The 72,089-nt window shown below is 48.5% G+C and overlaps 1 protein-coding gene across 3 annotated transcripts; it reads right to left on the bottom strand.

The window, feature by feature from the left end:
• Nucleotides 1–57,977: 57,977 nt before the first annotated feature.
• On the bottom strand, nucleotides 57,978–70,636 carry LOC105570128. Of its 3 annotated transcripts, XR_001009568.1 has the most exons (5): nucleotides 69,907–70,636; nucleotides 64,494–64,790; nucleotides 61,270–61,347; nucleotides 59,360–60,734; nucleotides 57,978–59,129 (listed from the first exon to the last, which is right to left on the bottom strand). XR_001009568.1 is itself a non-coding variant. In XM_012027093.1 (4 exons), exons 2-4 carry the CDS (start codon nucleotides 64,641–64,643, stop codon nucleotides 59,664–59,666), a joined length of 1,299 nt encoding a protein of 432 aa, XP_011882483.1. In that variant the 5' UTR covers nucleotides 64,644–64,790; nucleotides 69,903–70,636; the 3' UTR covers nucleotides 57,978–59,663. The 3 variants fall into 3 exon arrangements, 2 of the variants coding, with proteins under 2 accessions (XP_011882483.1, XP_011882482.1); XM_012027093.1 differs by having other exon boundaries at nucleotides 57,978–60,734; nucleotides 69,903–70,636; XM_012027092.1 differs by having other exon boundaries at nucleotides 57,978–60,734.
• Nucleotides 70,637–72,089: the final 1,453 nt, after the last annotated feature.

Raw genomic sequence — 72,089 nt, 5'->3', positions numbered from 1 at the left:
GGTTTGCAAACGCAAATGATTTATTTTTTTACATTTTATTATTTTTAAACTTAACAGTGAGTGAGATTCGCATGAGAAATAAATGTTATAAGGTAAAATAGAACGAATAACTGAAAAAAATCAAAGTTATTGACTGTTCCGTTTCAACAATATAAACAGTTAAAACTAAAAATGGGTAGTGTAAGAGATGTGGCAACAGCACTTCAAACTATAACTCTTTCGAATTTATTTTATATTCTAAGGAAAATTTAAAAAATCGACCAAACTGGCAAAATTGGTATTTATTTTAATCACGATGTTTCGTCCCCTTTATCGGGTCCTTCTCGACAGCTTTTCCACTCGTTGATGTCTCCGAGTCGACGGAACGCTTCGCCTTACACTCTACGTACGCACGATCGTTTTGCTCGAAAAGAAATTGTGGACGTTTACGTCGTTATATTGCGAAACAAGTTTTACGCGAAAACCCACGTAATGAACGCAGTTAAAATGTTATCGTGTATTATTTATAAAACTTTTGTAAGAATAGCTCGCTTTGACATTTTTGCGGAGACGCTGTCGATTTCGAAATGATAGAAGAAACGTGATTAAAACATCACGCGGCAGTTTCGAGACTCTAAAATATGTTTGCACCAACATATCTCTTTTCTAAATGGCTTTAGAACTGCCGGTTCATTCATATTGAAATCAAGCTTTATGTTTACTGACTTCTGCCGGAACGTCGACTATTTATCACCGTCCGGCGGCATCGCGTGGACACAGTCCTCGCGATCGCGCGTTTATCTTCCAGCGAAGCCGCGCTCGCGATAAATCCGCGATTTTATCTCCAGTTCCGCGTCCAATTTAGAAATCTAGCGATTGCGTCATTACGATATGTGTTTTTCTACGCAGCGTCGCGACTAATCGTTCCGGCTGGCGATCGAGACGAATCGGGATTATTGAGCGGAGGCGCAATTATTGCCTGCAAAACGGTCGAGCTCGACAGCGTTGCGCCTCTGTGATGCCACCCGGCGCCTGTGACACTTGCCTTCATTGATATATAATCGGGGATATTGCTCGCCGCGGTGGAAAGAAGCCGGGAGAGATCCTCCGATAACTGAAGCGTGTTCCCGTGATAAAATCTGATTTATCTCGGACATGATCCGGGTGCATACGACGTGGGATTTTTCGAGGACCCATGCCGAGAGCACCGAGCGTTAATTGATATTTTATTTAAATCGCCGGATCGCGCAACGCGACGAGAATTGGTGCTACACGTCGCGTCGCGCTCGATCCGAACGACGCGCGCGTTTCATTCGCGGGATGCGATAATGAAATCAGATAAGAGTCGTCGCCTCGTTCACGATATTAACCGCTAATGTTGTTCCCCCTGTAAAAATGTCTGCGCGCACAACGGCGCGCTCTCTTCTTTCGGCTGGCGCGATAACGTCCGGTCGAACTTGAGCGAATTATCTCTCGACGCGTGATTCGGAAACGAGGATTCCTGGCGCGGCTGGAATTCTTCTCCGCAAGGGGAATCGCGATCGTTCCCCGGCTCTTGGGAGGGGTCGAGACTGGAGCGTAACCTCGCGCAAGTCGACCGCGGTCACGGGCACATTTCGAGGACTATCTAAAGCGTGCAATACCGAAGGGGCCCGAGATGCCGCGCATCGTTGCGACGCTCGAGTGAGTTTCGCGATTGCCAGACGAGCGCGGTTCGATAAGAAAAAAATTAAGTAAAATAAAAACTCGCACTGGAATCTAAATCCGGGCGAGCTTCTATCTCGACTTTGGCATTCCTGAGATTAAAGGTGTAGCAGGATGCCCGACGTCGCGATGACTTGTGTAATTTGATGCGCCTTACATCCAGGGAACAATTATCGTATCTCGCTAGCGGGATATTGGAATTTGGGCGAAAACGAGCGGACAGAGAAGCCCGCACGCTGGTGTTAAAAGACGAGCTTCTAGGTAGAGTGCACTCTCCCCGTCGCGATCGGGTCGGTCATAGGGCGTGAGAAGGCACCGGCGGTGACGTCACTCGTGTATCCAACGTGCCGCAAAATAATTGCAGCCTCGTGGCAAGTGCCGTGTCATTAGGCGCCGCGATCATAGAATTTCGTGTCGTTCGCGTACGAAATGGTCATTAAATCATTATGTTTATCCGTCAACCCCGCGTGCCAGCAGCCTCTTGACCTCCCCGTGACCCGCCCGCGCTCTCTCGCGTCTCCGCGCGGTGACCCCTCGTCGTCGTCGTCGTCGTCGGGGATGAGGGACGAGGCACCGTCGTCGCGCCGCGATCACCACGTCGCTCGTTCGCGCGGTCCAGCCCCTCCCCGCCTCCCGGCGCCCTCTCCGTTGATTTTTCACCTCTTTTCCGCCGATCGACGACGCCGGGGACTACGAGGACGGTCCGCCTGCGTGCCGCGTGTGTGCCGTTTAACGGCGGCGAAAGCACGATCGCGATGACGCGCGCCTCGGCATGCCGCGTGTCTTTTATGACAGTCAGGTGCCGTATAAATTTGTTTAATGCACCGCGACCCTGAAACAGCTGAGCCCGGTAATGGAATCTCCATATATGCGTTTCTTTATTACATCGAAAATTACGGGCTGCGACGTGCGATTCTCCGAATGCGGCCGGCACTAACGTGGAACGTACGCGATAATTTACCGCGGCTCGGGGGACCATTGTGCGCCGCGGCGTTATCGTTCTTTCTCCGGCCGTCGCTGTCATCGTCATCGTTTTCCGCGCGCGGAACGTGTCACTCTCCTCCTCGCCGCGATACAAATGTGTAACTGTAGCCGCGCATCACCTCGACGTGGGTGTCTCGCGCCGAACGATCGATAGCGAGACTTTACGACGGCTCTCGTCCGATTTTGGCGAGCACGTGACTCGCCAACGTTGACGGCGAGGGTATCATTGTGGTGGAGAGAAGGGTGCGACGCACCAGCAGCGTGAAACTGTAAATTCGCTCCGGCTTGCCGTGACTCGGGCGATAAATCTCGGAAGGTCAAGATCGACTTCCGATATTTCGCTGCGGAGGAAATCGCGTGGACGGAGATGAGAGCCGAGTCGCGATTTATATGCTGTGAAATATCGCACCGGCGATACCTCTCCTCCCTCCGATTCCGAGATCACGGCTCGATCGCGTCCCGGCTGTCTGTCTCGCGAGCTTCCTTTCGGCGCGTCGCTAGAGCGCATCTAAGAAATCGATCTCGCGACTCGCACGCGAGACGAATCTGTCCCGAAAGAGAGAGAGAGAGAGAGAGAGAGAGAGATGAAAGGAAAGGAACGGGAAGTGAGGAAAAGAAATCGATGACGAGCTGTGGGGGAGAGCTCTTCCACGCCCGACTCTTCTCGCTTCCTCGCGATCCTTTGTATAGAGCCCTCGCGAGATAAGGCCAGGTAAAACTCCGTAGGCGCGTATCGCTGCATTTCTTCGGCGATTGTTATCTGCCGGCGATATATTAAGCGCCATTACCAGTATTTAAAAGCCGGCACTCCGCCGTGGCGTAGCACCTTTGCGTTTTATCGAGATCGCCAGACGCTCCTCGCTTTTGATCCGAGAACTCGTTGTACAAAAACCGAGCGCGCAGAAGATGTCGGCACACATACTTCTATATATTATACTAGACCGCTAACTCCTAGTAAATTTGTATGGCAGATGTGAAGCCGCTTATTTTATACTTTCTGCACTTTTTAGCGGCAGCCATCTTTACTATGGGCAAGAAATTAGGTGAGTGTTGTATTAGTGCAACGTTGGTGTTACAGGGTTAAAATTTCTACATTTCGAAATGTGACACCTTATATATGAACTTTTGCCCACATTAAAGATTGCCATGCGGCTTCGCTTCCAACGCCTCACAGTGAGCGGTCTAGTATAATATATAGAAGTCAGCGTGTCAACACGACTCCGTGAAAGCGATTAGTATCTTTTGTTATTTAAATGTTTATTTTGCCGTAATTAAATTTCTTCTTTTAGAAAGCAGACTCTTCGTCGATCTTCGCTTGGATTTATGTCGATGACGATGATACAATTCTCGAGACATTTGTCAAACATTTTTGGTAAACTCGATGTAATATCCCGCGATGGAAACTGATTATTAGCTCCGCACGTGCCACTACAATAGTTAGACGTACTATCCGTTTAATGGGCGTGAGAGCGGCGATCTCCTTTACGTATTTCGTCGCGTTCGTTCGGTTGGTTGTGACTGGATAGCAGATGCCTCCTAATCTTCCAAAATAGGATTACAGGGATGCTTCGTGCGACACGACGTAATCCGATTTCGACCGCGCTCCGGGCCAAGAGCGAAGATGGAACAGTTTAAAACACAGTTAGAAAAGAAGCAGCCTCATATCGATCACGTACTTTCGGCTAAAGCCGAGTTTCGAAATGTCTCGGACAGCAGGCTACAATGCCAGCAGACCAGTATCTTTCCGAAAAATATTGGCCTGACCTTTTTTTTCGTATTGAATTTCAAATGAGTTGCCATCCGAAGAAAATTAGGCTTACACGGGATACCACTTCATCCGCGGGTCCAAGGCTAATATCGTAGGCCACCGCTTCGGATCTTTTATAATCGAAGAGCTCTACATCGAGGGCATCGGTTGAGATAACGAGAACCGGTCGAGCGTTCTGTGGCTCTCAAAATTATTTCGGGCCCGTAACGTGACTAACGTAACCGCGACTAACTACAATACATTAAATAGTAAAACGTACGACCGGCTTTAATATCAGAAGCCCGGGTCAGATATACGAGCGACCGGAGCTGCACCTTGTTTCTGAAATTTCAGATAGCGCGCTCTACAGCTGGTTTTAATTACGAGAAAAACCTGGAATCCAATGAGCCCTCTCTAATGGATGGACGCGAGGGTCCGCTTGGCTGAGCGGTGTTATTATAATGCGACGAAAATTTTAAATCCCGCTCACGCGGAGGGTCGATCATTCTAACGATTTATGAAATGAAGTTTCTTATATCGTAGCTCGCAATGTCATGTACCTCATAATTACGTATACTTTTTATTTTAACGTGTACACGCATCGGCATAAATGCTGTCCCTATCCTTGTGAGGTGCACGCACACAACTACAGGGACTCTAGTTGTGTGCGTGCACCTCACAAGGATAGGGACAGCATTTATGCCGGTGCGTGTACATCCAATTTTTGCGGTGCACGCTTAAAAGTGTACTTGTGATTGAAATTCCCGGCCGTTTGAGTCTCTCTTCGTAGAGACTAAGGAATCGCTACGATCCGGATTAGAGCCGACGGGACGTGCGCTCGAAAAAGTGAGCGAAGATTGAAATCGATCATAGAGGAAAAATCGACGATCCCTCGGTGTGCTCTGCGCGCTGGTGATCCGATCGGCCGTGTACACGCGCACACGTGCATACGCGAAAGCTCACTGCAGTAAACACACGGTGGAAGCGGTGTCCGATATATATTTGATAAGGCGGGTACACGGCCGGTCGAGCGCTGACAAATCGTCGGGAGATCGCCGAGCAGATATCGCGGACCTCGACGACGCGCCGATACACTGATGCATGACAGGGAATCGGCTAAATCCTCCACCGACGATTCGAGAGCACGTTCTCTTGCCATGCCATCGTGCGGATCTGCGGACCACAATTCCGTTCGGCGTGCAGACATTATTTTAGTTAAATAATGAGATAATGTATTTATGCGCCAAGTAAAAATAAAATCAACGCTAAGCGATGACTTGGGGAAACGTTCACCAGACATCTGAAGTCAGGCTTTATTCGATATTTAAATAGTCTCAAAGATCATTTAAATGACATTTGATTATTATCAAAAAATTAATAAGCGGGGAAATTGAATCTGTTATTAATTTTCTGTTAGTTTTGAAATTACGCACAATCTCGGGACAAAGTTTGATTGGCTAAACCCGCTAAAGGATCGTGGCGAGAAACGCCGAGCGATCCACGAGGATTGCAACGTCGAGGGCAGTATTATTCATGAAGGACAGGTAGAAGAGAGTATAGCACGACCTGTACTCGCAAAATCGTAATGGAATGGTCGGACCCTGCCCTCCTCTGCGCCGCGCGCGAGCAAAGTTGCCCGATCGCTTGCGCTCGCGATCGTATCTCGGGGTGAGATCTTAGGATCGTGCGCGATAGAGCAAGATAATGGAGATAATCTCCGCGGTGCGGCTTCGCTCAAAAGATCGCACACCCACGCGCGACCCCGATGCTCAGATCAATTCGCTTGTGGTGCGTCGATCCCGGTCGAAATTACGAGAGAAATCGATTTTAGAAACGAGCTAATTGCCAGTCGTTGAAGATGTAACATTTCAATCGGGAACAGCATCGAATATCGGTGCGACGAAACTTGGCAAATAGACCGAATTATATTGCAAAGAGATATTCCGTAAAACTGCCTTGTAGCGTTTGCCATTTGAGCAGCGCGTCAAGTCAAACTTGACATTTTTTCTAAGAGACCGTATAAAACGTATCTACGTGCCGTGAAACGGGAAGTGACGCAACGTGAATACGACGGAAGTCTCAAAGATGGGAACGCTCCGCGCAGGTCTTAATCGCCAGTTCTACGTGTGCGAAGCCGCATGACGTTCAATTCTCTTTCTCCATTAACCAGAGGCCGGTACGTGCTCGCGCACGTAGCGCTCGCAAAAAGCAATTCTTAATAAACAATAACAGATTTCACGACGGCGAAACAGTTATGTCCCATTACAGGTTCTTGCGTTCGAGGAGCCCGCTCGCGCAGGGCTCGCTCGCGCGCTCTCACATTCTTCCGACCGGCCCCTCCGGAGCGTTATCGCGCACTTCTCGCAGCTCGTAAGTCCGACTCCATTGGCTCGATTGCCCATTACGGCTCTAAACACCTGTCGGTGAAATGGGTCGTGGCGCAATTAAAAGCGAGGCCCCGCGACGGCCACGCAGAGGAGCGAGAGCCGACGATAATTAACGACTCTTCGCGTTACCCCGATAATCGCTACTTGCGAATCACAGGCGAGCCTGCCTCATCTAGCCTCCCTAACGTATCCCGCTTCTCCCCCGTCTTTCTCGTTTTCCTTTACCTCGGCGAGTGACGAGGGGCGTTGAAATTACGCCGGCACGGAATGCGAATAAACGTCGCTTCGTCGCTTTTCCTTTCAATGTATTTGTACGAATACATCGGTTCGTAAGGATGAGGCGATAACATCCAGACAAATACTATCCAGAACTTCTGCGACGAAAAGTCTTTTAACCCACGGAAACTTGACACTCTTTCATCTTCCATTTCATTTTTGGGATCTTCATATAATTTCAAAATTACTTGAGAAAAAGAAGGTTTTGCGTGTCGATTTACAAAACCATATATTCTAATGAGTCCTAGAATTTTAGCGTTTTCAAAAAACTAACAATACGTACTCGATTGAAAAGATCGTTAGCACCGTATGCCGTTAAGAGTGGCTTCCGACTTTGATAATTAGGGTAATATCATTCCCCTTTATCTTCTCGCATCTACCCGAAGCGTTAAACAGACACGGCGCGTTCTGAGAAGCAATGCGTGCCCTTTTCCCAACGATCTGATAGCGCGAGCGTCAATGTATCCTTTTATTAACATCAGGCAGCATCGCACCCCTGCCTCCTCCTTATCTTCTGCCCCGTCACGCGACGGACAAGGGGTTGGGAACGACGTGCCTAATGAACGCGATTCAGAATACGCGTCTTCCACGGAAGTGACGGAAATTGAATTTCATCGGCGCGCTAGTGATTACCCGCGCGGAGGAGATGAATTGCACGGTACGCGAGGTTGCGCGAGTCGCGGCGTATCTGTGTTTATGTACGTTTTATCCTTTGGAGCCGTCAGTCAAGCGTGGCCGATGAGACGGACGGAGGTAACGACCAGGTGCTCGTACGAGGAACTCAAACATCAAATTCACACACGCGGCCACGCCTCCGGCAGCGCGTATGTCACTTTCCTCATGTTCTCCGCGGCCATTCGCTATCGCTATTGTATCGCCGCGCATTCGGCGAGAGCTGTCGTATACACGTACAGGTAGCGCTCATTACGAGGAAAAAGATCTTAAGGGGATCCTAAAGCCGCTGGCGAACTCGATCAGTGTCGATAAGATAGGAGACGGAATTAAAAACGTCAGTTACCGACATTTTTCATTCCAAGTTCTACTCGGTCCGAGAAATTTATACACGGAAAGACCGACTAAGGCAACAATAACTAAAATTAAGATATTGCCGTATAAATAGTAGGATCTACATTGTTTTGTGTTGCAACATTCACTAAGTTTGCTGCACAAAACGCATATAGTTATCTCCACTGCTTATTTTACCAATGCGACGTATGACAACCACAGATATAGCTGTCTCAAATATTACTATTTATTGGGGCTGTGCCAACCCTAATTAGACATGTGTTAACTATATCGGTCTCTCCGTCTAGCCAATCGATTTGCAACTTTTACGAAAAAGCAGCAATTTTATTAGCTACACATTGCTCATTTCTGGACTTGCGTTTATTAGAAGTAATCTTTTTTTCTAGGCTATTAATCTTAGTTCTAACTACACGATATTGCTTTAATATGTTGTCTCTAGAGTATGCTGGTCTTATTTTGTATATATGTATTATAGAATTCTTGTATCAAGCAAATATTGTCGTCAGGTGTGCACCAAAAATTAGTAAAATTAAATTTTTTTTTCGTTTTTGATATAAAGTCGACCAGCAGTCTAGATTTTGCTGCGTACTTTAATTCCGTAAAAGAGTTTTGCATTTCTATAAAGCCAATTAAAAGATTACTTCTAACAAAGAATGTCGATAAAACAGACGGCTTTAGGATCCCCTTAATAGAAATTTAAAATTATTGTAGAGCGTTTCACTTCATGTTCGGAGAACGATTACAACGCCAAGTCAGATACTGGAAATCGTAGGACTTATTCATATGAAATGCGCGTAGATACTTTGTTTTCTACGCTCATAAAACACCTCCGCGACGTCCCGCTTCCTCGTTTACGCGGCGAGGACCTCCCGCTAGTCGAGCTCTCGGGAGACGGACATTGATCTCGATTTTGCCCTTGGGCCCCCGGGTATCGCGTTACCCCTAAAGTGTCTCTATCCCGCACGCATAAAGCCGACTGCCGGACTCGGATTGGCTTGTTTACGAGACGCCGAGCGCCGTGACGTTCCGCGCGGCCACCGCGGTGGTCGACATAAGGAAGCATAAAAGTCGCGGCGATACGATCGAGCGGCATTCCGGCTCGTACTTTATTGTCCGGCCCACTGCGGGCAGCCTCGCGGGCCTTCACGTACTCGCGCTATCCTCGCGCCCGTCTAAATATTTTAATTACCCCGACGTTTCGGCGCCCGGTGCACGGAATTACCGCGCGCTCGGACTCGTCGCATTGTTAGCCGGACAATCGGATCGTTGAGATTCCTCGCGCGCGCGCGCGCGCGCGTTCCCGAACGGGGAGATAAAAAAAACCGCGCCCCGACTTATCGCACGCGGATCTCCATACGGCACGGATTCGCTCCAAGTTGATCCGATAAATTCGCAAGAGGGTCAAAGCGCTAGTATGTGAATCGCCAAGATACGTATTTGTGCGATGTGCATTTCGACGGCGTCGAAATACTCTGGAGTGTTCCCGGCAATCCCGACGTCGAACCCGCGCGGAAATTGAGTACGGCGAGAGAGAAGACGCGGGACTCTCGGTGAAATTATACTCCCGAGCGAATCGGTAACTGAGTTACCGAAGGAATTGACGCGCGCGATGCGGACGCAATTTACCCCGCGTCGAGATGATCACAGATTTATGAAACTTTTAGCGTGTCATCGGCGTCGATGTGTTTAAGGTAGACGGACAGGCCGACCGGCCGAGGAATAGAAGATTGAGCCGCGCTCACGTACGCGAATGAATACCTAATTAAGATCTTAATTACTCCGGCCAGTAACGGCGTTTCACCTTCGACCGACTCCCACGATGCGGTTTATAAGATTGTTAATATCATCATTTATATCTCGGTAACGCGAGATCGTTAGTGTCCCGGGGCACCGTTAATCAGCTCCCGGTTGTATAAAGCGGTCAACCCCTTGCGCGCCGAGTAGTAATTCATGGCAACCCTTTTCTCGTCTCCGCTGCCAGGAGCGGCGCGCATAATGAGGTCTCTTTAGACCGAGGCAACGTGAATGGACGTACGGATAATTGCGGTCCATTACAATTCGACCACCGCGACGGCTGCGCGATCGAAAACATCTTTCTCGCTCTCTCGTCATCATCACGCGCAGACAGCTGCTCGTAAGCCCGCAGCGTACCCGTGTTCCTTTTATCTCTCGAAGATGAGAGATTCGTCTGTATTTCACCCGGCTGTCCCGCGCAAACGCATTACGGTATCATAAATCGCCCCGTCCTTGAAACTCGATCGATCGATCGAGCCTCGGGTGACGGCTATCGCCAGGCGACATTTAGCCGACGTTTATTGACGCGCCGAAATTTATACACGAGCCGGCGATTTTACGGCCGCCTGGCAACACACGTTTCCGCACGTCTGATAAATTACCGCGCGAGTTTACGTCCCGGAGTTGGCGCGTCTCGGAAGTGGAAAAGCGCACGGGCTTGGCGTATACGTGTATCACATTACGGCGAGCATCTGGTCTTGAGTCGATTTCTCACGCTGTATCGGGAGTTAATCAACCTCGATGAACCGATGTCGAAGCCATCGATAGACAGACAGACGCGTTTCGCCTCTAAGCCCGTGGCAGGGTCACGTAGTTAAATCCCGCGAAGATCCTTGTACCTGATATATAATACGGTTCCTCTCGGGGAAAAAAAGACTCTTGTTATCTCTACTCCGTCTTGAGCGATGCCCACGTCACTTGGCGCTATCGTATCTCGGCGTCACGAATATTGTTGCAACGGGACTCGAGGAGAGGAAGCTGTCAAATCAAATTTGCGAGACGGCCCAAAGTATAAATCAATTTCACGTTTCTAATTTTTAACACTTGTCGCACAACGTATTTTACGTCATTTCCACTGATAGCGATTTGGCCTTTGCGCAAGCGGATTGTATCGAATCAGCGATTTCAAGTCGCGTGACCGACTATCCGGGTCTCCCCTTCGGGAATCGTACGAGCCGAGCATCCATGTGCTTGGCCGCGAGAACAATAATTGATATTCCGTGGAGAACGCTGGACGGCCGAGCCGGCCGCATCGCGGCGGAGCCGGGCTCTCGTCATGCCGGGCCGTGATTAATAAGTCATTCATTAATATAAATGAATTCCCCCGACGCGAATGATTCCATGATGAATCGGCTGCATTTACCGGTGCGCGAACGCCCGGCGGGTGCGAACGCAGCGTCAATCGCGGACAGCTTTGTACCACTTAAGCTTTAAGCGCGCGCGCGTTTGCACGTTTGCGCCGCGCCGAGCGAGGGGTGCGCGGTGGCTGCTCGTTAAGTTAGCGCCTTTAACGGCCGGAATATAAAGGGGCAAGAGCGTGTACCGCGTGTACGCTCAGCACCGAGACGCTGATAAATCAATTACGAGCGCCCGACGCGATAGAGACAGACGTGCGATTTGTCGATCGAGCGGAACCCTCGGCGCGCATCGCCCGAGGTAACCGACGATCGCCGCGGATCGTTTGGTATGGACGCGGATGGAAGGGTTGAGAATCCGCTACGAACAAAAGGCGAGAGTCGGACGGGCACGCCGGACGGGCGGGACAGAGGACGGGCGAGCCGCGAGCGTGACTCGCAGGAACGCAGTTTCGATTTCTATGGACAATTAGCGATCGCGGCGCGGCTGCGCGGATAATGCGGGCGTACATATGCGCCCGCTCGTTTTCTCCTCGTCTCGGAGAGGCCAGGCCTCTTTGATGGAGAGGGTGCGCCGGGAAGAGGGGAAGAAGGAGGCGGAAGGAGAGTGTTGCGGACAGGCGAGGGAGCGACGGTGCGGTGGACGACGAGCCGGACCTGCGCGAGTCGCCGGAGAGGGTAATAGAGAAGAGCGGAGGCGAGCGAGGGGGAGGGAACGGACAGGCGCACGGCTGAAAACTCGTAGGCAACTCTTGCGCGGTATTATGCGCAATCCTGTGAATGCACCTGTCAGTGGTCATCATTCAACAGCTTCATTGACCCTAAGATCAATTGGGATGCAGTGATTCTCACGCTCTGCGACACGCCGCGCGGACGGGTGCGCTCCGCTCCGCTCGCTCGTACCCGAGAGCAGCGGGACGCCTCGCCTCGAAACTGACGGGCACTGTTCGACGGGGGCGGGGGTTAATGAGACACGCTGATTGGCTTCGGAGATTCATCGGGTGGCTGACGTTGATCAATTTTTATCCCGTCCTATTTGCATACAACTGGCGCGCACCGACAGTGGCGTAAACCTGCCTCTCGTCCTTTTTTCCCCTTCGCGGTTCCTCCTTTCCAAGGACGATAGGGGCGGGGAGGGGGGGGGTATAAGGCGATCGCTTTGAAAAATTCGCATCTCGGCGTGTCATCTCGGCGCGCCTTTGTTACTCGCTCGATCGTTGCTCGCGCGAGAATACGCTTCCTCCAGAGTCTCTCCTGGTGTTTTCGTTAACGGACCACGTCCTTCGCGGCTCGAGAGCGCCCGTCCGTAGACGCAAATACATAATTACGGGAATATTAATAATCCGTGGCGGTCGCACAAAGGCACGTAATTTGCGCAATTAGAGTCATCGTTCTCGCGTGTTGCACGGGGCGATCGCGCTGATGAGTGCGAACGTAACGATTTTCCGTGGACGTCGCGCACTTTCGCGCGATTTTTCCGAGCCTATGTTTCTCTCTCACTCGCAGGAATTTGACGAACTCTTACGGCCAGTCTCTGATTACAGGGTCTCTAGTATCTGCCATCCGTGCGTGATCCTCGTTGGTTCGCGAGGTGACTCGTGGCATTCGAAACAAAAATCCCGCGCCGAGGCCGCACGACCGCGACTGATGATGGATCACTCGTCCGTGTGAGTCGTCATTACATTAATCTCCAGTGAAGTCGATAGCACTGCCCGATCGCTAGTAATTAAATTAAACGGGTACAGACACGCCGGCACAATTAGAACGTGCCCCTCTTAATTTCGCGCGTATCTTTTCATTGTGGCGCGAAAGTAATACAACACAAATGCTAAATGACTGTTGATTGTGATTAAAAGCGACAATCTAAAAATAAGTTTCCACGCGCGTTTTACATTCTTGCATCGATTATCGGTTCCATTAATATTAGTTTGTTTGCGAGGGAGAAGCGAATATTTCTGTAGAGAAGAGAAGTTTCTCTTTGTTATTTACCTCCTGGCATAATAATATTTTATTATAGATCGAGACGGCGCCAATTTCCATAAGCGATGATTCGCGCGAAGTGAAGTTCGACGGGAGCGAGAGAGCGCGGAAGAGACCGTTCGCAACATGCGTTGCCGGTCGGTCGTAAAGCCCGAGACGTATTATAAACACAATGTATTATAAACCTGTACCACTCCAGCGCGGAATTGTGTATAATTATCAAGCGAGCGCGAATGAAGGAAGATGAAAAGTCGCGACAGTGATGACGTAAAAACAAGATGTCATTGGACATACGGATAGGGCAATACAGTTTATAGTACTTCACTTTAAATGAATGTAATTTAAATTGATTAAATTGATTTTCTAAAAGAAAGAGAGGAAAGGGAGAATCATATTTATGACACTCTGGAACGATCGAGTTCATTAATTCCGTAATATGTTTCTCAAGTATATACGATTGTTCGATCGCGGCCTGTTCTTTTCAACCTTTAGAGGGCCGGACTGGCCACTATAGCGGCCAGGGGCAAACTTGAAAACTTTGCGGAACACGTAGATTACATGTATGCGTAAATTTTCTGTTTAAAAAAATTACAAATTTCAATGGAAAACTACCGACCCTCTACAGGCTAATCGCAGAACGAAATGAAACAGCATACGCCATTTCGAATAAATGACGGTCTCTGGCGCCGAAATTGAGGATTAAACGACTTCGCGACTCCGTTGATATTAAATCTGACGACTCCTCGGGAGGACACTCGCTCTCGCAGCTAGCCCGAGGAGAGAATCTCTCGAGCAACGCTAAATCACCACATTAAGTATCCGGTTGGAAATCTCGCGTACGAGAACGGGGTGGGGAAGGCTGAGGATTGGACGACGTCCTCCTCCGGCTCAGCAGTCTCCCGAATCGTTCGCTCTTATTTTCCGACTGCCCCCGTGGCGAGAATGTTTCCCGTAATCCGACCGGAGCGCCCGTAGATCCCGGGATCTTGAGCTATCGCGCAAGAAACGCGATACGCCGATAAAACGAGATACCCGCGCTACCCTCCCGCGCGCGGAGGACCCCCTTCCTGACGAGCGATGACGGGGCGAAGGGGAGACGGGGAGCGGAGGGACCGGGAGCGCGGGCGCGCGAGGGAGTCGAGGGGAAAATAAAATAAAATAATCGATCAGGCGGCTCGTAAAATTCCCAGGAGACGCAAATGAGTCGTTAAAAGGCCGGCACGCACCCCCGCTGCGCCACAGTTCCCCCGGATCCTCCTCACCGTCTCCCCCTTCGCGCCTCTCGCCCGCGTTCCCTACTACCGCTTACTAAACTCCTTTAACCAAATTAGAATATATCGTTCTGGGCCTCGCGCATCACGTCCGTGCCGGTCTCCGACGCGTAAATCACGACGGGATATAAAACTGCGGCGTTCACCGGGACCCGTCTGGCTGAGTAAGCACTATATTCCTTACGCTATGTAGGTACGATCGAGGTCCGAGTGGCTCGGTGGACAGCTCGGCGCCGACACGCCACGTCGCGAGATTCGTCACGCTCATTACGCGAGAGTCGGAATAATCTCAAGTGTCGGGTCGAGTATGTTTCCCCAAAAAGAGATCGGTGACCCTGGTCGGGACTTGATCGTGAGCTTTTGCATTTACAGTTACGATCCCGGCCTTACGCCCGCTATGCCTCACTGACTCTCACGGTCTCTAGTACTTGAACGCTATCCACTTCGAAATGATGAGAAATGATCAATTTCCATTTATTTCCCGCGCCAGTGATAATCATTTCCTTAAGCGTTACACGCGGAGGCTCTCTGGGGTGTTTGCTACATGCCGCAATTTTATAGTCTGCGGCGCGACTCCGCCGCCGAATGTATATTTGCGCTCTCCCGGCGGGAAAGTCTCAAAAGGCACCGCCGACCGGTCGTTTAGTAGCGTGTGCTCGCGAAATGAAGTCGATCGGGACGGTAAACCGACTGACGGGCGGACGGGCGGACGGATGGACCGGACGGTTCGAGGCGAATCGCGCGTAACCTTCGACCTGGCATCGGGCTCGCCTCGGCAGTGTCACGGGGAGTCACGTGGCCGGCATAAAACGTGACGTGCCGTGAAATACCCTCCTAATGGGCGAGCGGGTTGCGTTCACGCACGCGGCCACCGTCGTCGTCGTCGTCGTCGCCGCCTTCCGCAACGTTTCTCTCAACATTGTCAAGCTCGTATCAAACTTGAGACTCATTAATATGTTTCTTCGCATTGATAAATCCGTTTCTTACGTTCATTAATATACGTCCTAGGGCCGCTTTAACCAACTCCGATTAACTTTAATTGACTATTAACTCAATCAGCAGTGTCGCCAACATGAAGACTTGTCTGTGTCGTCCTTAACCTGTCTCTTAGTAACCTGTTGTACTGACGTAACAATTTAACAGTTTTATTTCGTGTTAAAGTTGTTGTATGTTTTCAAGAAGGGTATTTTAATTTAATACGTGAAATCACAATTATACCATGCGTCAACAAGATTAAGTTAAGAACGACACACACAAGTCTTCGTGTTGGCGACACTGCTGATTGAGTTAATCGTCGATTAAAGTTAATCGGAGTTAAAGTGGCCCTTAAACCGATTCATATATACGAGAGGGAAAATCCCCTATTATGACACAGGCTCCTGATACGAGACAGCAGGGCTCCCGCCAAATTAATAGGCATCATCTGTTGGTTCCATTATGAATTTTACTGCCCATGGAGTGAAATTGGTTTAGCAGAAAATTCACTGTCAGTTCGTGTAATCGTTGCGAAAAAGGATTTGATTGAATTTGGATGTTGGAAACCTGCTAGCTCATATTAGAAGCCTATCTCATAATAACCTAATTTAGAAGCCGCTGCTTCTCCCACTCGGAATCTAGTTTAGTCCGTCTCGATATCTTTAACACTTTTGTCCTTGTCCGCGCACCTGGCTATTTTTATTACGAGCGAAAGCTACTAAACCACCTGTTTTAGATCGCCGGCTAGCAATCTCGCTGTACTTTACCGTCGGCGAATCATTAAGAGAAAACCTATTCTACATCGAGGCGCACACTGTTGCGAACGGCAGATTAACTTGAATGGACGTCGATAGTCACTTCCCCCTGGCTTATTAAATGACACGGTAACTATGGGACTCTATAAAGAGCTCCATAAACTGCGTTCGGCGAACGAGCACAATTATATTTCGATTAAGGCGAAACGGGAATGCACCAAGCTGGGCAGCCTCGTCCCGGCCGTCCGTTCGTGGAAAAGCGCCGAGCGCACTGAAAACCGCTCGCTATACCGCGCTTCACGTTCGTTATCGTTATTACCGCTGCGCGAGTTATAATGTTATTTTCAATAGCCCGGCCTCCCACCGGCGCCATAGGTCCCCGAAGAAGCGGGCATAAATTCTGCCGAGGACGATCGCTTCTCTACGAGCGTCTCGCATTCTTCGTCGCGCCGCGCTCTCTCGCATACTTGCGAACGCGGCCGGGGAGGCGCTTTTTCCCACCGGCGAAAAACGCACGCCGCCGCGGTCTCATCCATTACCGTGCAAATGCAATTATTATCGTTTCAAGCGAACGCGCGGGGCCGCGCAAGAAGGACGGTATATTTATTCAACGCTGCGACCTGCTAAAAACGGACTTTCAATTAACGGCGGGCGAAAAGTATCGCACCGAGAGCGACGCGTTTACACCGTTGTAAGCGACGCCGATATACATCCTTTTTTAGCCTGGAAAGTATCTTGAGAATATATATATGTCACTCGTAATTTCCCATATTACCCCACGTATAAGTATTTTGTTTACGCGCGGGGTGTCTCAGACTTGACATACCACCCATTTACGGCAGATTGCTGAGATCATTTCGAGACGAAAATCCTAATACCAAAACGCCCAGGCTATAATAGTTTTCGAATGAAAAGTGATCAAAGTTGACTAATTAAGTTGTCCGAAATTCGCGCGCTTAGGCGTGTCACATCGCACAGTAGCGAAAGTGTTTTCGAGCGCATCAATTCAGACAAAACGCGTGCAAAATTACATCAGTTTTGAGAATAGATTTGACGCACCTAAAAATACCTTCATCACTATGCAACGTGACATGATTGAGCGCGCGAATTTCGGGCAATTTGACAAGGACAACTGTCAACTTGAACACTCGGCATTTTGATATTAAGATTTTCGTCTTAAAATGATCTCAGTAATCTGCTGTTAACGGGTGGCACGTCAAGTCTGGGACTCTGTATAAACACATACTTTCTCCCTTGTGCTGCACGTAAATTTACCGAAGATAGACGTATCAGAAATTGGCGGAAAGAAATCGTTTTCCAACCAACAATCACGTTTACAGTTTCGCGAAAACTAATTTGTTCTTCGCGATAACGCGAAGAACGTGTCCCGCTCTTCTAATTTCCGCGAAGGAATCGGCCGGAGACCGATTCGATGCGTTCGTGGATCGTTACGAGCGAATGCGCGCGGTCAAAGAAATATAAGGGTAATAAGGGTTCGGTATGGTAGGAGGCATTTGAATAAACGGACATAAAATATTCATAGTCGTGCGGGACCGCGGCGCGCACGAGACAAGAGTGACCCGGCCGACGTACGTACGCGAGAGGATCGACGTGGCCGCGGTAAACGTTCGCTAGGTGAAACCCATGGCAAGAAGGGGTATATACTCTCGAGCTCGCGCGCGCGCGTACCCTTCCCGTACCTAATGGTCGTACCGGGCATGCACACCGATCCTGCGGGCGCCCGGCAATTACATTATTAATAGAGATATTACTCCCTACGCTCGGGCATTACGACATCGTAACGCGTCTCGTAAGAGAACGCGCGTAGTTCGAGATTGGCTCCTCTCCGCGGAGAAAGAGAGAGAGAGAGAGAGAGAGGAGGGGAGATAGAAAGAGATAGCGGGCGGCGAGGGGGGTCCACGGCGGGAGGAGGCATTAAGGTGAAGAATAAGAAGAGGAAACTACGCGCGGACCGCGCGCGGCGGCGCGACGGTGGGAAGAAGAGCAAGGGGGAGGCGTTGCGACGGCGCGGCAGAGGATAAAATCGCGCGAGAGGAGGCAAAAGCGTAAGGGCGGGAAGGGAGAGAGAGAGAGAGATATGCTCGGATCGGCACCGCAGATTGATCGCTCCAATCTGTTTCTGCCGCGGACCACACATGACGCCCGGTGGAAATTTTCAGTATCCACTCGTAGAAGGCGCGCGTGGTCAAATAGGCGTCGTGACTGCTAACGCGCTAATATCGAGAAACGTCGAACGCTTGCCTGAAGCGCGCGCGGCAGGTGGATGAGAACGGTGGACGAAACGCGAAGCGCTGCCGCGAACGGTGAGGCCGGGGCATATTCAACGTACGGGAGTATAATTGCGTTACGGGTGTTCGTTAAACAAAGCGCGGGGCATAGACGCGCCGAGACTTCCGCGTGCGCGCGGATGGATTCGCGCGCGCGCGCGCGGCGGGATGATCGATGAGCGCCGATCGTTTACCGGCCCGTAAACGGTCCTCTCGCCCCCTCGAAGCGCGCACCGCGGCGTCATTATGCGCGATTCGCGCGGTGGATTCGCGACGGGCGTTTAGGAGCCTATCGGGTGATCAATAGTCTCTGCGACTATCCGCGGGCTGTTCGAGACAGCCTGGGCTTTCACCCGCGTGAATTGATAAATTTATCGCGCGATTTTTCCGCCCGGCGGAAATTTCGACGGCAGGCCATTATTCGCGGGATCCGCGATGTATTAACGGCACGGCGAGCCTCGGGTCGCCGATCCTCGCCGATCGCGGAACAGATCCTCACCGACGTCGGCGGCCAGGGTGGTCGTTACGGCGGGGGCGGCGGCGGCGGTGGCGACGACGGGACGGGACGGGGTGGGGATCGCGCTTACCGAGACGGTGAGGATTATGGAAAGGAAAGGAATGGAAAGGTAAGGTAAGAATAAACTAGGCGCGGTGGGAGTGGGTCCGGATGGCCTCCATTCTCGTCACTGGCTGCGAAGAGGACGGCACCGACCAATCGGCAAACGTTGCCTCCGGCCTCACCTTCCCTCGTCCTCAGTGTTGCCGTGTGCTTGCGGATATCTCGGCGCGTGTGTACACATCGTACACGGGGGGAAAAGGCCGTCTGAAAAATCGCGCCTCACCTGCCTCGCGCAGGTCGGGGGTCACCCTCACCCGGGTATACTCCTCCGCCGCGACGCATATACAGCGACGCGCGACGCGACTTGGCGCACGAGCGCGATACGCAATATACGTGATAGTCCGCGACGTGATCCTCCGACGATCGCGAGACGAGGACACCCGCGTGCGATACCACCTTCCCTCCACCAGCGACATGCGTGCTATGAAAATGGATGCCCACCTCCTACTCGTTCCCCGTGCGACTTTAATCCCATCCCGAAAACTTTCCGCAATTTCTCGACCCTCGCACCTCTTGTTTCCGTGTGTCAGTGAAGCCCGTGTCAGAGGTTGAGATTGGATGGAAATTTTTCCAATCAGAGCAAAGTTTACTCTCAAGTTTAGTAAATTTTACTCCGTTTAATCTCAATCTGTACACGGAAAAAAATGCTGTTGAATTAAAGAAAATTAAGCCGCTTGAATTAAACGTTGACGTCATAGGCTGCCATAAACATAAATAATTCACTCGATAGTATTTGCCATGGATTGGTATTTTAAGCATTTAACTAAAATCCAAATTATTAAGACATCTCATGTTTTTCATTCAATAATACTGATGTTGTTTCAACAATTTTATTTCAATTACACTAATCTTGTTGAAAAATAATTTTTTCCGTGCAGTTTGATACGAGCTTAACGCTCGAGTCAGAATTATTTGAAATCACGATCCGAGAATGGCGAAATAATAAACATTTCGTTTTCTCAGATCGCGATTAAGTCTGGCGAAAATGGGAGAGCAATTAACGAGGAAGTTTTCTTTTATTTTCTGAATATTTATTTTAAATTTCGATGAATATTTTTCCATATTTTAAACTATTCGAATTTGAGTCCTACTGTTCGTCAATACATCTTGTAAAGTTCGCTAATAAGAGTATAATAGATTATCGTATTCAAATCATTTACGTATAATTTTTTCCATATAAATTATCTACCCGTTAAACGTCAACCGCACAATTGGCATAAGTCCCGATGGTATAACTGGTGCTTTCGCGCGACAGCTTCATGAATAACCACCCACATAGCGCTATACGATCTTGCGCATATTGTGAATCTCGGCTTCGAGTCCTTCCCATTTGCGATTCGACGTCCGATAAATTCCAGGCTAATACCCAATTTAATACGTTACCTGCATCCGCAATCCCGGCCGTGATGTATCTCGCATCATCACCGAACTGCCGTTCCACTCGCGCGGAATGCACGCGAGTTACTTGGCGATATAGAACACAGGCAGCGGGAATCAACTGATCGAGATGTAAGAGCAGGAAGATGAAGGGGTAATAATAAGCCGACTTCGCCAACTTTGATTTTATGCGCGTCAGGTATAATCCGAGATTAAAGACACTGGCGATTATTTCGCAAACCGGCTCGAACCCGCGAGCGCATAAAACAAAATGCCGAACGTTAATGAGACCACGTTTGAACTCCCTTCACTTCGATGGCCATCATTCTCGACGATGCTTCATTGCGAGGACGCGGTTGAGAGCGTCATGCGTGCACTGTCAATGCGAAAACTCTTAGCTTTCACGAGCCGGCCGCTGGAAAGAAAGAGCTTAAACCAAAAACAATCTCAAGTGGGTATTGAATTGGAATATTCAGTGTTTTTTTTATTCTAACTGAATAAATAGAATTAAAATGTTTTCTTCAAACTCGCATATCGTTAAAATACGTAAAACTATTAAAAAGTATCTAAAATATAAAAATTAATGTGAACAAAATTTCTTGCAATACTCGACTGTTTGCCGTCTAATCGAGTAACAGATAGTAAAACAGATACGAATAAAACAGAAGATCGAAAAACTAGGCGAATGTGCGTTTTATATATACATAATCCTAGATAAACCCAACTTTGTCATTTAATTGCTCCAGTAGTTATCCCGAAGAAATGTGGAGTTACGAAGGGCATCACGAATCTATCAAATCGCGTTGTCGTCTCGCGCTAATAAGCTCGCGCAACGCTGATGGTTGATTTTGAAACGATGCAAAAACCGAGGAAAATCGCGGCGTTCGCAGTCTTCTCATTGCGTTCATTTTTATCTCATTACTCCCCCTCTCGCGGCACCGGGATTTTTCCTTTCCACGTCGTGCGTCCTTCCACCGCCTCCCTCTCGTCTCTCGCCAACGTTTCACGAGCCTTCACGAGCTCGCACCTGCTCGCCGTCTTTTCGCAGCCGCGTATTCCACGCGGGTCACGCCAATTTTACGATCGCGTCTTCCACCCGAGAAGGGCTCCTCTCGATTGCGTTTTGACGGGCGAGGAATTACAGTCGCTGACGCGAGCAGGCGTCGGCGAATTTCTGGGGCGAGGGCGAGGGAAACGGACGAAGGTTGAAGAGAAGATGGGAAGGGACGGGAAAGAGGCGAGAGACGTGGTACGTGCCGCGGTCGCGCGATTATTTATAGTCGCGCGTGCATCGCGCGAAGTTTAGCGATGCACAGACATGCGCCGCGTACGTAGTGATTACTTCCTCCCACCTGCGCCGATCTCGCGCACGAATCTTCGCGATAGACAAAAGCGCGGCGCCGACCCGTTCTCGCCGTCGATCGGTATCAATTGCAGTTGGGCCGGGACGATCTTTTTTTCGGCCGCGGGCGCCGATCGCTCTTATCCCCCTCGTTGCCGCGATTCGTCGCGGCTCATCACGCGCGAATCTACGGCTTAGGCGCGACACACGAGAATAGAAGGTGGAAGCGCGATGGAGGAGGATTCGCCGAGGCGCCGAAGACGATCGCGAATCGCGCGCGCGGCCGTCACGTTGGGATTACAACAGAGGTAGTTACACTGTCGCAGTTTAAATGTCAGCGCTACGCGACGTCTATTACCCCATCCACAATGCGAGCATCGCTAATTTATCTGTCGTTACTGCGCGTGGCGAACCTCATAGATGTTAGTTAATCCTCCCGGTGTGTACGCCATTACTCCGTCACGTACGCTGGAAAATGTAGTGGCGCGCGCTGGCCGGTTCGGTACATTCCACTTTCTAAACGTCGTTTAAAAACTGGGACACCGCGTGGACGAGGACCACAGAATTTATTTGGCTTCTTTTTTCTTTAATCGGTCGTATATGGCGATAAATCATCAGGCGTAGGCCTCGTTACCGAACAAAAGAAGTGGGTAATATTTAACCGATTATTCTCTCTGCCGCCGGGGAAGAGGAATTGTTTGCGTTTCGTGACACTTGAATTTCGTGAAAGCAATAATCCGGATATCGGGACTAAATTCGAGTGTTGCAATATTTCGGAGAAAGTGCACGCGTTATTGCCGAAAAATAGGACGGCGCCAATCGCTTTTTTTGCTCTCGACTCTCATTAGCGTCGATTATTAATGAAAGCTTCAAGTAGCAGAAGCAAATATCCCTCGCGCTTAATTAATATAATTGATAAATTATATTAATAAATTATTATCATCACTATCATCAATTATCCTATAAATTATTTACTACACTTCAACTTCCTAACGTAACTTATAGCGAATTCGGTTGCTATATTAAAATACAAGTTCGCCAGATCCATAAAAATCGGTGAAACAGGAAAGTATGGATGCAACATTGAGCTTTACGATTGATACGAAGGAGAGCAGATTCACGGTGCAACAATTTTTTAACCCTTTGAGCAACACGAACATATTCACGTCGTGTCGTAAAAATAATACTTGAAACGGCAAACGAAAATCACAATCTGGTATTTATAATGCGATTCTAAAGAGCGTAATTTTATTATGCGAAAAAAGTCCAGGGCTATGACTATTATAATTCACTATTCAAAGAGTTAAACGCGGAAGGGGATTTGTGTGCGAAGGTATTCAGCCATGTCCGCTGAGAGGTCTTCTCCCAAGAGATCCCGAAGAATGAGGGGCTCTGTAGGTCGTTACCGTCCCACCCGCGGAGATCTCTCGGTGACAGGAGCTTCACGTTTGCCCTTTTTTATTGTTTGTCCGGTATTTCATATCATTTCGAAAGGAAGCAAACGGCAGACCGTGAAGCGAGGACCCCCGCGGAGACGCACCCGGGTGTCTTTTCTTTTCTTCTTTCTCTTCCACGCGGATTAATGGAGGGTATAAGGCTTTAATTGCCGACATCGTCGAGGAAAGCCAACCGTGTTGCCTAGGAAGAATTATCTTAATGCTCGGGAAACGTTCCGGGAATTCATCCACCCCATGAATTTTCTCTATGACTCGTAAATGACCTTCTGCCTGCATGCCGCAAGTCACTACGGTCTTCTTGTTCCTCTTTCGAGCTCGTCGGATGTAAAATCGCGTCTCATCGAGATCCATCTTTCGAAATTCTTAACGATCTTTAGCGAGAAAGCATGTGTGTAAGCAGACCTTGCCGAGATTTTGCAAACGATCTTATTCTGCTGTCTCGTTGCATAATACTCTCCTCTTAGGCAGCGACTTCAAGTTAATGGATTTTTCAAACCTCATCCAGGTTGCCTACCGGTAAATTCGTTGCTCTCACGACACCGAATATTCTGGACATGCGCGTCGCGCAAGTTGTTCCGAAATTGCTCACTGAAACCAATACTGATGACTAATTGTTGTTCGTCATGGCGCCGGACCACGTGGGAGAAACTTTCCTCGGGGTTGAATGAGACTGACGTGACAGTTTGGCGTGTCCGAAGCGATCGGAGACGGTATCTAAATTGGTCATCGATATCGTACGGTGCGAGACGGTGCGAGAACAGGGCGAAGCCACCTCGTCGCCGACGTCCGTCCTTTTTTGCGGCGCTTTTATTAAATTAGCGATGGCCATCGACTAGTGCTGGTCACGGTGTAGGTCCAGCTGAATGGAGATGAGGAAGCGATGATGAATTGCCTCTCGGAAACTTTGCATCTTTCGCCAATTTCGCCCGCGCGCCGCGGCTTAATTGTTTCGAACGTCACGTCATAATCAGACACGCCAGATCATCTCTCGTTATCGAAAAAAATCTCCAAAGATCGTTTTCTAGCGGAGTTTAAGCTGCGCGATTCACGCTTCAGAATGTATTCATCTTTCATTATATGATGTTACAGAGATACATTATTGTTCATTAAATCTTAGCTTACGTATTTGTCGAAAAATATGATGCGTATAAATATAAAAATTCGAATAATCGGTTCGTGATTGATCTCGGTGACTAGACACATGTGAATTTATTATATTATTATGTCGTTAAATAAATTAACTTCTTTTAGCGTGTCAAGGTGATGATATAATGCCTCGCGAATGGATTTTCCATTGTGTAAATCTTTGTATAACTTTTTACAAACTATCTTATTAATGATTTTCTAAAATTAAAATTTTATATATGCAAATCCATATACACGATCTTTTAAATCAAATATGATTTCTCTGACGCTATACGACGCTCCCAGTAGTTGACATTGCAAATGCCGCTTTGACATAGATTGATAGAATCCACCTTCGTAAATGGAAATTTCAGTAAAGGGAGATTTTTGACGTTACGGCCTCTTAGCATCGAGGCGATTCACATATTCAATCGATTATGTTTACGACTCGTGATAATTTATTGCATCGGCATTTTCATTTTCAGACGAAGGCGCGAGAGATATAACGATCGTTGTAGCCGCCACAAAGTTCAATCAGGCTTTAAGGGTCTGCCGGTGGTATTAAGGCGGCATGTGTGAAAGCACGTCGTGGTCCCCTAGGTCGTGGCCGCGCGTATGCCTTTTCACAGCGAAAACGCGCGTTAACCGTCTTACGAAATTCCTAGCGCGTCCGACCGTCAATCAGCCGCTGTTTTACGACTCCGTTCGACAACTCGTAACGCCGCAATTCCTTCTCGTCCCGTCGTTTTTCGCCTCTTCAACGACGACGAGGACGCTCTCTCGCTCGGCTTTCTTGTTGCCTCTTCCCGATGGAAAACAATAATTCATAAATTACGATTCGCCGCGCTCGGCCGCCGCCGCGCCGCCGGTCCGCGCTTTCAATTGAATTCGCTAACGTAACGAATTACGACAATTATCTCGAGTAATACGTGTCGCCCGTTTCGCAACGAGTCGTAATGATTAACACATCCCTGGAAAATTTATATATTTCTAAATATCAATGTACGCGCCCAGATGTCGTACAATGGGAAAAATAATTTCTTCTTATCTCTCTAAAAATCAGTCGGTGAATTATCACTGGAAATGGCGACTTATAGTCTCATTGATTTACAGTTGCAAGTATACCACTGCGATTTTCAGTGGTGTAATTACAACTGCAGTGACTATTCACCGTTTTCAGAGATAGTCCACTGATTGACTTTCAGTGAGTATAGTCGTAGAGCGATATCTTGAAAAAAAAAGTCACCGCGTTTGATTCGTATACGCCACGGTCGAATATCAAGTATCGTCAATGATAGAATTACTCAGTGCTACACTTACAACTGTTGTCAGTAATAATGCACTGATTGACTTTTAGAGAGTACTTGAGAAGATTTTTATTCGTAGAGTATGAAAATGTGCGCCATCCGTTTAAGATCTCTGTCATTAATGTATTCTTTTCTAATTCTACTGCTTACTACATCGTAATTTACTAGCAACGAGGTCCGTCCACACTCTCCACGCTCGCGCGACACAATCGCCCCTCGTGTCCACTTGTTCGAGATTTGATCACGTCGTAGGTGAATCGACACGGGTCTCCTTCACTAATTATATGCGTATCGATCCTTTGTCTAATTTCCCGATAGCATGCTCGCGCGCAATCGCTCTTCCCGATGCCGTCGTTTCAAGCCTGGCATATGAGCCAGCGTATATAATTTGGTGTCGGCTAATCGTACGCCGGCAACGCGCTTTAATCACTACTAATAAAACCTCAAGCACGACAAACGCCGTAAATCCCGCCTTCCGATCCGAGGAACGAGCGCGCGTACCTACGAACGAGAGCCAAACTCGCCCGGCGCAACGCCGATTTAATGTGGAAATTAATAAATCGCCGTCGCGCGGGCGAGGACGAAGATCAACCGGATCGTGGCGTCGGCTCGTTCGCGTCGCGACACGAGAATGGCGGGGTAAGGCGAGGAATTTCTTTTGAATTTGCGAGGCTTTTCGACGACGGCGACGTTATCCTTGACGGTCTATGTGCCCTCCTCCCGGGGGATAGAAGGTGGAGGGTCGATTCTACTTCAAATACGAGCCACGCCCATCCTCCTCTACCCCGGTTCTTTCTCTTATAAGGTACCCGACCTTTGACCCGCCAGTGGTAACCCGTGCTCCACGCACTCACACACAACGACCTCTGCTTGGCGCGGTGCAGCGCCCGCACGTTCGTACGCGAACACGCGCGCACGCACGCACGCACGCACGCACGCATGCACGCACGCACGCATGCACGCACGCACGCACGCATGCACGCATGCACGCACAGGGGAAAGACCCGCCGAGTCCGCGAGACCGCGAGTAGAGGCGTAATTGAAGAATAGCGGATTTGAGCGTATATTATGCGCGCGCCGAGGAAACCCGGATTTTTCTTTGTCGTCGTAAATACGTTACGCGAGAATCCCATAAGCCGTTAATGCGAGTGAACGTCCTGCGTTGAGGGCCGCGAGCTTACAAGCGATGCGATGCGATGCAATGCGATGCGTTGCGATGCGATGCGGAATCGCGCGGGCGCGCATATTGCGGCCGGCTGGTAGAACGATAAGCTCATTACGATTTATCTCGGCCGAATTAATCGCGCCGCATTTTCTCCTCTCGGTTTCTCCCTCCCTCTCCGTCTCTTTCTCCTTTAGCCCTGCGGTGGAATTAATCTCACCAGTGGTAACGTTGCGTTTGAGGGATTCGTAAAAAAAAGTATCGAGAAACGAAGTGAAAAATTGGAAAATTTCACGCAACCTACGATTTATTACGAGACAAGAGAAAACGAAGTAACGCTAGTATTACTAGAAGAGTTTGTCTTAACGAGGGCTTCGCCTTTTTCTTTTACTATTGTCCGTATTACAGTTAGTTATTCAGGTACGCCTGGATCTCAGGTGTTAAAGGTCTTCAGCAGGTAGAGGTGACAAACTTCTCGTACACAGAGAGAGGAGAGGCCACGTCTCGCGGCGACGAAAAATGCGTCTTTACAAATAGGTTGTTTCAAACGGTATGTGGAGTTTTGTAAACATTGGCTAAACGCGACGACGCTTGCTGGTTTAATTAATGCAACGCGTAAAAGCTGCGAATGGCTCGGGGAAAAGTATTTATGCGCCATAAAGAAGAAATTGATTAAAGCTTACGTTGAGAGGCACGGCTCGAGTCAACACGGAGAAAGTCAGTCGCTTTTCACGATCACACGTTCGCGCGATTATGGATAAATTCTGTAAAATACCAAAAATGGTCCAAGTGAAAGATTCATATTTACGAATTACCTAAGTGACGATTGCCTAAGTGACTCTCTCAAGTTCTAGCGCGAGTTTGACCAGCGCGACGGCTCTTAAATTTTGATTTTTTATATTTTACTTGTACCGAAGAAAATTGAAATTTTAGTCGAAAATCGATTCCTAAACTTGGACAGTCCACCATTTTGTCGAAAATTTGAATTTTCAAAAACGGATCGGTCAAGGACTAGAAAATACATTGAACTTTAATATCTTACAATCCTTGTGTTTCAAATGATCCTACATGGAGATATTTATGGTACCGCAATCTCTTATGTTTTGCGCATAACCTATTTTAAAGAGCTGCAGGGGATGATTTATTTTATTAAAAATCTCACGAATAACAATTTTGTTATAACTACGGTAGATGTACTCTATTATACAAAAAAACCCTTACCTTCGAACATTTTTTTTATTGTTTAAAAAATCGCGAAATATGCCTATTTTTGTGGGCCGAGAAAGGTATGTATAGGCCCCCTTAAACGGCCTCGTTCGCGAAAAGATCCGCGAGAAGTAACGCACCGCATTCTCTAGCGTCTTGACTCAGAAAACGTGATCGTGGGAGGACACTTTCGCGGAAAAGGCCGCGACGGGGACGAATCGCGTAAGATGCGTGGCTACATTTATTACGGGTAAATCGTCGGGCCGCTCGGAAGTATGGCCGTTAATCTCGACGTGTCCGACGCAGCCGTCGATGAGACCCTTACTCGGTGCACCTCCTCGTCGCGCTCCGTTGTCTTGTCCCTCTGTCCCTCTTTCACTCCTTCGCTCTCTCTTTTTCCCCCCTCCTCCCTCATCCTCTTCACTCCGCCGTTCACCCAGTGCGGTTCGCGCCGGTCAAGCGCGGCGAAAATTAGCTTATTAAAATAACAATTATGGAGTCCCGTCCGGCTATTGTGTGTCGTGTCAGGGGTTAAGCGCCAGTCGCTGTAACTTAACGGAGAGACGCAGGTACCCTCTCTTTTTCTCGTAGGCAGTCCGCCGCCGCCGTCGCGGAGGAGTCGCGGAGTACTCTCGAGGGAAATCTTGAAAGCGAGACGCTTCTACGCGGCCGAACCACCGACACGCTTCTCTTCACGCGCACGAGTACGCTCGATCTCGCGCCGCCGACGTAATGTCGACGAGGTGATTTTTCGCGAGCTCTCGCGCGGCTACTCAATAGTTCCTATCGCCGACGACAGCCGGTTACGGGCTGTTGCCGGCGTCGCGACGATGATGCTTCGCAATTCCCTGGTGACACGTAGGCCGCCGAAGGAGTTTCTAAAGTCCAGAACGTTCTTCTGCCAAGCGCCGGGGGATCAAAGAATCGTCTCGCGCGCGAAATAATTCTATTGTTCCTCGTAATTATTCGACCACTACGCGTGTCGTGAAAATTTCACGCGCGGATATCTCTGTATTTCGATTAAATGTAGAAATGTAAATTCATGTTTCATCTGTAAAGGCCTTGGTCCAAGTTCTAGCATCGTGGACATAGGCTTCGATTCAGTTTCCGTATAAGAAAACTTGGCAAGTTGATAAAGATAGTTGTTACAGCTTGTTAAGATCCTTTAACTTTATTCTATTTGTCTCCCCAAGGAAGACTAAAGTTAATTTATAATTAATAATACATAGTTAATGATTTATAATTATGTAAATTCTATTTCAATATCGTTACTGTAAACTCCGAGCCCCACTTTGAGGGATGACCGTTGAAGCTGAGCGCTACTGCTATAATTATCGTATCGCATTTTGATCATCGCGTGCGTAATCAGGCATGAATAGGCGACAGGAGATGCGTGCGGAACGTTCTGCGTGGTTCTTACCGATTTTTATCGAATTAGTTCGAGGCAATTGTCGAGTGTGGGACTCAATAGTGCGTAACAGCGTGGATACCCGTCACGGGCTGTCCACTTGCCACGCCGGAGTTATGGAGAACTCTCGAGGAAAATCTCAAAGACGGCGCACTTGAGAATTCAGTGCGTGGAAGATCTCGGGGGGGGGGGGAGAGGAAGAAAGGGGATGGACGGCGAGCGAATCGCGAGAAAGTGTGCGCCACAGAAACAACTCGCCTTCCACGCGCCTAATTCTTAGATGGATCGCACACGTTGCCAGGCACCTTCGATTTGTGACTTTCGATAACCTGACATTCAAACGTCGGAAATCGTTAACGCCATAGAATAAGCGCCGTTTGATAAGCGTATCATTGATAACAGACAATTTAGTTATTGAGGCGGAAGAATTTTAAACGTATGCGTGACGCGATACAAGGTGCTCCTTAAACACTGTCCTGTATTGCAGGAATTGATCTTTGAGGTAATTTTATAAGGAAAAGCGTTTATACGCACGTGTACTCTCGTTTTAGAGATACAGAGTGTTAAAAAGTTTACAAAATCATTTTTTTCTTTGTAGATTTTAAATGAAGAACGATTTAAAAACTTATCTTTTATATTCAACTTTTTTGAAGTACATTGAGCGAGTATATCTTAATATTAAATTAAAGGTCCTATGCTAATTGTATGCTGAATTCCTTCAAAGGCAATTGAATAAAATTTAGAGATACGTGTTTTATTTAAAATCGCACATAAGATATTTTTATTTTACTTCCTAGCTTTACTAGCCTGAGTTTAAAAAAAGATATCTTTTCGATTACGAGCTATTCAGAAAAAAGCAACAATTTAAACAATTTTTAACATTATCTTTCTTAAACGAGACTTTTGAGACTATCTGGGAATATAAACCTTCAAAACGTCTTCAAGAAATCAACCCCTAAATATTATACTTAAGAAATATCCTACACATTGTTTTTGTTATAATTATTTATAAATACCGCTGATTTTATATCGTAATTCCTACGTCTCTCCGCTTTCCTGCTAAATCTCTCTTCTCTCAAATGAAGGTTATCGTTACATACGAGACGCGGCACGCAGCAATTTCTAAAAATTGAGAAATTAATTAGAGATTAATGAGGATATCGACGACCTGAACCGAACGCCAGAATCGCGTTCAGCTCGGCAAATATTTGAAATATCCGAAGAGTATCGTCTGCGCGGCCGTTGTCTCATTAAACGAATCGCCGCGTTCTCCAAATATGCGAGACACCGAAGTACGCGTCCCGTTCCGCTTTCGAGACACTCACCTTTCTCCACTTGTGCCATCGAACAATGCGACTAACCGAGTCGAGGAGTCGTAAAAACGTCCGCTCGTTCGCTCACGAGCGGCGGATGAAATCGAGCCGCGGGAGTCGCTAATCGACCTCCCTCAGCCGCGCGGCGCGTACACATACCCGCGTCTTAAAGACGCTTTTAAGGCGCGCCTTTCGGCGCGGGCGCTGCCCGCGACGTGTAAGCCGGTAGGTGTTAAAAAGGGCGCTAAGGAGGGCGTGTCGTCTCGTCCATTAAGGAAACGCTCAATGCATCGGCGGCTCTAAGTGGCGACAAGTCGCGGCATTCGCGTATAACCCTCGCTAATTTTCCGCCATAAAACTACCGGCCGGCGTAAATAAATAAACACGCGCGGCCCCGGTGCGGGACAGTGGGCACAGTTTACGCCAAAGCGCCGAGGTGTAAAGTGGGGCTACGCGCTCGCGTAGCGGAGCCGGGGGGGGTGTCCCCCTCCCTTTCCGCCCCCGGACAATCCGCTTGCGCGCGAGACCGGCCGCCGGTCGCCAATGCAAATTTGCGCGCGCGGCGGACCGTGTATAAACGATAATTCATTTTGCGCACGTTAACGCCCGACGTCGGGCCCAGCCGCGTGCGACCGCGCCGTTTTCGCCGACCGGCGACGGGACGCTCCCCGAATTACTCCGGTCCCTCTCTCTCTCTCTCTCTCTTTCTCTCGGACGCTAATTGGCAAATTCAATTCCCGTCGGGATTACCGTCGCCGTCGACCCGCTGATACGGTATCGCCCGTTCACACGGCGAGGCCCTTTCAGCCGTCCAATTAACTCCTCCGCTTTTGACTCCGCGTGACGATGTACTCGCGGTTAACGTTATTTAACAGGTTTCGGATCTGTGACCGGTAACTCTTCATCTTTAAACCCGGCTGGAAAAAGAACGGACGGTACTCGGACATCATCTACAAGCCGGCCGCGGTGCCGACGGCTCCGATCGCCCAGATTCTGGCGTCCGCCGCTTACGCGAGCAGAATCAGAATTTCGCTCGCGATGGAGATGTTTTTATGCCAGCCGCCCCCGCGGTTCAAGGACCGTAATGGATTTTGGCAGCGGGCTGCCACTTAGCCTCGAGATATCCCGCCTATATAAATTTCGACCGCATTTTCGAGGGGGGGGGGGGAAGCCCCCGGGCCTCATTAAGTCGCGCACGCGACCGAAAATGAGCTTCGCCAACGGGCCCGCGAGGCGAATGAATATAAATACGCGCGCGTAATTGGGGAATCCGCCCGTCGCGTCCGGGTGGATTCTTCGGGGTCCGCGTGCTCGCGATATTTATCAGCAGCCCGACCTGTAATTTAAAGGTCCTCCTTAGCACCGATTACGCGCTAACGCCACCGCCGGTATCCACATCCGATTGGATGTTATTGATACCAACCCGAGTTCGCGTTGGTACAAATACTTGAAATTCCATTCCGCAGAGACGCTCGTTCCGCACATTTTTAAAGGACGCATAAAGTACGCGGTATTATGCATGTAACAGAAAGCAAGAATGTTCGTCATGTGAAACTCGCACATTATTCGTGGATTATTATTATTATTATTCAGCAGTTGTTTAATTTTCATCCATAAATTTTCTTTTAGTTGAAAGATCGTAGAATATAGGAAAAATTTCGCAGTCGGTCGCATCTACGAGTGTAAAGGCGCGTGTCCACGATGCTAGAAGTTGGTTCAAGTTCTAGTTCCGTAAAATGTGCAGTCTTGCAGCTATTCCATAAATGCTGCAAGTTGATTGGCTACACATTTCTCGAAACTAGAACTTGGATCAGGTTCTAGTATCGTGGACACAGGCCTTGATAAAAATGTAATAGTAATATAGAGCGTGAATTGGACACACACAGGCGAGAGATGTGCAGGCAGGAACGTGCAATTAAGAATAGAATAAGAGAAAGTCTTTGTGGGTAAGCAGTAAGAGGATTGTGTAAGAGAGTGCGCAACAGGTCCAAACTGTCAATATGTAACCGCAATCAGTTATCGTAATGGTTTTTAAAAAATGGCACCGCGCGTTGGAGCAGGAGTTCGTAGAAAGCCTTAAATTCTCCGATGATGCAAGCGTCACTGGATCTTCCGCGGTCTTTCGACACCTTAATTAAGTGACCTTTCATCAAATCTAGTGCGATGTAGCGACATTATCAGACATGCGTATGTGCAATCTTTTAAATCGTCATAAAAATGTATGTCGAGTGCCTTCATTTCGAGAATGCGCCCGCCCGCTCAAGTTTTCTCAAATCGACGATGAGAACCGAAGAATCCAGATATCCTTCGGACATCGGTAAACCTATTTCGCGAATGCGACGCGCGTCGTCGTATCTTGTGGCGGCCGGCACCGGCGCTCGTAGCTTCGATTAATTTAATTAAAAGACCGTCGAAGGCTGCGCACGTGCGAACGCGCGAATATCGGTATAAGTGATAATTGCGACCCGTCGGAGGGGAATGCCTGACGCGACGCGATCTCCCCGGCGCCGTTTAACCGCTTTCGACGACCTCCGCTTGTCAGAGGTCGCATTTCAGAGATGCCTGTCGCGGAAATCGCGATTATGCGATTTGAATGGCATTGTACGCCGCGCGTTTCGTCGCCCGTACGTGCAAAGCCCGCTGTCCGTAACGCATAGGCCGCGTCCGTGCCCAACCTTCGACACCCCTAGTGATCCTAATCGCGAATGTACATCCGTCCTCTCGCGTAACTCTTCCGATTTGCGCCGATCTGAAGCCGGCGGCCACGGACGCGGGAGACGTGCCGGTGACGGGATCGCGTGGTTTCCGACATCGCGGCCCAAGTGACGGCCTTCCCGCGGTCGCGACGTTTAAGGGTCGTAAAGTATCCGCCGTGAGTACACCTCGGGCGCACACGGCGCTCGCCGCGACTTTTTATATTCCGCGCCGACAGAGTCCATAAATGCCGTCGCGTAAACGAACGCGAAAAGACGCGCGGCCGGGTGATTCTCTCCCCCGCTACGCGCGGCCGCCCTTTCGCCGCCTCTTTCTTTTTCACCGGCGTCATCGCCCGTTTCCTTTCCCACCTTTCCTCGCCGCCCATTATCCGGGGCCGCCGCCGCCGTCGCGGAACCCCGCGACGCGATCCGCGCGGTCCCAGGCCGCTCGGTGGACCCGGGCAGCACTCTCTCTACCGGCCACTTTCAGATATGATCGTCGTAAAGTAAATTGCTGGCGCGCAAGGGCCGCGTGGGAGTAAATTACGAGAATAAATAAGGCGTAAACGACCGCGGAGGGAACTTTGAACCTCCTTAGGTCTAGGAACCTCGAGTGTGGGCGCCGGCCAGCTTTTAGATCCGGCATAGATGCCGTCTCAAATGTGGCAAAGCCGTATTGAAAAGCGATCCACCGATGTGGATGAGATGTCACAGGAATGCGCCGACCGAAGGCCACGGGTCTTCGAGAATTCTCATCCTGCGCATAATTCCACAGTTTTATTTGTACTAATATCGAGATTAATTTCGATCGATTTATCATTGTCAAGAATGCCACGGTATCAATGACGCTTGTAATCCTTTAATTATTATACGAAATTATTCTTGTGCTATCAAAGAGATTCTGAAGAGAAGCGAGAAGCTAATTCCTCAAACACAAAAACAAAATCTCTGAGAAGGCCTCTACCTAAACCTGCGATCGACCGCCCACGTCTAATTGACCCCTAATCTAACGGTCTAGAAAGGTTTTTCTCGTAGAACGATATTTCATGGAGAGGAGAGGAAAAAAATAAGACCACGCCCCACGTAAAGACGCTTTTCACGAACATCGTAAAACGAAAACTTACACTGTTGCATTATCGAACGCGAGATCAAGTCTGTCTGATAAACAATAGCTAGAACAACGGCGCAAAGCTACTTCAAACGTCGGTGCTTGCGCGCTATCGCTTCCCAGCGCGATTTCCCAGTCTTATCTATCCGAAAGGAGCGCGAGACGCGAGCGAGAGCTCCGGCCTTACCATTTTAATTCGACGATCCGCGATACGGGGCCCCGCGATCGTTAACGCCGATACGTTGCACGGCCCCTAGATCTGAGCGGGCCCGTCCTGCCGGTATCGATAAAACCGCAATGATCCGGCAGTGATACTTAGGCGTAATCTGAACAATCCGCGGATGAGAGAACGGAACGTCCCTGGGGGGGGGGGGGAGTGGGAGACGAGCTGGGAACGAGCGCGAGCGCGAGAGAGCCAGGCGCGAGGGGGAGAGAAGGAGAGGGAGAGATAAGGAGTAGGGTGTTCTCTCCGGCGAGAGTCGTCCACCAAGGTGTCGGCAAACAGGGCCGTTCGACGAGTGGTTCGACTCCGGTGGTCCACGACGGTAATGCCTTAGTTTCCATGCAAACTGGCCGTACGCCTCCATACCTTACGCATAACCGGATATTAACATGGGAAGTGGCCGACGCGGACTCTCCGGGCCCCGTCCCGTCGTTGTCCCCTTCCCCGCGACGCTCTTCTTCCTCCCCTCGCCGCGCGGTCCTTGGGCTCCCCTTCCTGTTCCGCCGCCGACGGTGGGATCGAGATCGAGATCGTCATTTTGACCGAGTCCACGAAACGCGTCTTTGACACCCGGCTGATCGCTGCCGCCGTTAAAGAGCGGCTGTTCAGATCTATTTCAAGGATAGACTTATTCTTTCGATCGCGCAGATCGGCTAATCGATCGCAGCAGCCACGGCGCCAATGGATCGTGAGCCCGCTCGATGCAGCCGCTGCGTTCTCCAAGATAAACCAGGCGACCTTCGCCCGATGCGATTACGATGCGACCGGTGACAAATAGTTTCTCAGAATGTCGTGGCTGAACAAGACGCGGGAGACAAACTCGGTATATCGAGAAGGGACGTTAAAATGGAGCATAGGCGTGGATCTCGCTCACGATTAAAGTTTATGGCATTCTCACGCTCTGGATATTCAGGCAACTTCAACGCGGCGCTACTCGCTTTTCGCACGCATAGCGAGCTGCAAAGAGATCCAACGTGTACTTACACTAACGGTAACATATTTTAAGTTCCATAATGATTCGATTCTGGTTGGTTCTATTGGTTGGTGTTATTGGTGGTTGAGTTCAATAACCACATCCTACCGTGGCGTAGTCATCTGCATTGCGCCATTAGAATTAAAGATATTGTAAAACGCAGAAATTGCCCATGGACTTGATGCCCGCATAAAAAAATCTCTATCACTACGCTCGGTAAATCTTGGACGATCTCTAGCATTTCTGCGATCGAGCCTGATCCTTTGACTAGCTCGCCAGCGATCATGTCTCGTTACACGCGAGGGCATATACTGATACCGATCGCATGAGAATCCAGGCACGGACGTGAACGCAATTGATTGACACTTGGGCTCGACGAGATCACGCGGACGTGAGAACGTGTTGTCGAGCATTAAGACGGACGCTACCAAGTGAAATTCGACGCGGTAACCCGGAATGATGCAACTCGCGAGTAAAAAAGACCGGGGATGAGCCGGTGTGTACGCAGACATGTGGCTGACGCTCCTAACACGGCGCATCCGCGTGTCGATTCTTTGGCAAATTACCGCATTCGATACGGATTCGATCGGGGCTTATCATCGGAATCAATTTGTTTCGCGAGCGTATCCCGATCCTCGATCTAGATCCCCGCTCGCCCGCTCGGATTCCCTCCTCCGCGCAGCGCCGATGCGATCGGTGGCGATGCGCGGCGCATATACGTGTAAGAAGCGGACAGGTGAGGCAACCAACGGGTTCCCTGGATCATATGTCAGAGACAAACGACGCTCACGTAACAAGATGGCGTCACGGTTCTCGGGGAATCGCCGTACTTAGCGCTGATTGCTCCCCGAACACCTCGGCCGCGGTCGCTTTCGTTCTCCATTCAGATGATGTACCCACTTGCGAAGCTCGTCGATCCTTCGACGGATCCGACGATCGTTGGCAAACGATGTGCGCTTCTAATACTTTTTTTTTCGACTAAAATCATTAATTCGTGAGAGATTTCCATTAATTAATTTTATCTCGATCCTTTTATCGTGAAGAGAATGTTTAAAAATGTGTCGTGTAAATCTTTCGCCCGGAGATATTAAATAATAATAGTCTTTATATTGCAATATACAAAATTTAAAAGTTTTGTAGCCACGAGAAGAAATGAGAGAGAAAGTATTGTACACATTTGTGAAAAATCATGATTGTTGCGATGTCGAAAAATTCGGTCGAGGAGACTTCGAGTTACAAGGTTTCGTTCAATCAAAGCAATAAAATCAATTGAATTTTATTTTACTCTTATATCAAATTACTCTACTTTGGGTAAAGGTGAACGCGACGCGTAGAGTGCACTTCGATTCGATTCCGCCGAGTTAAAAATGCGAAAACGGGGAGCAGGTTTCACTTACCGTTGATGCAGAAAAGCTTCAAGGAAGATACATGGCAACGAGCTGGATCACGAAAGATTTAAATGGCAGACAGCGCCAGAAGGCGACGAAGAGGAAACGGATAATGGTAATTGTTAAAGTAATTACGCCAACTTTATTTATGATCGTAATACTTTGTTCCTTACGCCTCGCGAGGGATCGCGTGCTTCGCGGCGGGAACGTAACGCGGCGTAATAAAAACCCTCGGTGCTCTCGGCGCAATTAAGCGGGCACACAAACCTTTCGGTCACGCCATTTCTTCGGCGATCAATCTTGCCGCAACTCATCGACAAGTTTATCTCGAAAGAAAACGCGGTTCTTTACGAGCCGTGCCGTGCTAGTATCGGCGATCGGACTCGTCCGAGGCACTTCCGGGTGCGTCGGTTTGGCGATTCTTATTTTCCCACGAAGCGAGCACGAGCTTTTCGAGCAACTTAGCGCGGTTTCCGTAACGGGCGTAATCGCATGTCGGAAGGCAACTTTCTTACGGGCCGCGGATAAATCGCTCGATCCCTCTGTGCGAATCGACCGCGTACGTCGAGGTCAGCGTATAATGTCATTCGGGGGATGGTCGGTCACGTAGCCGAGAGAAATGCCTTGGCGGAACGAGCGACCGTGTTCGCGTTCGCCGCCGGCCCGACATCTCTCGCCTCTCGCAAAGTGCCCAATCTCGCGGATTTAGAACGGACCGATGCCGTTGATCGCGGCGTAAATCGCATGCATTTGCATCGCCGCGCTCCGGCGTGATCTCGATCATATGATTCATCGTCAATTCTCCCGCGCGTTCTCGCCTTTCGCTTTCGAGCCTTCTGCGTCTATCAAATGTCTCGGCAGACGATAAATTAAAAAATTTATAATTAGCTGTAATGCCGTTGGTTCCTTGACACTGCGCTGATCTATAGACCTGTTACCCTGCGTTTTTTTATTGTTGTGTACAGTGGTGCCCGATGGCATTTGACCACATGCCATGCGCCGTTTGAAGTAGTTCGATTGCACTTGATAAGGACCAAAACCCATGGCCGAAACGTTGTGCGAATAAAGGAGGTTTTCCTGTTGCCAGTGGTGTCTCGAATTATTCACCTTTTATTGTAAGTTAAAAGGTGTTCTAAATGATATTAAAATAATTTTTGTAACGTATTAATATTACTGGAACAATAATTAATATTAAAAGAAGAATAAGATTGTATCCGTCTGCATTCTCGAAATCTGGCGCAATTAAACACCGCGGCACAAAATATAATCTCTGCACTTTCGAATAATGTGCTTCCTTTTATATGATTATTTCCCTTTAATTTCGATTATTTAATATTTCTCAATATATTTTTCATTATGAGGAATGTGTGGTCTTTTGCTTTCGTTGTCGGTAATACGTGTCTTGGGAACTTGGTCTCAAGTTTTCACAGATAATACGGTAAATTGCATAAAGATACTACGTACGTTCTCTCGTTGTCTCTGGCCAGCCAAGCAAGCGCGTCGATCTGGGAAACCGAGCCGGCGCGGCGCGGCGGCGAGTCGAGAGCGTCCCCGGCGCGATGAATTTCCATATGGGGAAGATGATTGGTTTATTACGGTAATCTCTGATCTATGGACGTATCTATCGTGAGCGGGTACGAGGCCGCGCGGCGCAGGGCGATGCGAGACACACGCCGCTCCGTCGTCTCTCCGTAAACCCATAACGGGGCCTTTCCTTTTCGCCTCGCGCGCGCAGTTGCGACAGTTATTAGTCAAGATTAGCTCTCTCGTACGCGCGGGAGAGCGGCGGGCCTCACGGCGCGCCTGTATTTTGACAGGGCTCATCTCGGAATTAATCGACACTCGTTTCGTGGCGCTGGGATTACGATTTATCTGCATTATCCTTGTACAACCATCGGACGAAGATCCCGAGCCATCCCCCCCCCTCCCTCTCTCTCGCTCTCTTTCTCTCCTCTCTTATCTCTATTCCTCTTCTTCCTGGTTCCCGCCGTACACACACACACACAACACACCCCGTTTCCTCCCGTTCTCTCTTCCAGGAATTAAGATTTCTGCGCCGTGAAATCTGCCTGGTTTCACCGTTGCAGCATACAACTCGTGGGCATTGTGTGCGCACTGTGCGGTACCACCTAGGAGCGAGAAACTCGCGAGTACACGCATCGCGGACCACCGTTGTGTGATTAGGTGCGCCCATGTCGTTCGTTCGACACGTGTTCGACGTTCCCCGTTCCTCCGAGAATGGACCGCGGCTGATCGACGTGAAGGCTCGTGCGAACGAGGGAACGAAGACCGGCCGCCGAGATACAAGCCCGCAAATGCAATCTAACGTCTGACCTTCGCGAAAGAGACATCACTATTATGCGAAAAGTTTCTTCGAAATTATACAATCGTTGGAGTATAATTGTCCAATTGATTTCTCAAGGCACGCATTCCTCGATTAATTCAGAATTCATTATGTCTTGACACAAGTTGAAACGTGCCGTTCTTCTGCGTAAGTCCTTAACTTTTTCAATGCCATCTGATTTTTCTGTTACACCTTAGATTTAGATTGTAGGAAAATCCGGAGATAAGTTTATTGAAAATTTCGATACCCGATGTTTGATGTAACAATAAATATATTTGCAGCAGTTTTTCTACGATAAAATGCAAAATAGACGAAGGCTATCGCGGAGGTACGTTTCCCGCTTGAAACCTATTCGTCTCTTAGCTCGTGATCTCTCGCGTATAGTCCAACGTTCTCTCCCTTTGAATTCCACCTCTCGGCCACAAATATTTAAAACATAAAAAATAACTTGACCGTCAATAATATAAATAACATCATCGCGTGGTATTATAGTCATTTCGGTTAAAAAAATTAATTTCCGATGCCTCAAAATTATTCTCAGATACTCGTTGTGCATCGCACATTTTCTGTCAGCTTCGCGAAAGACGACGCGGGGCGCGAAAAATCGCGCGGGGTGTAAAAACGGCGAGAGACATTTCGTTGAAATTCGATAACGACGTGGCGCGTAAGGTTGACAGGCGCAGCCAAGTAGCCGGGGCCACCGCGGGGTAATGCATCGTCGTGTTACCGCCGACCACAACAGCCGGGAACGTATAGCAGCGCGGAGACGTAGCGGATACGTGGACGATGCGTATAACGGGTAACATGATTAGCGGCTGGTGGTTCCCTCAGCGCGGCCCGGTCGGCACGAGAAACGCGGACCACCCCCGTGGAGGCGCGTAACGCTCACGCTACCCGCTACGTACGTATCGGCGCCGGGGATTCATAAGGTAGGCTACCTTACGGCTGGGGTGTCGCACTTCCGTCGTATCTCATCGTCGTATCGTTTTCTCGCGCCTCTCCGGCCGGACGACAAGAAGCGACGCTGGAAGTAGACGAAACGCCGCTCCGACGTTTAACCCGCGCCATAGAACTCGTTGCACTCCCTTCCCCGCCTTTCTCCCCTCGGCATTCCATGCCACGAGAGAAACTATTGTGTTAACGACAACAACAAAAAAAAACAATGTATCTTCGTAGAACGGCTCGCCGTAAAATACACATTTACGTGTAGAAATCTCCCGTAGGACTCGTATCCGACACATCGTATATCTGCCGCTTCATCTTCATCTTCAGTGATAAGGGCACATAAACAATTAAAGGTGCAAATCACTTTTATAATATTCAACCAAACAATTTAGTTCACGCAACAGGCACAATTATTTAGGCCGTGATGAGATGGACGAATTTGTTAAAATTTTGTTCAAATAAACAACTCATGGAAAGAAAATATTTAGTTGTAACATTTAACTTCTTGTTAGCAACATACTTTTCGTTTTGTACAACCAAATTACATGTCAACAAAATGATTCAATCAAATTATTTCGTTTCATTCAAGAAAATGGGTCTCTCGGTGTAAGATAATTTTAACACGTGCTCCAGTCACCTTTTCCTCGATACGCGGGATAAATCAAGACTGTACGGAGTTGCTCGCACGTCGATTTATCTTTGGTCGATTATCTTCCTGGACTTATGAAGACGACAAAAGAGTGTGTTAGCGGATGCGACCTGTCGCGTTCGAGAGGTCCGCGAGTTTATCGCGGAAGCGCGCCGCGTCGATCGTCTCGAAAAAGAGAAAGATTCGCACACGCTTCGCGCGACGTGATATATCGGTGTTCGGATAAGTGTGTCGCTTTTGGCGTGTCGACCTCGCGGATGAATCGGAGGATGAGTAAGCCGCTAGATATCCGCGGGACGACTCGAAAGTGAGATCTCAAGCGCGACAATGGGGCCCTCTCGCGCGCCTCCCAGCCGGTCCCGTCGCGTCGGTCCGTGTATCCCCGCGGCCGACCTGTTGCAAATGCGAATTAATGAGGCGCATACGTCTTAGCGGGACATTACGGGTTGATCTAAACTCGATAAAGGCGAGACCGTATCTTCCATGCGCGCGGCCCGGACAATGCAACGGACGTACCTACGAACGCGCGCGGCATTAATTTATAACGCCCGCAAATGCAAGGACTCGTTATACTTTCGTCCGTAATATTCTCAGCCTTCCTAACCGATGCTTATCGGGGAATGTAATAGATCCTCCGTGTATTCCCCACCTCCGTGTGCCCGGCTGTGATAAAGGCGAGCCGAAGATTTATGGCCCTTCCTGATCATTAGTCGGCGTGCCATCAAAATTGCATAAGGACTGTATCGCGGGGGAGCGGGGGAGGCTACATCAAAGTGTATTAAATATCGAAATATGAGCGACGCGACGTCGCTCGACGTCTCAGGAGCGAGACGCGCAACCGGCGTCCAACGCCGCCTCCATTTGTGCGCCTCCGTGTGTGATTTGTGCCCGCCGTCCCCAAAGTGTTAACGATCTCGGCATGCCGGCATACTTCCGAGACTGCTCGAGAGCGATTCCAACTGATATTTTTAGACGGCCGAGGTAGATCCGATATCATCGGAGGTCTCGGTGCTTACCACTCCTGTACGTCATTTGTCTCGGGCTCTTTTACGCCTCTCCCCCCCCCCTAGTCCCATACCGCTCCACGTACCGGGTGAAACTTGCTCATGAACTTATTGGATCGTAAAAAAATTAGGGCGTGGGAATATCCACGACGGTGTCCGCTGTCTTGCTTCGTCCATTCGTGGAAACGACTTCTTTGCGCGATCGCCGTCGCGATTCGCGTACAATTTTTTCCCCGCTTCGGTAAAATTATTCGACACCCTGTCGAGAAGTACTGACGCTCCGTGAACATCTCCGTTCCAGCATGGGCGGATCACCAGCCACTATTTTTCCGCCGGCGCGGCGCGCGGAGGACTAGGTTGGTAGCCACTTGGTGGCTCTGGCGGTCGGAGAGCGCAACGACGCCGTAAAGTACGTCCCTTCGGCGGGGGCGACATACAGTGGCCGCTTTCGATTACCGGCTCTTGTGTATCGGCGACGATGCGTCGAGTCGAGGAGCCGCGGAGGAAATCCTCGGGACACCGGGTAGCCTCGGTTGGGAGTAGGATTACAGCGCGTAGCCGTGGCCGAGACCACCCACGGGTTGAATCGATCAGCAACTGATACCGCCGAAGACGCGGGCAGAGCGCGAGCGAGAAAGAGAGACGGACGAACGGACGGAGGCTGGACGGCAACGAAATGGAAACGGGATGGAGAGAGAGAAACAGGACTTACAGGTGTACCGGGGCTGCTTATGCGCCCGTGGGACGCGCCTCAATTCACGATAACGGCCACGGCGCGAGTGTTGCGCGAGCTTATGCGGGGACCCATCGGGGCGCGGGAGCTTTTGAGAGCCGATCTTATCGCGGCAGAGACTTACGACTAGCGCGCGAACTCCACGGCGGTTCCGACCGGGGAACAAATCACGCGATCGGACCGTCGGTGCAGAGATCGCACGAGTACACCTCGGACTGCCGAATTCTTTACCGTGCGGCCGCCGCGCCGTGTCGTCCGTTTGCTCGTTTGTTCCCACAAACCTCGGTGAGCGCGAGCCGGCCTCCGCGTTGCGGGAGGACGACGATATTGTTCGCTTCGCGATCAGACGGTATTAAATGTCTCCAAGAGATATTCGTGCGTCCTCCATTTCTCTCGCTCGACAATTAAACGAAAGGTCCTAGGACAACGTGAATAAAAAAAAGAGGGAATCAAACTCTCTTATTAAAACGCCGTTGAATCGCGAATTCCGCGCGCGGTGACGCGTCGAGAGGAGGCGGTGGGCGAATCGTCGCCGTCACCGCCGTCGCGCCGTCCTGGGGCGCCGATACTCACGAGGCCCGACGATATCGTAAATCCCGGCAATTATCCCTAATTAATAAGTATCCGGTTAACCGGAGAGGGCTGCGCGCGTTCGGGCTCTCGCGCGGGCACGAGCGTGAGCGAGTGGGAGCGGGGGTACGAATTTAATGCCGGCCGCGGGAAATTTAGATGAAGGGGGTCCCCTTGAGTCTCAGCCAGAGCTCAACGCGCACTGTAAAGCACGCTCTTTATTGGCGTAGCGGCGAAACGCGCCGATTCGACTGGCACTTTCATTACCGTCCTTCTAATTGCCCGCCATTTAGGTGAACGTATATAAGCGCCGTAATACACGGGGGGGTTTGTCGTTAGCTCGCCCGCGATCTCGCGTCACCGTGCTCGGAACGTCCGCTCGCGGACCACGAGAATCTCAACAGAAGAAAATAAACCCGAGCGTTTAAATGGACCTGGCACCTCTGGCGATCTGACGCCTCAGTGTGCGGATGTGTGTGTGTCTGTTAGAGCCACTCGAGTAAGAGTTTGGATACCACTCGTAATTTTCAGATTGACTGTGGTGCACTTTTTGAAAACGTTAGATTAATTTTTATGTTTATTAATACTATTAAGCGAGTTAAATTGTTCATATATGTAAATATTATTCAATCATATAGAAATCTCGTTAAGTCGCCAATGATAATTAACCATAATCAAGCTTTTTAGTTGACATTAACCGGCCAATCCAACCTGGACTTCCCTACTCGCCAGAGACGCCCGCCTAGAGGGTAGGGAAGTCAAGGTTCAAACCCTTGGCTGAGGTAATATTTTTCGCAATAAATTTTCTGTATTAAAACTCTGGCCAGTTAATGTCGACTAAAAAGCTTGATTATTTTAAATATTATTATTGCTATAACATATATAAATTTCTAAAGTAATAGTAAAAAAATATATGTTTGCCCCCCACACACAAAAAACTTAACAAAAGTTTGCCCGAGTCGAAATTTTTGCCCTATGTTGAAGCTTTAATTCTATTATACACAATAATAGGATGTAAGACAATAAAAGAGGTCGAACTGCAAGTACAAAATTTACTCCTACTTTAAAACAGTGTCGGAAATTTCTTCTTACAAGAGACGTCTTAAAAATTTTACTAAAAGTCAGAAAAAAATGCATTTAAGACATTTCTAAAACGTCTTAAAAACATCTTTAAGTCGTTTCATAAACGTCTTTAAGATGTCTTGGAGACGTATGTCTGAAAGACGTTGAAAATCGGGACGTAACACGTCTCAAAGACATCAAAGAGATGTCTTTCTGAAAATTTTGTAGGACCTCCCCGAAAGATTAAGACGTGTAAAAGATGTCTTTAAGACGACACAATGTTGTCTGCAGGGAATGTTTCATCCGATCTGTGAAAGGAACGACTCCGCATCGGAGGATGTAGAGCGGGCAAGATGGACGTACGATGTTTCTTAACATTAGCGTGTCGGCGATTTCGGGTAAAACCACGAAATTTCGGACAGAATGGCGCTTTCGGGGAACGTCTGGCTCGTCGTTTAGCACGATTAACACCGTTCCAGGCGGTGACATTGTTCGCCCTCCGTCCGGACAAACATTCGCCAGTTTCCACGAAATCGGCGGAATCGTCGAAATTACCACCAATTCTCGTTTCCACGCCCGAAATCCACGTGCGGCCGCGTCGCCGTCGGTTATTCCCTCCCCGCCGTGGCCCGTCGAGTGGCGAAGAAGCACCGGGCATCCTCGACGCGCGGGCTCATTGAAATTCAAATGTCAATCTCGAGAAGGTACGAGCACATATTGCCGAACGGGTACGGGGGGGAGGGGGGCGAGAGAGGGGCCCCGCGGAACCGAGCGGCGACGTAGTAAATGCGGAGTGCTTCTCGTGTCTCTCGCGATGTCGAAAACGGTCGCCGGATCGCGCCCATGTTTGCTCTCGAATTCTGCTCGGTGGACGAGGATCTCAAAGCCTCAAGGCTGTACCTCCGTCCTGTCCGTCGGTGTTGTTTTATAGCCGTGTTGGACAGGCAAATACGTCTAGGTTCCGGGGCAGATCTCCTCTTGTCACGTCCGCGGCGACCTCCGCGACTGGCACGGACGTGTCGCCGTCGAATATACAACACGACCAAAGGCTATAAAAATACTTCTACTCGACGAAGAAGGAGAGATAAGTGCTCATTATGCATCAATGGAGGTTGAAGTAGAAACGATTAGCCATCTCTGATTAGAAAGAATTTAAGAATTGAAGGGAAATGGTAAATATGTATAGTACAGTGAAGTACAGCGTGTTTGTCCAATGGAGAGGAATCTCTTCACGATCAATGACGTAGGAGAGAGAAACCGATTGGCTAATTTAAAATTTCAATATTCGCCTTTAAGTCCCTATCTCTTCGCGTGGAAGGCCGAGCCTACAGTGAGAAATGAATCTTACTGTAAATGCGCAGCTTCAGAATTTATGCGCCTAATTAAAGTCTTGTTAACGAGTAGGACAGAATTCGGAAAAATTGCGCGGAAGAAAAATGTTTTCGTCGCGGCGACCGCCGTCTGTTGAAGCGACACCCGGAGACTTACGTGCGTAATTAAAATTCTTTGCGGAAAGATAAATGAAATCCTTATCGGGAAGGGGTTAAAACACGGCCGCCGTTGGATAATAACGCGTGGCTTTATCGCTATCGGCCGTGAGCGCCGCTACCGGCCGCAAAGGCGGTAAGACAGTTAACCCGTGAAATATTCGACATGCGGCGCGACGCGGATTTTGATTTACGCGCACGTTAATTCCCGAGGACGAGAGGGAGGCTACCGTGCGAGGGGAAATCCATATCCGCGGCCGCGACAACTTGCCATCCGAAGAAGAAGGAATCTGAAATGATGCGGCAGCGACGGTGCCGCTCGGTGGTTGCGTCGCGACCGGGTGAAGGTCGCGGTGGATTTATGATTCGTCAGCTTTTTCGTCTATAATATCTTTTAAGTGGCGACATTTATTTATTTAAATAAATAGTCTGGCAAATCAATGGAATGTAAATTATGTCTTATTTTTGTTTTTACTTTTAGAGACATTCGTGACGCGAAAGCCTGCGTTAATACCTCAGTCGTCTTCTCATATTCGAAAGCAAGTATTGTGATGTTACGATCCTGCATATTTTGTAACGCGCTTCGGCAACTATAGCCGGATAGTGACCATCGATAACGCTTATCGCGTGAACACGCGAGGCTGGAATGAATTTCTGGCTGGGGGCCCCGGCCACCATTTTCCTGGCGGCTTTGGTACCGGAGCCGTGTGGTACCCATTATGGGGGCACCGGGCCCTACTTCTGCGCGCGTCTATAAATCCGGCGTCGCCGGGGGGACGAGACGTTCCCTCGCGCACGCGAATGATAAAGCGTCCGGCGTAATATTTCAAAATGGCGCGGCTACGTACCCTCGGTAGATGGCACAGCTCGATATTATTTAGCGTCCTGAGGTCGCACCCACTTAACCCCATCCCGCGGACGAGCGAGCGCGCAAAAAGGGCGCCCACAAAGACAGAGAATAAGTTACCTTAGTCCACGGCATTCCCCGTGCGCTGTGCGCGGCACAGGGCACCGGGGGCCCCTGAACGTGGGGGCCTTAATGGCAGCGCATCGGTCGCGCCGCGCTGCGCCGCGCCGCGCGCGGCACGCGGAGGGTCCTTATCGTGTCCCGGGGCCCTGAATGTGCCGCCTTATTAATGGTCACGTTTCGCGGGTGAGAATTCGCCGCGGTGACTTTTCGGAATCGAGTCGCGCGCACCCGCAATTCACCTTTCGCTCGAAATGGCTCAGGCGTTTATCGTTGCTGTAAAATTATTAGTCTGTTAGTATCGACGTGTAGACACGAAATTCGTACGATCGACGTTGCTCGATTAATTCGAATAAAGTTATTTTTAAATTACTTAAATTGGAATATATATATTATGGACGAACCGGTACGGCTTTCTCCAGTTGGAGGGAGCGCATAAATGTTAAATACGCAATTTTTAACACCCGCATCGATTGTCCGGGGGATAAAATGGGTAGAGGCAATCCGTCTGATGTCTACATCGGACGGCATCGAAAAGTCCGACTGGCCGATGGAAAGTGGCATTAACATTTTTTTTATATGCAGAAATGTGCATTCTTAATTATAGGAAATCGTGAAAAATGGCAACGAGGAGGCGACTTAAGTGACTTGCATTAATTCCTTAACGTCCCACGCACTAATCGCGTCTTCTCTCACGGAGACGTCCTCCTTTTTCACGTCCCGCGTGCGAGTGAGGCGCGCGCGGATTTCGACAGATAAAATATTTCTCGGTCATCATAGACGCTCCTTATCGCGGATACGGCACCACTTTATTAATGGCCGTGCGAGCGCGCGTCTCCTCGACAGCGGTACCTGCGCCTACGCAGTAAAGGCTGCTTTCGATCGAGAAACTTTCGATGACGCGCGACCGAGCGCATCGTTAAATATACTCCCTCCCTTTCTGTCTCTCTCTCTCTCTTTAGTAATGCCAAAAAAAATTCACGCAAGATATATAAGCTCCGAGTCGTCGATGACTCTCCGCGTTTCTGTGATCGATCACGAGTCTTGCGGAATCCTTCGAAACTTCCGCATTATCGGGATGAATTTATTTTCGCCTGTGAATGTTACATAAAAGTAACAATTAGATACGTGTTTAATAAGAAGTAAATTCGGCCGTTATCACAACGTTAAATAACACAAATTGTACTCTGAGAAAAAGAGGCAGTTAGCAACCCATTTTGGGGCCCATAATTAGTAATCGAATTGTTTGGATTGTTCGTAACTCTACTCTGGGAAAAATTTTGACCGTTTTTTTTTCGTAGTTAAGCAACTTAACATTTCGGCTAGTGCGCCTCTTAAGTGAAAATTATCTTTGCGCTACTGAATATCGACAGAACTAATTGAGAGAATTGATTAGTATTACTTTAAATTCTTGGATATAGATAGAATAGCTAATTGCGATTTTTGGTTACGCGGGGTAAAATTCGTAGAAGATTAGAGTGTGTTACGAACAAGTCCTGAAACGTTTCCGACATAAATATTCATTGAACAAGGATCCTAGAAAGAAATTGAGAACACAAATTCGCAGTGCAAATTCGCAGGACTCAATATTCGAAACAATATCGAAATAAATCGTTAGATTTGCATCTAAATCTACGTTATATATCGACATGATTCGTGGTTGCCTTCATCGCATTCGAATGAAAACTTTTTTACCACATATATGTATTGGTAGACAAAATTGCTGAATGCTACATTGAACGATAATACGTATCCAAAGCACTAAAAGATATTAACGTACATTAACATTTCTATCATTCCATTTTCATCCGTTGTCTGGCGAAATAAATAAAATTCCTCTTCCTTTATAAATTGTTATTATTATTATTCGATGATCTCATGATTGTCACTCACGTGAAATATTCGATCGCGTTGAATAATCGTTGAAACATTTCACGTAATCTGACTGAAACTTAACAAAGCATCTTGTTGCTAAACATCGTCCAATGCATATTCAGAGTTTCACACATACACGCGCGACCGGCGCGTGTATAATGTGACTTTAGGCGCGATATATGCGCCTCGGGGCTATTTTATGCCGAGGTATGCAAATATCGCCAATAAAATCTGGCGGAGCGCGAATATCGCCACCATAACAGCCGTTAATTCTTCTGTCCAAATCGCGGGTTACAGAATCACGGCTCGCACGATGAATAATAGGTTTACCAGTATTTGTGGTGAAACCAGCTGACTAGCCTTTATTAATTGCACTTGAACGTTATGGACTAACACGCTCGACTGTATTATAATTATTGCCGGTCCAACGTGTTTCTTATCCTCGATGCTTCGACATGGCCGATCGATCGGGTAAGAGCGATGATAATTTTATGCGAAACGATAGCGCGACTCCCATCCCAACTTTTAAACGCCTACACGTGTACCGCGAACTCCCTCGGCTCAGAACGGCGGTTAAACAAAATCTCCATGAGCTACTTTTATAGCTGCCCCAGTTGGACCTATGGCATCCCATATCTCACGAATGTTAGAAAGCTTGAGAGAGTTTGAGAATGATTAACTGTCCGTGCCTTCCAGACATTCCAGAATTTACTATTATCATGGGTAGACAGTGGATTATATACTTTGTTTGATTATGTATTTCTTTTTACTACCCTTTATTATAATATAATATCTATATGTTATATAAAATTCGGAGGCCATATACATACACACACGATCACGTTTTCACGAATACGCATTTCTTGCATAAATTCTTACGAGCGAAATCGACCGGTCGCAACTCACTTTTTGTCGTAACTGACTAATGGCTTGGCAGCTCCCGTGTTTTACAAGCAAAATTTGCCAAGTGTCGTTTAAATCCACGATTTATATTAAATTTATGAAGCGAGTCTAATTTCTCAAAGATGATATTACTGAAATCGCGGAGTGCGCCTAGTAGGTATTCACAGTTCGTTCTTATATTTAAGACCGCCTCAAGTTCAATCTTAAGACGTTGCAAAGCAATCACAGAGTCGTATTAGCAAGTCAAGATATTAAGACGATCTTGAAATAAGAACGGACCACAAATTACGGACTCTCCGCGACTAAAATCGTTCTGTTTGAATCACCTGAGGAATTCTTTGCTTGCAGATTAATCGGATGAACGAGAAGATCCCCGAATTTTGTCTGAAGATCAGTGATTTCATTGGATATGGACAACCATCGCTATCGCGCGATACTCTCTCGAGTAGCATCCACGCCGACTGTGTGGTATTGGATACCAAATAAATGAAAGTATCGATGCCCTATTACACGAACGCTATAAATATCTAACACCTATTCTCGCGGTCATCTTTCGAGATTTAATCGGCGGTACGCTGGTAGAGAGAAAGACGCTATTTACATTGCGCCGAGGCCAGGCGACGCTCCGCTTCTGATGGACCCGGCGAGAAGGCGACGGAGGTGGTGGTGGCGGCGGCGGTGGTGACTGATGAACGACAAACCATCGCATCGGTACGAAGCGTCGCGTCACGCCGAATCGCCCATTAGAGGAGCACCGCAGTCTCGTCGCCTCGGAAACGACGCATCCCTTTCTCATACACGGCAGCGATATTGGGTTTACGTCCACTCAAGGATCCTCTTACGACGATGCGTGCGCAACGTACCCAATTAGCGGGGCCGCGCAAGAGAGCGACTTCTCCCTTTCTCTCCATCGCCTCGTCTACTCTTCCGCCTCCTCTACTTCCCGCGCTCCCACCGTACACTTAGGGTCAAACGCTCGTAAACGTCCGGGCGAAACGCTCAAGACTCGACCGGACTTGGCTCGACTCGACTCGTCTTGACTCGGAGAGTCGACTCGACTCGACTCGACTCGACTCTCGACCCTACCCCCGGAGGGAGCCCGGCCGGAGCCGACATCGGGGCTCTCCGGCGTATATGAAAAACGTATTATGAATTTCCCGGCGACCAATCGGAGGGAGCACGGATAAGCATCGCTCAGTGACCCCGGATTGTCAACCTTAAGCGCGTCCTCTCCTTCGTTGCTCTCACCTCTCTTCGTTCCCTTCCCTCCCTGCGCTGCCTCTCTTCTGTCTCCTCTCGCGGCCTCAGCTTTCTCTCCCGCTTCTTCTTCTTCTCGGTCTCCCTCTCTCTCTCTCTCGTGTGCCTGGCCAAGCCCACAGGCCACAGGTGTAGTAAACCTCTTTACCTCACGCACTCGCGCGTAATGGTCCCTCTTACACTCGTGCCGCGCATCTGCCGACCTTAGTGTGTATCGTGCTACCTTCGCCAGCCACGACCTGCGTTTACTTCTTCTTCTTTTTCTTGCCGTCCTTTGGTTTCTTCTTCTTCTTTCCTCTCGCCAGTCCTCTCGCGCTCCGACTACCTGTCTACCTACCTGACGTACACGACATTAGTGTGCAGCGTGCTCTATTGTTCACAGATTAAAAATTCCCCGTCGTTAATTGAGATTCTTCCGCTGCGGAGAGCCAAGGAGCGACGCGTAGTATTATTACATCGTCGAAATGATCTATATAACTCTTTTATACGCATAACGTTCTGTCCAGCCACTTAAACGTAAGCAACAACTAGCGAACATTCGTTGCGGATTGGAGCCAACGATTGTCAAGGCCTCCGTGGGGACCGTCAGGTCGACGTCGCCATGTCCTTCAACGGCCCTGACATCACTCGGCCATTAAAAGGAGCGAGGGTGAATAGAACTTGCTCGGAATTTCGCAGGGCCGAATATTAAGTCGAATCGAGAAATAAAAACACATCCCTGGTAAAATTTATTATACTTTTAATGGCTGCTCGTCATAGATGGTGCATTCTACCAGGCTACCGCCGTTAGAAATAGCTCTCGAATCGCGAAGGCTCGACCAGTCATTGTTGAATGTTAAAAGACCTGGCGTCTCACGAATATTTCAGTAAACGTTTAATGGATTAATCATAATTTTATCATTCAAATTATTCCCATCAGTGCGATGTGATGAGAAAGAGTTAACTCCCTCAGGGAAATCGTAACCAGAAACAATCGCGAATTGTCGGACGCGTGATTGGGCACTGCCGGAAATCAAGGCAAGCAGCGGGGCTGATTGCTCGCTGGACTCGATCAAGATTGTCCTCATCCGCGCATTAATCAGCGTCGCGAACTACAGCTACGTCTCTGGAGTGTGGCGGAGGAGAGGAGGAGAAGAAGGAAGGACGGACGGAGATGCGACATGACACGGGGCCGTGGCACGAGTTGAGCGCGACGCAGAAAAATTCGAGACCGCCAGGAGGTGAATCCTATTCTTGGCTCGCGAGTGTCCACCACCATTCATGAGCGGGCCTTCGCCCCGTCAATGAACAAGCAACCGGTCCTGCTTCTCTTCCGGGCTCTCTCCTTCGTCACTCCGTCCCTCTTACCCTCTATGCCTCTATGTCTGTCCGTCTCTGTTTCTCGCTTCTGGTTACCCCATTTTTCTGTCGCTTCGACTCTCTCTCTCTCTCTCTCTCTCTCTTCTTACTCTTGGAAAGTACAGGGAGGGAGAGAGAGAGAGAGAGAGAGAGAGAGAGAGAGAGAGAGGGAGAAGTTTATTAATTTAGGACAAGACGGAGGACCCAGACTATCCTGTCATATAATTTTCTCATCGAAATTTACGTAACCTGTCTAGGAGGCGCAAGACGAAAAGAGGGAAATGAGTAAATACGCCATTATGCTGAATGCTCACTCGTAATCCGAGAGACGTTGGAGATCGAAGGTTCTCAAGTTGCGAGGGTAAAAAGTCGGGTACGGCGCTCGCTCTCTCGCTCTCTCTCCCTCCCCCCCCCCTCTCTCTCTCTCTCTCTCTCTCTCACACACACACACACACACACATACACTCTGTCGTCCGTACGTAATTGACAAACTCGTGTTAAGCTATTTTGTATCAGGCTTATCATATAAATTTTGTTATTTTGCTACTAATTTGTATGTGGAATGCCATCTTACATATCGGGTTAAGTGGTACCTACAATTACTGTTCTAAATGCTCTATTTAAATACTACACATATTTTTATTCCTTTTTACTTTCTCATTTCTAAATATTTCTCATATGCATCCTCATCGCTCACAGTTTTACTTTTTTCTAACTTTTGCTCTTACGCTTTAGGGGACTTGTCCCAGAGCGTGTAATAAATAATAATTCTGATTCTCTCTTCTACCCGAATGATCGCGCAGTGACGTGGTCGTGACTTTTAGATGCCTGGCGACACGAAACGTGTCCTCGAGACAGGACCTATTTTGACACCCCGATTACTCGGCAGGTGTGAAGAGACGGTCTGGTGGAATCGGACGTCTTGCCGTCCTCGGCAATAAAACGGTACGCCACTAAGAAAGATTCGCACGACAAAGAATATATCTGGTCGCGATGGCGCAAGAATTACTGGGAAACAGGAAATTGCATTTCGCGAATTCGTCGAGACGCTTCATAATGCGATGGCGCGCGGCATCAAGGATAATCAAATAGCAGCCTCATTCGATCGATACGGAAGGAGACGTTTCGTGCGAACAGACAGATTAACAGATAAATAGAAGGTTAATTTATAACGTCGTTGCGCGCATTAGCGACGGATAAATAACGCATCGGCAAAAACGCGCGAGGAACGTTTACGACTAGGAAGATATACGGCGTAAAAGATTGTTATAAAATTATTCAACAATAAATAACTGCGGTGCAGAAAACTTGGCGGATGATTTTGCGCGCGGAAATAAAAACGGCTGACATTAATATCGACCCCCCCCCCCCCCTCTGCGATGTGGCGTCGCGTTAAATGCACCATTACCGTGTCCTGTTATGCCTAATAAAAGAGAACCGTCTTCTCGAAACCGCGAGGAAACGCGTCTTCAGAATGATTAGTGTCAGAAAAGTGGATGAAGAGACGCGTGTGAGTAGAATGAATAGTACACGACGTGAGAAGGATCAAAAATTCATATAAAAAAAAGTCAGGACAGGAATTAACGTAGCTTTAAGAACGATTGAATGACGAATATCCTCGGATATTACGTTCGACAAGGCGTCAAGATGATTAAATGATCGAATTCTTCGACAGTGTCAGTCCGATAGACGTGATTAATGATTTACATGTGCACTCAGCGCTCTTTTTGATACTAGACATACGTTTCAAACCGATCGATCGCTTGTACCTATTAGAAATTTCCTGACGATGACTCTTATCGCTTGACAAATTTTGGTCGTTGACAAGACATGCGACATGCGTATTATTTTATCAGCGTCATAACTACTCTTTTCTTCTTTTAATCAATTATTAGAGTAGGACATTTCATTGTCATCCCGACTTCGCTAAATATAGATTGAGAAAGGTAGTAAAACCTATTTACGCATATGCATCTTTAAATACTTATCATGACGAAAAGATACAACTTGCTTTAGGTAATTGAATATCTTTTACGTCAATGATTTTTATTACATTTATGAATTTTGAAACCTTGCCTGTGAAAGCCACAACGTTAGAAACTGTCTTAATATATTTAATAATTTAAATTTAAAAAATATTACGATATAGCATCTACATATTTTTAAAGATTGAAAAAAATTGTCGCGAAAAAAAATTTTGTGACTCTTATTTATCTGTTACCTTAATTGCAAAGGTTCTTGTTCCAGAACAAACTAAATTTCTACTATTTTCGGCGATCAATCGAAAAATGCAAATCGCGGTGTGCGCGCATCTATGAAGAACATTGAGAAGCGCGCGATAAAATTAGCGAATTTTAATCGAGCTTGGAGCAGCCACGTGTGACGTATATCGTTTCCCCCATTTTTACTCGGCGCGCGCCGAGGCTGGTCTCGCGGGATATCTGAATTGGGTCCGACAGGAAATGCCCGCGGGATAGACATCGAGTGTCTCGCCTCAGTCAACAAGCGGCAAGTCTTATCCACTCGGCATTTTACAGTCTCGAAGTTACGAGTTTGAACGCGGGTATATGCGAGCGAACATCTCACATTGGTGTAGACGCGCGTCGATATGAACATGCCCGTCGATATTGCGCGCGCATTTCTCGTGAATTCCCTCGCATCGCCGTCGAGGAGGCCCTGTGAAGGGCATCGAAATGCGGAAACGCAACTCTCGAGCAGCGACTACCGTTGAAACCCTCGCCGGTGCGGCTCGCGAGAGGGGAATCCCGTGCTAACGATAACTCGCGGCCCGCCTCGCGTTATTAAATGCGTAATGATAATAATTGTAAACGCCGCACGAATCATTGCGTTATTTAATATCGCGTATAACAGGGTCCCGGTGCCGTAATAGCGCGGCGAATTAAAGGGTCGGCTAAATGCCCGGAATCGAGATGAGAATAAAAGTGCTCGTTAAATTAAAAGCAGCCACCCGCATTGCGCAATTTATTATTGGGCCGCGGCGTGAGCGTCCGGATGATTGCATCGCATTATTGAGATCGACACATTTCTCGAGGAGAAAAATTGCACGTTCAGAATGGCAATTAATTTGCAAATTGCAATAATTAGAGTTACTGTGTTTTCGACAACGAAGAGACGCGTTTGATTATTTGAAAAGGTTTCGGAATGATTTACAGATGGCCGTCGCACACGGACGTTTAAATAAAAAATTACTCCTTGCTACGACACGTAAAGCCTCAATTTGATCCACCAAATAGATTCGTGTTTGCGTAGGAAAACGTTCTACAGTTATATGTACTGTATGCATTTATCTATTTTTTACTTGCTCGACTCATTGCTTTACTTATTTGTCCTGTTTAGAAGCGATATAATGTTATCATAACGACCTAGAATTTTCGTAGACCAACAAGTCGAAATGTGATGGCGAGAAACAGCGGATATACAGGTATATGTGTATACCGTGTGTCGGTCGTCCGAACGTGTACAATACGAATCGCGGGCCTTAATAAATCCTAACAATCAACTAATTGATTGTGGAAGAAATTGACTTAATTACCATCAAATCCCTGAGAAAACCTCCACATTTGTAGATCCTTGGACGAACATATCTGCATAATTTTTGAAAAATAAATGAACTCAAGGTGTCCCTGTGATTGTCCACGAATTAAGATGCGATTTCTCGTTGCAGCCTCCTTATTCACTTGACTTCGCTTCTGTCGGACCTTGCATCTATTCCCACAGTTTACACCCAGTTAAAAAAGATTGTTTGAATGTTTGTTTTGACCTTATTAGACTTTAATTTAATTTCAAAGAAACCTTTTCGTCACTTTAACCAAAATTTTATTTGATTGAGACTACAATTTCTAAGAGAATTCATACTTATTTCTTCAAATTTGGCAAATGTTTTAGTAGAAATAAATGAAAATTTAGTAGATTCAAAGAAATGTGATTTCAACGTATCTCATTTGTTAAACCTAACTAAATTTTTTTCTGAGTGTGAAGAAATTTCTTGCTGGGAAGAGATTTATCTTTTTTTTCTATATCACTCGATAAATCGGAGGTACGTGATGGACAATGACTTTGGAACTCATCGATATGTCAGGAAATTATGTTGAAAAATAAAAATGATATGAAGCCAGCCGTTTTGTATTCCGAGAACATTTCAAGTGGTTCTCGTACTTTGGAGTGGTTTAATTAGAAATCGCGCGTGTTTCCACGATCGAGTGACTCGTAAATTCAATAGTAATTATCCTGCGCGACGGAAAGCACGAATCGTCTGTTCCCTCGCTGGACATATGCGAAAACATGCTCGCAATATGTACGAAGCGTTATTTGAGAGCTCTAGCGCGGGGAAGGCCATTTTGTTCGCGAGAATATTGACAGAGATCTCGTGTCGGAAGGGGGCTCGCGCGCTGCAAACACGATTTTGCGAACTTGCACGTTTCGCGTTGCACATTTTATGTTGCCAGACGTATTGCGTTCTGGTCTAACTTGGAGAAGTATCTTTTGCAAATACTCGCGAAGCTGCGGAGGCCGTGCATAAATTAAACAGGTATTAATACCGCCGGCTGGCCCGTTGCCGTCCGGAGTCTGGTTGTCCGGGATTCAAAGCGTTCGGCGTGCAACACGGAGGCGGCATAGCTTCGATGAAACCGATACGTCACAATTTCGAAACCGTATTTAGATAATCGGGATATTTGTGCTGCTCATAAGACACAAGGTGCCATATGCGTTTCGCCGTAAAATCGCGAATAATAACACGCCGATGAAGAAACTTCGATGTACCAGCGAAGGAGGTCGCGTTCTAAAACAGACGAAAACTTTCCTTTAAGACAAATCTCTACGGACGGGTCATGTCGCAAAACGTGAATTCCGGCCGTGATCTCTCCTCGAGGATCGCGGCACGTCGGGGAAGATCCTCGTGGCGACGCGGATATTCATAAATTATCGGGATCTACGCGCGCGCGCGCGGAACATTACGCGCCGACCGGGAAACCACCTCGATTTCGAGGAGTATAACGTAATTAGCAATAAAACTTCCGCGTGCGAGAAGTACACGCTTCCTGGTACATCAAGCTCGCTTGTTTCGCTCGCCGTCTCCGACGGAGTCCTTCTCTTCGCGCGCGCGCGCCCGCAAAACGGTGCTCCGGCTGACCCGGTCAAACGACCCTAGGGGGAGAAACCTTACGATCGATATACTCGCGTGTTTATTGCTGAACTTTTAAGAAAATTTATTGTCAGGCGTGTTCGACGTCCCCGTCTACGGGAGCCGCGTCATTCTTCGCGTCGCGTCGCGTCGCCCCGCGTCGGCGCGAAACCATCGGGGAAACGTGTTTTGCGTAGTATATCAAGGCGGACAAATTTATCGCTAGATAAATAACATCGCGGATACGATGATACGCGGCCCGTGCGGCGCGTTATAATATTATATGCACGCGTCCGATACGCGGCGCGCGATACGTGGAATGTAAAAGACGCGCGAGACGAAAGTAATCGAATACCATCTCGCGTCTGTAGGAACGCGGCGGAGAGATCGAGGGGGGGGGGGATCGATGAGCGTGGAGGGATATTTAATGAACGGCGATCACAAGGTGTCGCACACGTACACACACACGCACACGTTCAGGTATATAATATTCTTTATTTCATTTCGTACTCTTCGACTCGAACACTCGAACGGCGCCCGCGCTTCGTGCGATCGTCCGATCGTGGCTACCGCGTGCCTCCCTTTTCTTTCTTCCTTTTTTTTGTACTTGAGCGCAACTGCGGAACCCACCGCGGACGATCGGCACGTTTCGGAACGATTTCCCCCGCGCTCGGGCTTGATACGATCCCTGTTCGTCCGACAGGACTCTCGAGAAATATACATAAGTTACGTACTAAGAGCACTTGGAATTCGCAGAATCACAAATTTATCCGGCGCCCGGATCGCCGTCCGATCTCTCGCATCAGTGTCGATTTCTTTTCTCTCTCTCTCGTTTTTTTTCTCTTGGCGAATCGACGCGAGTGCTCGGATCGAACGGAATCCGGACGTCTCGAACGCTCGCCGAACGATCTCGTCGGCGCAATAGTTGTACGCGCGAAGCACTCACTGGCCATCCCGCCGTGCGTCGTCGCCACGACACGGCAAACACGGTTACATATCGTTCTAACGTTTAAACTATCACCGGCGGTTCCCCGTTTTCACCGCCGTATTTTTTAAGGCACCGCTTTTCGAGAGCTGGCGCGCTAACGATACACGCGATTCCGCGATTCGTGCGGCTCGTCATTTCCCTCGACGGAAATTGGCCGGCTCGCCGAACGTGAACCCCCCTCCGTCCGCACGATTCGCCGTTGCGTTCGCTCGCACAGCGCAGCCCCCTGTACACGAACGACCGCGAACGAATTGATTCACGCCCTCTCGGCCTCGTCGAGTCGGCGCGAATTCGACGAATGTACCACGTCCAATATCCACGAGACCCGGTACGAACAGCCGGAATCGCGAGTCGCGCATAGTCCGAGTGCCCAGCCTCGCTAAAGGCACGATGCGTTTCTCCGACGAGAGGGAATGTATCGATATCCTCACGGGCGCTCCGTCAGTGTGCACCTGCCGTCGGGGCACGACCGGGCGGCAAAAGGGACTCGTGTGTCGGCTGATACCGAGCGGCTTGAGCAATTTTCATCGATCGGACGATCGCCGATCGTAAAGCCGTTTGTGCCGGCTGCACTACGCGCGGCGGCACCTTCTTCCTCCTCAGCGCAGGCCGACCGCGCTCTCTCCCCCTCTCCTTCTGCTTTTCCCTCACGTGTCGTTCCAACGTAATCGTATTCGGCTACTCCTCTTTCTCCCTCCCCCGCCCCTCCCTCTCCCACGGAGTCGCCTTCTCCGTTTCTTGCGCCGGAGCACCTTTGACACTCGCGCCGTGCTTCTCGCTCGCCGCGGTTATTACGATGTAACTGTACCTTCTTCCACCCTCTCCGCTTCTCGTGTGATTCGCGCGTTCTTCTCCATTCTCTCCTTCACCTTTCGTACCTTTCCTTGCCGTCCTCCTCCTCCTCCTTCTCCTTCTCCTCCTCCTCCCACTCCTTCTTCTTCTCATCTTACGCTACTTTCCCAGCCATCCGTCCTTCCTCTCGACATCGTCCTCCCGTTTTCCTCTTCTTCCGCCGCGGGGAGGGGCTTCGAGCGTGTCGCCTTCTTTTTCAACAGATTGCTCGGCGACACCGCTCCGCTTATCCACGCGGACTCGGAGCGACACCAATGATCTTTCCCGATCGAATCGAGTTCTCGTTGAGCACTTCTAGCGAGCACCATTTGATATCCGAGGTCATGTCTTCCGGGTGAGGTCCAGGGGCGGCCCGGTGTCCTGCTGAAGCTCATTTTCCTCGCTGTTGCTCGACTTTTCCTCCTCTTCCTCTTCCATGCTACCAGCGTCCACCTCCTGCCCATCCGTCCGTGTGTCCTTCATGCTGAGGTCCATCGGCTCCTCTTGCTCCGGCCCGAGAGACCGCAAAAACGTGAGATTCTTGTCATACGCGACCTCTATCGAACCTGCCCTCGGACACCGGTCTCGCTCGGACGTGGTCTCGCGGTCGACCTCGCGGCACTCGCGATTCTCCTCGCTTCTCTTGGTCGGCGACGGAGTCGATCGCGGGCTGACGCTCTCGCTGGACGAGCTCGACAGGCTGGTCGCCATCTGCGGCGGGCCCACTTGGTTCACGTAAGGTACGATGAAACGCTGCTGGAACGGGAAGAACGGCGCGTTCAGCAGCTGCATGTGCGTGAGCGCTGGATGAAAGAGCGGCGGGCCCCGCCACATGGGGAACCTCGAAACTTCGGGCCTGAGCATCTCGTGCGGGGTCCTCGGGAGATCGGCCGGCCTCAGGATCGCTTCCTGGCTGCTTCTCGGCGGGACGTCGGGTGACCTCAGTTGCACCGGAATATCCGCTGGCCTGAGCGCACCGTCCTCCCTCTTGGGCAACCGATCCGGATGATGATGGTGGTGCAGGTGATGATGGTAACTGTTGGCCGTAGTGGTCGCCGTCGTGACGATGCCGACGATGCTGCTGGCGCTGGTGTTACTGGTGTTCTCGGTATTATTATTATTGTTGTTATTCGCGGCGTCTAACGAGCCGAACGCCTTCTCGTACGCGGACTTGGGGTCCTTGATCAGACGATTTTGCGCCTGCTGGGACTGTTCCTGCAGTAGGCAGTGTATCTTGAACCAATTGGAGCGCCGGCCGTAACGCGAGCCGGACTTGGACATGCCCACCATCAGGCATTTCCGCAGGCGGCATGCCTTGCAGGCGGTACGATTCTTCTTGTTGATCACGCAGACGCCGCCGTTCTTGCATTCGGAAATGCTACCCAGATTGTTGTAGGTGCGCCCGAAGAAAGACTGTGCAACAGAAAGCGAAATAGGCGCGCGTTGGTCAGTCGCAATCGATTTGCATTTTCGCTTTGTTAGGAGACCAGGCGTACAGGGAGGGTAAAGTGTCTAGCTACCTATTAGCAAAGCTCAATTGTCAGCGGTCGAAAGTCCGCGCGTTTCAGTTAGAAGCGCGAGGCACAATTAAGCCTTTCAACAACAGTACGCAGATCCGTTCCGCGAGTTTCGCGTAACAATTTTTAATTTGACAATGAATCGCCGCCGTCGGATTTTATCGAGACGCATCGTCGCTGAATGACGACGATAAGAAAAAAAGACATGATAAAAAGTCGCATCTCCGACACCTATTGCTCTTCGTCCCAACGCGATTCTACGCGAATCTTCCTGTAACTTTCGGTGCAAGTGTCTCGCGTCGCGAGAAACGTAACGCGATTTCGAGTCCTCTCTTTCTCTTTCTTTTTTTAATTCTTTTCTTGATTTTGTTACCAGAGAATAATGATACGGATGAATAGCCGTGGAAGAATGGCGACGCGAAGATACTGACCTTGCAGCCTTCGCACGTGAAGGCTCCGAAGTGAAAACCCGCGGCCGGCTCTCCGCAAACCCTGCAGAGCTGATTCATCTGCAACAAAAAGATGCGACATGTGGTTACGCTCGGGGCCTGAGGACGTTCAGAATGTGCCCGACGATCCCCGTGCCTGATCCCCGGTACAATATCTGTCAATCACGGAAGGGTTTCTCGATCTAATGCACGCTCTCGAAACGCAACATCGGAACAACGGAGAGCACTGTGATAGGATATGGAAGCTTCCTATTTCGATACAAAGTATCGCTGCGAAACCACGATCGAATAGAGACAAAGTAATTTAATTAATACGCTAAATCCAGTTTTTTCTTTTTTTTATTAAGTCAGTCTTTAATATCGAACACCTAAAATTACAAAACTGTATCCCTTCCAGTATTTTCTCTGTGTGTATAACTATAATTTCTCTTAAAAGCGATGTCTTCAACAATTTATTTGCGTGTGTAAAATATCGATAAATTATTAGTATCTTCAATACCGATTACAAGTTTTTGTCTGACTAAGCATTATGCTCTTTAAAAGTCAATCAGTGAATTATCGCAGAAAACGGGCTTAAGCCCGTATCGGACTACGAATTGAGATTGAAATTAGATTGTAATTTGACCAGTTAGAGTAAAAGTTACTAAACTTGAGATTAGTAAACTTTACTGTGATCGATCCAATTTCAATATAATCCCAATACGTAGTCTGATACGGGCTTAAAGGTCATCCAGGTATTCCAAGGATCCCCGATCTCACGTTAATCAAGAGAGACAGTAGTGTCTCGTGCCAAGTACAAGCGTAGCAAAGATTGCGCGCGCGAGACCGACCGTGTATCTTTACATCCTCGACTACAATCTGTTTTCGAACATTGCGACCGCGCGCGCATTGTGGTCGCAAATCGGCGCGAGCGCGCATCTGCGCCGCGTGAAGGATCCTCGACGGTGACGTCGCGCGGGAGAGAAGGACTCTTTCTCTCGCCTCGTTCGCGCGCTCCTCGCTGATCCGCGCTCGAACGAGGGGTCTATTCTCTCGCGGCGAGAAATCGCCTTCCTATTAAAACCTAGTTAGCCAGTCATTACTAGACCGCACAGCTCCCTCGCGGCTTGGACGCCGCCGGTCGCGAGAGAGGCGCGGAGAGAAGACAGAACATCGCGCGGGCAGAGAAGCGAGGATCCGACTCGCTCGCGGATCTGATTCTCATGCGCGAAAAGAGTCTGCTCAAAGTAACGGCCGTCGCGATCGTCTCTGTCGCAACGCGACGAGAAATTGATCGCTCGCGTTGCACGCGGGAATCGTCAGGGACGATCGGAACGCATTTGTGCGGAGATCCGCGCTCGCTCGAATTCCTCCTCGCCCGTCGCGGGCGTCGTGCGGCCGCACGCAACGTCGCCGTCTAGCGGCCATTTACGACTTTCGCAAGTAAATTTTACGATTCATTAATTATTTCGGTTTGTCGCGCGATTTGCACGGACGGTGGACGTTCAAGCATTTAACGACGATTTCCTGGATCCCGTTTCAAGACACGCGCGTAACACGGGACCACGGCAGCTCGCACGAGTTTATCCGTCGGCTTTTAAGGCCGAATCAGACTACCAATTGCCGATTCGGATTGGATTAGGATTGGCCATTGACGATTGTCCTCTAGCCAATGAGAGCAAAGCAGCCAGCAATTTAATCGACTCTCATTGGCTCAGTCGCTAATCCCAATCCAAGTCTATATAAAGGCCGAACCAGACTAGCAATTGTCAACGCAGATTGGATTGGGATTGGGACTGGCGATTGACGATTGTCCTCTAGCCAATGAGAGCAAAGCAGTCAGCCATTTAATTGATTCTCATTGGGTAGAAGACAATCGCCAATCCCAATCCGCGTCGACAATTGCTAGTCTGGTTCGGCCTTTAGGCACCGCACGCGGAATCGATTTGATTACAAACGATTACGCGAGCGGGCATTACGCTCGGTAGTGAGGTTTTCGCGCGACCTAAATCGGGGAAAGGCGGGCATTTTGACGTAACTACTCCAATATATTACCGCAACATCAATGGTGATAATAAACACTGGGCGGTATCGCGCGGAAATCCGAGCGTTCGTCTTTTCTTTTCACGCGTTTCGCAATTTCGAAAATCAACCGCCGCCGCCGCCGTATGAAGGGATTCCCCGACGATCCTGACGAAACGCTGAAACGCGGAGCGGCGGTGGCGCGCGCAGGTATTCGAAAACGACTTTCGATCTCATTAACCTGGGAACGTATGCGCGGTACGGGGCTGATGACTTCTCGCGGAAATGACGGCGAGGAGCGGCGACGCGCGGGCCGAGGTAAGGAGGCAAAAAAGGTTAAACGTCCAACAGATGACGCGGCTATGTCACCACGGTTCTAATCCCCGCGGCCGCAGACCGCCGGTGCATCGACGGGACTAAATAACCGCTCTCCTCCCGGTCCGTGCCGCTTCTTCTCGCATTTTGCGGATAATCTACGTCATAGAACAGCGAGCATCCGTCTGAATCCTTTCCGTCGCCCACCCACGTCCCACACGGGAATCATCTCATTAAGTGCCGTCACGAGGTGACGTTCGATGAAGTGGAGAACGCGGCGATGTTGACGGCCTTTTTACATCGCGCACGCCACGTTTCTCTTTCGGGGTTCCCTCGGATTCCGTTATTCCAGGCCTCAGTTAGCGATTTAGAATAATCCGGCCCGTGTGAATACTAATCCAACCATCCAGCGAGTTGACGATGACGCGCGATAAACTCACGCGATTCCTACCCGTGTGCTTCCAACCCGATCAGTTCGCAAAAGATATCGCAATTTAATTGAACCGCGGTGAGACCCACAATTAAGCGTACTAAATGCCACAGAAATACCATATTTGAATAATAAGAAAGACCGTAATTCACAGTAAATGCCACGTGACAAGCAGATCTCTCTCGACGATCAACCTCGCGGCATTTTAACATGAATATTATAAATATTCAAATTTTCTTCTCTAAGTAAATACGCAGCCGATACGAAACGTACTATTAGAAAAGTGCTCTCATTAATATTACGCAATCGTACGAAAACGTGCACCCAATTGTTTTTGGGAACAAACAAGTTGCGTTCGCATATCGCAAATAGTTTGACGATACATCAAGATCTTCACCTCGTTCCTTCGATAAAAAAAGAACTTTTACGGGAGCATTGGGGAGAGAAAAAGCAGACTTACCACGTCGGTGTTGGCCGCTGCCGATGTGATCGTCGACGTAGGCGTCCACCACCCTGGGGTGGCGGATGTCGCGTTGGCGATAAAACCAACACCCGTCGCAACCGAGATGGATCCGCTCCCTACCGATCCCGACAGATCGCCCACATCCATTCGACACGTTTTAATCCCTCGGTGTCAGCCGTCCTGGCCTGTGACCCGACCTACCCTCTTTCCGCTTCATGTGGCGCGCCAACATTTTGTACACTTGTCGTGCGCCGCTTGTTCCTTGAAACGTTCACGCGACGCGTGACTTCCGGCCTGATAAGGAAGAAGAAAAAAACAAACAAATAATTCTCTCTCGATCACATTCAGCGTCGTTAACAATGACACGCTAGTCTGAATCTAAATTCCCTTTGATTAAGAGTCGAATATTTAATTGTCTATTGCCGTTGCTACATGTACCATGCATCTTCATCATCGTAATACTCTGTACAGATTCGGCGATTTATTCGCCAAATAATACACGAAACAAGACATTTGCGGTCACGAATGTCAGCCTCCCAGCAGCAGAACGCCCGAATGTATGCTAATGGCTATCTTGCGCTATCAAAGCGGCATTTTTACGAAAATGCGAATGGGCGCGTGGGGCAACGTATATCAGCGTGTTGTGCAATAATTATTCCAGAATACAAGAAACGAGGAGAGTGCGCCGAAACCGCGAGCGTCCTCCCCGGGACCCCGGGTCTCCGTATCGCCCGAGATAACACGTCGTGTTTACAACGGTGTAACACCATTACCAATGTTAACGCGGACCGCCCCGCGAGAGACGCATAAACACGAGAGCTAATTACCGAGGCTGCCACGTATTAATTTTCGAGCCGCGCGGGACCACGTGGGAACTCGGGACCGGCGCGCACTACTGATTACACCGATGTTTAATTTCGATTCGTCGGGGAGAAACTCGCGTCGGCCCCGCACAGCTCGGCACGGCGAAGCGTCGTAAATACATCGCGGAAGCCAACGCATTCGCCCGTTGCGTGAAATAATTCACAAAGTAAGTCCCCGTGCTCTCGTGGAATGATCGCAACGCGCTCGGGGATAACGATCGGTAGCCGGGAGAATTAATCCAGTTCCAAGACGCGCGATTTGAAAGTAAACGTTAATTGAGGATACCGAGATTTCCCTGGTCGATCACAAAGCCACGATTGAGAACGCGGTAATTGGCGCCGCTGCGCCGAGTTAATCTACGCGAACACGGAGTAATATTGGCATATACTTGCGACACGATCGCGTTATATATGCGGGAATGTATAGCAGTGAAGATTATACGCGAGATTTCTAGTATTCATGGATTATAATTGAAGCACGCGGGTTGCGTTAAGTTCTAACAAATTTATTAAGTTTCTTAATTTTTTTACATTAACTGTAACGCGTTATAAGCCGCACATACACTAGAAATAATAGGCGTATTTACTTCAGAATATTGAGGTACATCAACGAATTCACAGCTGACGAAGCTTTCATCAAAATTCTTATATCGACCCGCGAGAATTCGAAACTAAAGCACGAATCTTAACACGACGTTACAACAAAACAGAGATTCTCCTTTTTTTGGCTTCCAGTAGTAATTCATGGCAAGAATTATGGCTTTTGGACATCCTATTAATTGCACATCCTATGGTCACTGTATCGATTCTATTTTTAAGCAATTGAAAGCATTTGGAAGCATTTTTGCACGGAATAGCTTGACTTTCGGATGTAATCGATAACATTTCGCTACTCAACTAAACGAAGATTATTTACATACTTCGTCAGTGCGGTTGATAACATATGATTACACTCACGCTTCTACATCTGGAGAATACGAAAACAATTACTGTGTGGCAATCGTCCAATCACAGCCAAATGTGAGAAGAATAATCGACTGTCATTGGCCGATTTCTTGCGACTTGCTGCGTCCATGATGCAAGAATACCACCAGGTGTAACATTCCCGTGGATGCGCACTCGAGACCAATCAGAAATTTGCCCCAAACCTTCAACCTGCAAATCATTGCGGTTGAATGCAGCAAGAACCAATGAACAATATGCCTCAAAAATTGGTTACATGCGCAATGTTTCACCTTATATTTTTACATCATGGCTGCGTCTATTGCAGAATCAGTCTGAACGATCGTTCTTGCGAGCGCGACGCTCCCGCAGCGTATATTGTTAAATGATCGATATCTTCGGTGGTCGAATTGTGAAACGCCCGCCTAGTGAGGTCCAGATTCAAACCCTGGCTGAGGTAATATTTTTTGCAATAAATTTAAGATAAGAATTATTTTGACACTTAGCATCCTGTCACGGCTCATCAGTCCTTATTCCTTCGAATTTGTGTTTATCACGCGAGGGCGTTATGAACTTTATTAATTTGTTAAAATCGATATAATTGGTTGCCTCCGCGACAAAGAGGTGGCACGTCGCGGCCGCAGCCGCACGACACTGCGGCCATCGATAAATTTTATTGCGCGCCTCTCATCTTTCCTCGACTGACTAATGACAAATTAATTAACAGCCGTACATGCCCGCGGAAGACCGGTTCCGTTGAATACATCGTCGCCTCACTGCGCTCCGGCTCCGATAAATCCTTGTTTTCACGGATTAACGCGTGCGCGCGGCGAGCCGCGCGGTAGCGCAATTGTAACGCGGCGATAAACACGATCGTTTCGCGCGAGAGCTTACAGCGACGATGACGGCAATGACGATGGCGGGACTGGTCATCGTCGGTGCCATCAGGATTTTTCCTATTTGCGTTTTTGAGCCGCGTTCACGAGCGTTTATTTCATTAGCCTGCGCCGAAGGACGCCGTTCTCGCGTTTCGCACTTGGAACTATTACCGGCGCATCGTCATCGCCGATATGTTTCAGCTGTCATCTCGCGATTCCACGTCTCGATATTTACGCGTGTCGCGACACCACGCGGTTGGTCCTTGAAGAAGATCGGGAGGAGAAAAACCGTTTCTCTCCGTACGAGAAACACGAACGTGAGCGCGCGTGGTATCTCCCGCTCGTTCGCTAATAAATGGTCGCGTGAACGATCAGCGCGAGTAGTTTTATTGCGAACGGCGCGGATCGCAATATCGATTGTGAGCTTAATCTGCGAAATAATTAGGATATTAAAGCGTAATTAGCGGTGTGAGAGATAATGGTGCCGCACGCGTGGAGATGTTAAATCGTCGCGCCGCCACGCCGCGATCCCTGTTCGCCGCAACGGCGATCGATCGATCGATCGAGGTTTGACACTTGACGTACGGAACAATGTTCCGCTCTGCGTCGCGTTAAAGCGTGGGTCGAAGTACGCCCGATCGAAGCCGAGAGTCTCGACTAATTAATTATCTCGGCATTCGGTAGACGATGATACAAAAGCGTTCGAATAGTTTTCATACTCCAAGACATCCCACCATTTGCTCGCGGCATCCAATATACTCTCGCCAATCCGGCCATTCCATCGAGCATAAAGATATGCCGGACTTGCGATAATGCCGGATTACTGAGAGTTTAAAATTTTATAGTAATTCATCAGGGTTTCAGTAGTTCCTTATTCTATTTAGGGTAGCCAAGTGAATAAAATATATAATTTAGAAATATGCGTGCACAATAAACGTCACTTACTGCCGCTCACATGATGTTCCGCCACTCATCTGTTCTGTCAAAATTTCCGCCAAAATATAAAAAAATTAGCCACGACAAACGGCTGGATTACTGAAGAACGGATTGGCGAGAGTTTACTGTATTAATTTCCGTGAAAGCTCACGCTCCTATTGAGATTTCAGCGAGGCGTGCAAATTTATTTCGCGATAACGCCGATCTCTAATGGTTCCCCGTGCCGATCTCGTTGCCGATTCGTCGTTTATCGATCCATCGATTCCTTTAAGTTCGCAAAAGTCTACTATTTCGCTATTAATAACTCGAGTGTCCGACAATATTTTCTTCTCCATCTGACAGAAGTGTGGCGAGAGCGATCGGCTCCCTCTATTCGTGCTCGCAATAATGATTAAAAGATGAAACACACTTATATCATCGAAGCATTATTCGTACGTATATGTGTACATAAGTGTCACTCCTCTTTCTTTTCCTTTTTTCTTTTACTGTTCCTTCCTTTCCTTCGGGCGATCTCGATCGCTATGGCAACAAATGAGTGACATGGTTCATGTGTCGGCGAATTGCAGCTTTAATGAACCGGTTATGAGCTGCATGTCACACAGATATCACAGTACTGGCTGTAGACAGTGAAATTGTTGCGTTCCCTTCTCCCCAAATTGTGACAAATTAATTGGCAACTGCCGTGAGATCTGAATCAATTTTTCGTGTAGTGACACCAAATGCTCTCTCGAAGTGTTCACAATCGTGTATCTTATTAATCGCAGACACTGAGATCGACTCATAGATTTCCATACGCGAACTTGTGGCTAACCATGAGTACGGCTTGGTATTTATATTGTATTTATAGATACAAAATTTTCGATTGGGAATCTTCTGCGACATAGATTATTAATTTACAAGCTTCGGGTATTGAATACGGAAAGTGACGAATTTATTTCTGATTTTTAAACTTTGACCGTTGTTATCCAAATGCAATTCGATTTTGACGTGAGAGATTAATTGAAAATCGGGTGTTGAATAAACGCAGTAACACAAGATCGTATTTTGTTATACCAGAGATATCACCAAATTCTTCATCGAGAGATGATTAAATAAATGATTATTAAAATGTTCTATCGTTATTTGACTTTATGTCAAATTTGTTATGCTAATTTGTCACGATTGTTAATTGCTGTTCAGTAAACGTGAAAGCGAGAGATGTGGTGTCCACGTTATGCAGAAAACTTATGGTATAAATACTATAAATAACCGAGCAACGGTAAACCTTAATCTCGTACAACAGCTGAAATCTTCTCGCGTGATTGTGTCAAATGTCACTGGAATACTGATCGTGCCATTCAAACGAGATAATCTACCTAATGTAATTCACTCGATAAGCCATTGGGCATATCTGCTTTTAGTATTTAAAAATGCAGAGAGGCGGTACCGCTTAAGAACATGTAGACTGATAAAAAATAAGAATGCATAAAGAAGCCGCATAGGCGGGTCTGCGAGAAGTTTCTTAAGTCCCGAAAAAGTCGATAAATAAAATATTTCTTACAAAACTGTAAGGTTTTTCTCTGTTCACTCTCTTAAACAATTACGGTATAACAAATATGTGAGAGAAAAGGAGAAACGGACATTTGTGTGTCACGCATAAGCAAGATTTGCCAGTACAGTTTACGTTGACGAGTTTTAGATTCTCATCCATTCTTCTGAGAAAGTAGAAAAGAGGAGCTTAAAAGCTAGACCCGGCTACGATTCTGACACTGGCAATTTTTAAAACTATTGCATATATGTCAATATACCTACGCGATGTCGTCCACCCAGAGACTTCCGTTTTTATTCCTCTTCTTCTCTTTCTCTCTCCCTCTCTCTCGATACACTTCCGTATCAAACCCTTTCCCAATTTTCCGCACCGTCGCGTCGCACCTACGGACGCATGTCAGCCAGCCGTGACAGCACGCGTCATTGCCGCTCGCCCTTATCCAGCACAGAAAACACACATCGACCACACGTTCTCCATCCACGCACTGTGTGTTACCAAACAGTACGTGATTGTCCTCGTCGCGATTGCACTAAATCGGTATCTATGTGATACACACTCGTGTCGAAAATCTCCTCCGGCAGGGGAGAAGCGCGATCATCCGTCGGGAAGGATCACAGTAGCCGAGTGTCCTTCCTATATCTTTTTGGGGTCACTACGCGGGTGCTCCTCTCGGAGGATGCTGAAGAACCACCACCGATCGCGTGCTGGATCGCTCTCGGAACTACGTCGCGCGACTTTTCGACGGTTTCCGTCAGACAAAAAGAGACGGACGGAGAGAGGGAGGGAGGGACGGACGGACAAACGGATGGACGGGAGAAACAGGAGGAAGCGCGCGGGATGATGCGAGAACGAAGAACAAGAGGACGGCGTCGTAGCTGGCTGGCTGGCTGGACCGCCGGCCGGCTCGGGGCGTGCGCTCGTGTAGCACGTGGCCGCGAGACTGAGTATCCCTACCTTAGGCACCTTCGTCAGTCCGTTTGTCTGCCTCGTCCTTATCTCACCTAGCCAGCCGAGAAAGACTACCGCGGCCTTCTCGCGACTATACGCTCCGTCGTCCTCCTCGCTCTTCGCCGACCGATCTCCCTCGCGCTGCCGTCCTTCCCACTGTCATCCTCTCGCTCCTTCCATCTGTCTATCTCTTCCGATCTTCCCCCATCTCTTTCTCCTTCTCCCTCTCGATCTTGCCTCGCCGCAGCATCCGTCTCCGCGCCGCGCCGCGCCGCGTTGGAGGCAACACGGTCCAGCTGCTTCCCTCTCGCTCGTTCGCGCGCTCGTTTCTCTCCGTCATTCCAGCTGTTCGTGTTTCGTACTTTGTCTCTCGCCGTCTATCCGCCTTACATTCGTCTCTCTTCCCCGCCATCCAGCTACAACCTGCTTCTTCTCGCGGAGGAGCCACGATTCTCCCGCGACCGGAGAGACGACACACGTATGCGCACTCCTTCTCCCTCGGTCCCATACAACAGTCCTCCTTCTCGTCCAGCGGTATTTTATGCAGATTTGCGGCACGGAATTCCGTCCCGCTCTACAATGCCGCGGTTCTCTCGAAAAATCACGGGATCATCCGTGGGCCTGATTTCGCTAAAACTGTCTAAATGTGTTGATTTATCGTCATTGCGAACGACGAAAAAAAGGAGAAGGTCGATGACAAATCAAGAAAACTCGCTATCACGTTATAGCTCTGATAAGATAATCTCAAGAAAGTTAAATAATTGAAATTGCGAAAACGAAGGTAATGGAATTGTGATACCTGCATCTCACTAAATTGATACTGTCCGAAGATTTGTAAGCCGAAAGGCAAAAGTGAACTCTCCTATAATAATTTTAGACACTCACTAATGTTCTATTAATCTCTTTATCCACGATGATAACAGTCATGTTAATAAGTAGATACATGAGAGGTAAGATTATATAATCACGGTATATAATATGTAATTTTCTAAACGTCTTCAAAATAATAGTGATAAGTTTTGAAACTTTTTATAAACGCTAGGAAATAACTGCCTCAAAATGGTGAGAGCTTCCAAAAATAGCATTTAAAAAATAAATAAAATTTTAGCTTCAGTATGTACTATATATTCTAGATTTTACTTAAATACAATAGTAACTGTTTTCTTAAACTAGACAATTTTATAAACGTATTTATCAGAATACAATGTCAACTTTACCGTCGCAAACTCATCCTATCTCTTAATATCGAGAAAATTATGTTATCACTTTGCGATGATCGTTTTCAATCTCGTTCTCCAAATCAAACTCGAAATTAAGAATGTTGCAAATTAGAGAAAATCCGTTTGCTATGTTTTGTACATTCTTGGTGAAAGATTGGACGAAATGCAGTCTTTCGGATATCAAATCGGAGAGCCGATAAGTTAGGTTGCGTAAATTGCATCGATGCAGTAAAACGAGGCGCAATAGAACATTAAACAGTGATTCATGTAACTATAGC

This window comes from Vollenhovia emeryi, unplaced genomic scaffold (assembly GCF_000949405.1).
Source record: "Vollenhovia emeryi isolate VEMERY1.0 unplaced genomic scaffold, V.emery_V1.0 DF939121.1, whole genome shotgun sequence".
NCBI classification, from domain to species: domain Eukaryota; kingdom Metazoa; phylum Arthropoda; class Insecta; order Hymenoptera; family Formicidae; genus Vollenhovia; species Vollenhovia emeryi.
The sequence above is the reverse complement of the archived record's forward strand: the minus strand, read 5'-3'. Positions and strand labels throughout refer to the sequence as shown.

What these genes read in the sequence shown, in the direction of transcription:
- LOC105570128 (XM_012027093.1), bottom strand. Translation starts at nt 64,643, where the DNA reads ATGGATGTGGGCGATCTGTCGGGATCGGTAGGGAGCGGATCCATCTCG. An exon ending in CAGCGGCCAACACCGACGTG is followed by an intron (nt 61,348 to 64,493) that starts GTAAGTCTGCTT and finishes TTTTTGTTGCAG; the next exon opens with ATGAATCAGCTCTGCAGGGT. An exon ending in TCACGTGCGAAGGCTGCAAG is followed by an intron (nt 60,735 to 61,269) that starts GTCAGTATCTTC and finishes TCTGTTGCACAG; the next exon opens with TCTTTCTTCGGGCGCACCTA.